This window comes from Dromiciops gliroides, chromosome 3, assembly GCF_019393635.1.
Source record: "Dromiciops gliroides isolate mDroGli1 chromosome 3, mDroGli1.pri, whole genome shotgun sequence".
NCBI classification, from domain to species: domain Eukaryota; kingdom Metazoa; phylum Chordata; class Mammalia; order Microbiotheria; family Microbiotheriidae; genus Dromiciops; species Dromiciops gliroides.
Window position 1 is genome coordinate 25,991,277 of NC_057863.1, and position 72,089 is coordinate 26,063,365.

The following is a 72,089-nucleotide window of genomic DNA, read 5'->3' on the forward strand; positions in this document are numbered from 1 at the left end:
AGCAAGCAAGGTTAGGCCCTTTAAACCACATTCATCACTGCCGTTATTTATTTAGTTATTTATTTTTTGGTGAGGCAATTGGGGTTAAGTGACTTGACCAGGGTCACACAGCTAGTAATTGTTAAGTGTCCCAGGTCGGATTTGAACTCAGTTCCTCCTGAATCCAGGGTCAGCTAAAAATCCAACCTGTATGAGACTAAATTTGTTCCTTCCTTTCAGTTTTCTGTTAATTCTGCATGGTAAAGATAGACATGCTATTATAAAATGATCATATTTAAAATAATGATCCTTCTTCTTCCTCTTCCTCTTTTTCTCCTCCTCCTCCTCTTCCTCCTCCTTCTCCTTTTTTTTTTCTTGAGGGTGAAGGTCCCAGGAGATCATATTTTTAGGTTAACTTCATTTACATATTACCTGAAAAACTGTATATTTCTGCTGTACCTAGCATAACTTTAAGTGGCTAGCCTAATTAATAAAGTTTTATAAATCTGGCTACCACCTGCAAAGGATATTATTCCCAAAGAAGAAAAATGGAAAAGAAGGTGATTTCTTTCTCCCTTGACTTCAACTGACTTCTGAAAATTAAGTTAATTATTTTCAGGTAAGGTCCTGTACCCACTTTCAATAATTTTTCATTTTTGGTTAGATTTTTTACTAGTGACTCGCATGCATGTTAGGATGAAATCTACAACAAAGTACATGAAGAGTCCACAGTGCTTTAAGTTCCAAGAAGACTCAAAAACCAAAAAATAGCGAACCTCAAAGTAAAGACTAGCAGTTCACTCAGCCCTGTTTTAGACACTGCCGCACAACAATAAAGGGGCAGGGGTAAGAGCTATAAAATTGAAAAATAGACTACACCTTTGGAAATGTAGACATGCTTCTTATTGTAGACATATGTATAACTATGCACATATAATACACATATACATGTATATAAACATATGTACATATGTAAAATGACACAGCCTGTACATGCAAAGAAGGGAGACCTGCTAGGCTCTTTGCATTATTCTTTGTGCACTTCAACGTCTATGCTACCTTTGAAGAATTCTTCTACAGTTTTTTTTCCCACTATTTTTGGTCTGTTGATCTGAATTTCTGCTGATCATAAGTTAGAGATCAATCAGTTCCAATTAAGTTAGCCACACTCACTTAAATGGACAGTACTCAGCCAACACTATGCCTTCAGGTTTTATCTTGAGTTCACTGGCCCCTCCTCCAGTTCCTAATTCCTGTAAAGTCTTTCCTTAAGTACATTCTTTCAAATCCCAACTTCATGAAACCCAGCATTCCTTGCTCTCTGGAACCTACTTTCAGAGACACAGAAGTGTGCTTTGCTTGGCTTTCTGCAGTAAAAATTATAATGTTACATTTTTGTGAGTGAAATAAATCCCTTTGCTGTCCCATTGTAGCATCACTTTGTAATGCACATTTTTTCAAGTGTGATCCCTTGCCCCCTCCCCCCCCTCCCCCCAGGCATTTGCTTTCAAGGATACTATCCAAAAGAAAGTGAAAACAAATACTTTTATAACTCAATCAGCACCTGGACCTTGTTATAATTTCTAGCAAATAAACACACATACACATACACATACACACACACACACACACACACACACACACATCTGGAAGCTTCCAAGGCATCCTACTTACTATGATGGGATTTTGTGCAATAATATGACTACTTATAAAACAGTATGAAGAAACATTAAAGAAAATCAGGCTTTTGTTGCATTAAAATGACTATAAGATTGGGAGTAGAAAGGCCTGAGTTTATATCCCAGCTTTGTCATTTGTATCTGTGTGACCTTTTAGTCCCTTAAATCTCTCTAGGCCTCAATTTTCTCATCTACTAGATGAAGGGGAAAGATCAGATGACCTCTAAGATACCTTGGAACACCTAATGCTGCGTGATCACCTTGAAAGCTCCTGAATAAATGATCAACTGAACTGCACTTTGTCAGAGCTACTAATGAATTGAAATGAAAATGGTGTTATTTAGGGTTGGTTATCACAAATCATCTCCTAGATGAGTGGGAATGATTGTATATTAAAGGATTCTAAAATGTGATTATTATGACTCAGAAAAAAAATGATATAATAGCAAATTTCTCTCAAATCTGGGTCCACTAAGGTGATAAGTGATCATGACTCAGAATGGAGTTGAAATTCAAATATGAGCAAATTGCAGCAAAATCATAAAACAATTCTAATTACCCTCAGCATTAAAAAACAAAACAAAACAAAAAATAATAAGTCTTTAAGAGGCTGTGGATTTATTATCAAAAGAGCTGATTCCAGTGTTCCTAAGGAGCAAACGAGTGAGTGTAGGAGATGGTAGTGGTGGTGGTGGTGTGTATGTGTGTGTGTGTGTGTGGGGGGGTTACTCCATTTAGAGCCCTCATATTGCCTTATTTAAATACAAAATTCCATTCTCATAGGATACATGTATTTTCATTGAGTAGATTTGCTTCCTCTTTAAGAGGTGAAATGAATATCACTGTTTAAGACAAGTCATAATTCCATTTGCTTCTGAACTAAAATAGGAACGTTCCTGTGGGTAGGCTTATAGTAGACTTTGATCTGCTTTATCATAGGCACCACTTTTCAAATATATAAAACATCAGGATCATTAGGGCTTGGACTTTGACCTGATTTGCATAATATGCCATATTATGTTGGATACAGCCTTATCTAGGATATTAGGATCCCTGTCAGAAGAAACTAGCCTTGTACTTAGTACTTGGAGTTTGTTTCATGTTAGTATTTGTTAAGTGCCCGTGGTTTTCCTTGGCCATTCAAACTTTTGATGAATGAGGAAGTCAGGGATAATAATTCCGGTTAGTAAAGAAAAGGACTGAACTGGATATTCAGACCTGATGAAAAAAGGAATCTGGAAATGGGGCAAAGACTCTAGCTATATTAGGGAGATACAAAGAGGAGTCCTAATTATTAGGACTAACTTCTAGAGTCTTTAGTTGTGCCTCCTTTTGAAGTAGTAAGGGAAAAGAAATGAGGAAGGGAGGAACTATGAGAAAGCAAATAAAGAAAAGACAAAAAGTGATCATAGTAAGTTCAGTAATAAGAAAGAAGGGAAAAGGAGGGAGATAAGAAAATGGAAAGCGCCCTCCTTCACCCATGGTGACATATAGAGAATGAAATACCTTAGGGGAGCAGCAGGGGATGAAAGAGAGATACTGTGATTAGAGAGTTGGCCTTGAATAGATTTCAATTCCTGCCTGTGATACAGGCCCGCTGCTTTGCCCTGGGCAAGTCACTGGACCTCCCAGTTAAACTGGATGCAGTGAAAGGAAAGCTAGGTTTGGCATCAGAGAATACAGGCTCAAATCCAGTCTCTGTCACTACGTGCCCTAGTCAGGCTACTTAATTCATAGATGTCAGTTTGAGAGGATTGGACTAGAGCATCCCTTAATGACCCTTTTAGCTCTTTTTTTTTTTTTTTTTGGCAAGGCAATGAGGGTTAAGTGACTTGCCCAGGGTCACACAGCCAGTGTCAAGTGTCTGAGGTCACATTTGAACTCAGGTCCTCTTGAATCCAGGGCAGGTGTTTTATCCACTGTGCCACCTAGATGCCCCCCTGACCCCTTTAGCTCTACACCAATTGTCCTACATTCAGAACCAGTGCTGATCTACACAACTGCCATATTATATAACAAAATAGCAGGTCCCCCTTCAAATAGGAAAAAAAAAGTCCCATGATCACCATTTCACCTAGCTATGCCTCCAAAATAATCTATTGACAAAGGTGTCAGGCACAAGTTACTCAATTGCAAAGAAAGATGTTTGCCCTGAAAATACCATCTACAGATACATTAAGGTTGCATGTGTGTTTGTGTGGGCGTCCTCCATCTGTATGCATTTGTCTGTGGCTATTCAGAGATGGATACTTGGTCTAGTGAAAGCCTTCTCTTCCAAAGTGTATACACTATCGAGGCTTTTTAAGACCACAGCTTTGGTGGTGCAACCAGACACAAAACTTAAGGAGCTGCTTTCCACAACAGTCCTGCCCACGCCCCCACCCCCTCAAAAAAAAAAAGTCAATTTGATGTAAGGCGTTAGTGACATCCGGCGAATATTACATTCAGGCTGTACGGGTGGATTTTTACTCTGGGGCCCTAGAGAAAGCACAAATTGAAAACCCGAGTCGGTCTACACGCTCCTGCAGTAGCTGCGGGGGCCGGGAATCGCTGGGGTTCTGGCGCCCTCTGCTGGCCGATATGCGTCTGTGCCGTGCCAACTCTCAAACTTTCTTTTTTTTTTTTTCCTGGGTCAACTCCGTTTCCTCCCAAGACCAAGATATCAGTGCCTTAAAATAATAAATAAATAGATAATTTAAAAATCCTATTATCTTTGGTTTCACTCACACATCAGTGGGCTACAGTTGGAATTATTGTCAAGTCCATTTTCTTTCTCCAACATCATGGGGGGGGGGGGAGGGTGCAGCGTCTCTTTTAATTCAAGCACGACTTTTGCAGGAAGATCAGAGCCACCAAATGCCGAGGCGCGGAGACTTTCCAAGCTAACCGGCTTCAGGGTCGTTTTTTCCAGAGAGGGAGGAAGTTTCAGAAGATAAAATGCATCACAGCACATGCCCCCAGTGCAAGTTTATAGACTATTGCTACAATCGGCCTTCCCTCTGTGCGGGGCGCCTCCACTCTTGCCCAGGGCTTCTCCAACTGGCAACCCTTCAAACGACGAGATATTCAGTGCTCATTTCCCGCCTTTCCTTACAGTTTGGGAAGTCAACATGGGCCGCACTGACCTTGGCAACACAGCTGCAAAGTCTGCTATTGTCACAATGCATGGAGAAAGGATAGCAAATAGCAAACTTTCCTTTCCTTTCCTTTCCTTTCCTTTCCTTTCCTTTCCTTTCCTTTCCTTTCCTTTCCTTTCCTTTCCTTTCCTTTCCTTTCCTTTCCTTTCCTTTCCTTTCCTTTCCTTTCCTTTCCTTTCCTTTCCTTTCCTTTCCTTTCCTTTCCTTTCCTTTCCTTTCCTTTCCTTCCTTTTTTTTTTTTTAGTCCCACTAGGAATTCAAGAGGAGAATGTGGGTAGGGGTAGGGAAGGGAGAAAAGTTGATCAGAGTAGAACAACATCATTGCTCTGAAAAATCTCTAAAATTCTGGGGGAGGGGTGAGGAAGAAGATCCGAACTCAAAATGGGAAACAGGGACAGAACAGCCTAGCTGGGGGTTACAGGGTCAAGCTTTGTATTCTCTACATGTCTATTTTTTCAAAACTTTTTTTTTTATTAGGAAAGCTATACCAGACGCATCATCACTATACAATGATTAAACATTACCTTTACAATTGATAGTCACTAGAATTACAGAATAAATATATGCACATTTGTTTCTGAACCTTTGTGTGTGAGAAAAACATTAAAAGTGCTTCCTACAAAGCTGTTAGTGATATATTTATATTTATATATGTATATACCCAGTTGCTTTTTATATTTTAATATATATATATCTATTTATATATATGTATATAAGAAAGTGCGGATGTTCTCCAAAAAATCTTGGCATCAGGATGAAGTCACAAAGAAGTTGCTTATCCCAAGCGCGCCGTGGGTGGGCTTCTTAGGTTCTGTGGGATTCCGCCTGGGATGGAATTGGGATTCCTGGGGGTGGCGGTGAGGGGCAAGAGGGGACAGAACTGAGTAGTATCGGGGTAAAGAGACTCCGAATGCTTTGAACGGGAAAGTACAGGTGTCTTGGCAGGGTGAGGAGTGAATGCTTGTGTGTGCGTGTATCTACGTGCGTGCACGCGGCTCTACGCGCGGGGTCGCGCCCGCGGAGACAGGGCGGCAAAGGGGTGGAGGGAGGGGGGGAATCTGGAGCTGTGCGTATGTAAAAGAGACAAGAGAGTGAGTGAGAACATTCGAGCAAGACCCGACCCCTCCCTCCCCCGCTGCATGCAGCAAACTGCATTGTTAATACATGTACAGAAATCTGCGCCATGATGGGCAAGAAGAGAGAAAGCCCCAAAGGCCAACCTAATTTGTTTTTCTTTCCCTTCCCCACAAACCAAAAGGGGAAAAAAAAGTTACTAAAAAAAAAAAAACACATAATTTTACTTAATTAGGATCAATACAAAGATCCCAGATAATATACCTTTAACATGGCACAGTCAAAAGTCTCAAGTTTCAGTATAAAAAAATAATGATTGATAACATTTGCTGGCAAAAGTCTGCGAAGGCACTTCATTGATTAATGATCTGAGTATGTCCCGTCCTCCAAAACACATCTGGGAGGGTAAGAGCATACATCTGTATTCTCTAGTTATCATGCGGATTTTGTTTTGTTGGGGACAGGGGCAGGGTCTGAGGAAGAAAAAGGACTAACTCATTAGAATCGGGTGGAAATCGGGGAAAGGATCTATATATTTTTTTCTTTTCCTTTTGAAAAAAAAAGCGCTAAACCTTTTAAATTTTATTATTATTATATTATTATTATTCTTTCCTTAGAACCTATAGGTTGTCTTCTCCAGGACTTCGAGGTAATCCGGCTTGGTTTGGAGTTTGGCCCTTAACTCGAGGTATTCGCTTTTGGGGGTTTGGGGGTCTGTGAAGCCCTTTCCAGCCGAGAACAGAAGGGTTTCTTTGAGTCTGGCGCCCTGCTGTAAGTCTGGGTATTGCATGCCAGGAGGGTGGACGTGCAGTTCCTTTAACTTGGGCACTGTACCATAGAGACAGTCCACAAAGCCCACCGTGCAAGGGGTTGGCTGGGGTCTCTCTCGATCGAGAAGGATGCTGCCAGGACCACAGCCTCCCCCTGGGGGAAAAAGCACCACCCCTCCATTCTTTTCGTGGTGCCGGAACCCAGCCAAGTCCCCCCCAGTGCCTCCCACGCCCCCCGCCACCCCACTTCCGGCTGGGTGGTGAGGGTGAGGGTGAGGGTGAGGGTGATTCATGGTCACTATGGTGTTGAGTTGGGAGCTGGACACCGCCAGGGTCCACTCCTTCTCCTTCTCCAGCAAGGTCCGGTAGTTACTGTTATTCTCCTTGGCTGTCTCAGGGAACTGCTCCCCGGCCAGGAGCTCACCCATTCCTGGGGGCTGTGTCCCCGGACCCCCTCTTTCGGGCCCCCCGGTCTCCGGGCCTGCCACCACGGTGGAGGCCTCCTCCTCCTCCCGTGGCTTGTAAATGGGGTTGTTACACATTTGGGTCACTGGGTGGGGGATGTAGTCGTAGACGTGACCCACAGGGGGCGCTTTTTCGGGGGAGGGGTGGCTGGGCCGTCCCCCACCCCCACCGCCCCCTCCACCGCCTCCACCTCCTCCGCCATCCTCAAAAAGGCGGTGACATTGCATCTGGATGCCAGTCAGGTCCACCCCCTCCGGGCGTTTGCGGAAGGGCAGCTTCTTCCGACGCCTCCTGAGCACGAAGGCGAAGAGCCCCGCGGCGATGAAGACGGCCGAGAAGAAGAGGACCAGCAGGCTGAGGATCAGCACCGAGAGGGGCACGGCGCCCCCCGGGGGAGCAAACTCGTAGGGTGAGGCTCCGGTGGGGCCCCCGGCCGGGTGGACTTCGCTAGGCCCGGCCGGGGAGGCCCCGGCGGGCGGCAGGTGCACCATCTCTGGGCACAACACTTCCAGCTCCACGCTGCGCACGTCCCGGTGGGTGAGGTTCTCCGGGCTCCCGCAGAGCACGTCTCCCACCACGCTCACCGAACTGATGGTCTCGATCCACTGCTTGAGGGGGACCAGGTCGCAGGTGCAGTCCCAGGGGTTCTCGTTGAGGTCGATCTGCACAATGGCGTTCAGGTGCTCCAGGACGCCGGCCACTGGAAGGTAGAGGAAGTAATTCTTGCGCAGGTTGAGCCGGGCCAAGGAGGTGCCGGCGAAGGCGTCGGTGGGCAGCGTCCTCAGCAGGTTGTTATTGAGAAACAGCAGTTTCAGGTTGGGCATGAGGCTGAAGGCTGCCGGCTGGATCTCCCGGATGACATTGAATTCGAAGTACAGATAGTGCAAGCTCTGGAGGCCTCGAAACATGCCCGGAGTTAGCCGCTCGATGTCATTTCCGTTGAGGAAGAGGCTCTTCAGATTGGGCAGGTTGATGAAGGCCCCATCCTGGACGTAAGAAATTCGATTGTTCCCCAGGTGCAAGAGATCCAAAGAGGAGAAATTCCAAAAATCTGAGCGATATATCTTCTGAATAAGGTTACTGCTCAGGTACAGTTTCTTGGCATTCAGGGGCCTCGGAAGAAGTTCAGAGATGTTATTGAACCCCCGTTCTTTGCAGTTTACTGTCAGGCCCAGGTCATTAATATGCAAGCTGCAGATACACCCGGTAGGGCAGATGATGGGAATCGGGGGTCTGGTCTGATAAGCAGCAATAGGAGGTTGGTTTGGCCCTGGGTATAGGCCTCTGGATGTCGGAGGTGGTTTAGGTGTCCGGGGTTGCTTGGTGGGTTTCGGCTGTTTGTTGGAAGCCTTGTATTCAACAGAAGATGCAGTGAAATGGACAGAGGACAACATGGAGGAGGGCTTTGTAGGCCATGCATTCTCCTTGCTGGATGACAACTGGGGAATCCCCAAACTAGCCTCCACCTCCGAATCAGACAGCAGGGGACAGAGTTCAGTCTTCTTGATTTCCCGCAAGTCCTTACCATGAAAGTGGAAAGGTGTCTCACATGTAATATCTCCAACCAGGGCTGTGTATGGTATCCGTTCAAGCCAGCTTTTTAATTGTACAATTTCACAGGTACAATTCCAGGGGTTTTCCTCTAGCTGGATCTCCATCAAGCTCCTACCAATATGATCCAGCATTCCTCTATAAGAAAGGACCTTTAACCGATTTCCCCTAAGGTCCAAATGAGTCAAAGAGACAGCCTTAAATAAATTGGTAGGAAGCATGGGGATGAGGTTGTCATTCAGGATTAGAACCCTCAATTTGCTCAGATTCCTAAAGGCCCCACTCTCAATTCGTTTAATGACATTGTAATCTGCCTGCAGATATTCTAGACTTTCCAAACCCAGGAAAGTGTCATTTCTGAAGATGTCCAGTTTATTCTCATGTAGATACAGCCTCTTTAAAATTTTGAGGCCATTGAAGGCCCCTGTCTGAATGTCCTGCAAAGCATTGTTCCCAAGGTTAATAGATACAGCATTGTTTAAATGAACAAAACTGTTCGTGTACAGTTTCCTCATGGAATTCCTCTGCAGGTAAAGTTTAAAAGGTCGAGACCAGAACTCAGTAATTTGACTAATATTTGTAAATCCTTTACTGTCACAATGGATGTGGAAAATACTCTCTTTCACTTCACAGTAACATGGATCAAAGCATGGTTCATCTATTTCCTCTGAGTCCTCTATCAAGGGAATGGGTGTAGTCCATCCTAGGGCAATTGTGCTTAAAAGAATTATCCACAGCATCCTTCCTTTCTGGAGAGTTTCAGCCATGGGAGGTTTCATCACTCAGTGTTGATCAAACTGCAAGAGAAATAAAAATATGAGGGATTTTTTTAGCATTTAGTCATAATGCACTATTTTAAAATAAACTCCTACATGTGGGGCTTTTTATGAGCCTTATGGAAAGTTCAGCCATTGTTAAGCCAATGTTCAAAACAAACCTCAGCTAGGTTCGATGTTTTGAAAATGCCCTATATTTAGGATTTGAGAGATGCTAAAATGTTTCATGAGTTACCCTTTGCCTCAACCTATGTCATGCCTAGTAAATGGCTTATCACCAAAGTAGCCTGCTTGTGCCCCCTTAAAGCAAACAAATACCAGAGTCAAACTGTTCACTTTGATGCAGAGACAGAATCCATAATATTAAGATTTATTAGATATTAGAGAGTTTCTCCCCATCCCCATCTCCCATCCCCATCATATCCCTGCCCTGAGAAGTAGGAAAGATCAGTAGCTTGTATGAGAAGTCCAAATAAAAACCTGATGAGAATAGAGTTCATTGAAATGAAGGTCTGCATACATACACAGACATATGCATACATACATACACACAGCTCCCCAAAATTATTACGCTAGATGGTGCAATAAAATGATCTGATAGCCTATCTTTCTATTTCTTTTGGCAGGAATTTTCAAGATGGATTGATATCCCTGGGAGACTTAAGAATTTTCTCTAGAAAATAATACAGCATACTTGATAACAGATGATGAGCAGCAACACAAAGTCTCCCCCCCCCCCATATAGAGATTATGCAGGTGTTAATTAAACAAACACTGTCCACATCTTTGCTTGGTTAAAGCCTTTGGAAATAATTAGTCTTTCCAGAGCACATGCCAGTGGAAATGGCAGGTCCAAGGAGAGTGACAGTTAAAGGCTACTGAATATGAGAGTGTCTGTGAACTGAATGGCTTGAAGACCCCAGCTTGGATTATGTTATTTTTGCCCTGAGATAAACCATGGGATCCTGTGAAAAGCTTAGAGAGGAGAGAAGGAAGGGGGCTTTGAGAGATGGGTGGAGAGTAAAAGGAATGAGAAAAACCCTGGCCCTTACCTGGGGATAAATGGGCTATCACACTATACATTTCAAAAGAAAGCTATTTTCCAATTAAAAACAAAAATTACAATGCATTGTTCTAATAAACTATTCTTTCCCTTATGGGCCTCCTTTTCCTTCCCTAGATATCATATAATGTAAAGGAATGTCTACATGAATAAATTATAATAATGCAGTTTATTTGATTGTCCTTCCCAAGACACTGAATTAGCAATCTGAAAATGATGGCCTTTTTTTTTTCTATCAAGAAAAAATAAGATGCTTTTTAGCATATCTATCCTCCCCACACACAAGGCATAAAGGGAGTATTTTATCAATTTAGCTTCTAACTTAATGATTGAGATGAATTTCTAAGGAAAATGGGAAAGAATACATTTTTGGATCCAACTTGCATTAGATAATGCACACAGCTGCAAGGAAAGGTGGGTTCAGGAGAAAGAGAAGCACACTTCCTGCAAATACCACTTAAACATACATTTACTGGAAAAGAAAAGAGGAGAAAGAGGGGGATCTATTGCAATATCAATCAGTTTTCACAGTTTCCTTTGCAAAATAATGAAATTTACTTAATGTAGTCTGTCTTTACCACCTAGGATCAAATCATTTTTCCTCTCCCTTACAGAAGTCTCGGAAATTTAGGGAAAAAAAAAGAAAAAAAAAGCCACCAGAAGTCTTTGACTTACCTGTTTTGAAGAATTTTTTTTAGCACATCTGAAAAAAAAACAAACAAAAAAACAAAACAATCCTCCCCCCAAAAAAAAAACCAACCAAAAAATCAAAACGAAAACCCCTGGAGTTTAAGGATTCTCTCTCTCTCTCTCTCTCTCTCTCTCTCTCTCTCTCTCTCTCTCTCTCTCTCCTCTCACTCACTCTGCTTTCTCTTCCCTTCCCTCCTTTCTCCTTTCCTCCAGTCAAGGCTGAAGCAAAAGCGGGCGGGGGGGGGGGCAAAAAATTTTTGGACGAAAATGAAAAACAAAACCAAGCCTCAGACGTGCTGTGAATGTGATGGGCTCCTCAATGGGGCTTCTTTAGGATGCAGAGCTGCCGCTTGGCACACTCAATGGAGGATGAAGAAGGGGGCTGCTGCATGCACCCGGCTCTGCTGTTGCTGCTGCTGCTGCTTTCTCTGGGCACCAGCAGCACATCAAGGGGGGTGGGGGGAGGGAGGAAGGGGAGGCTCAATCACAGTGCAGGATCTCGGGCTTCTCTCGCGCTCCTGCTTTTTTTTTTTTTTTTTTTTTGATATGTGTTGTTGCCCTGGATCAGGCTTCTCCACGTCATGAAAATGAGCTCCGAGAAAAGGAACAAATGAAGGGGGGGGGACGCGCTTAGCATGGATTCGGGAGCGCGCACTGGGAAGCCCTGACTGTACAGTTTTCTCGTGTGTATGTGTGTGTGTGTGTGTATGTGTGTGTGTGTGTGAGCGCGTGTGTGCGAGAGGGGTGGGGGTGAGGGGGGATCGGTCCAGGCTTAGTAAACCAAGAAATGGAAAGAAGTAGCAGCCACCAAGAATGATTTCAATGGGGGAGGGGGAGGGGAGGTCAATGTCAGCCTTGGAGGGAGAGGGTTGGCCTTGAACTCCCCAGCAAGAAAATCAGTGTCCAAGCTGGTTGACTCCGAAGTCCAGCTAGGCTCCATTGATTCAGACGGTTTGGAAAGTAAGACTGCCAGACTGCCTGCCTGCCCTTAGACCTCCCTGATTGCTCGGCCTGACTGACAGTTCCCTATCCTGACCGAGAAGAGACCTGTGTGCCCGGGGCAGGAAGTCCCTCCGGAATGTGCCCAGGTGTCCTGGGGCCCGAGCCCAGCCCGTCCTCGGGGGCCGGGAGGGGGGGGGAGAGGACTGCCGGGGCCAGCAGTGACTGGCATTCCCCTTCAATCTCTTTGCACCAGGAGTCCTTTCGTTGGTGCCGCAACTGAAGCCTTCTTCTTCCTCCCCGGTATTCAACAGCCTCGTGTTGGCTTGCTGCTTTCAAAGGGAGCGAGGCAAAGCAAATCACTGGGAAGAGACCCGGATCACTCGGGTAACAGCAGGGCATTTCGCATTCTTCCACTGGGAGAAGCGCGAAGCAGAGAGGAGGACCTTGTAACCCCTTTGCTTCTGCTGCCAATACCTTCACTCCCACTCCTCTAAAATGTGAAAGAGGTGGGGGAGGGGGCTTGGTCTGCGTGAGAAAGGGTGATGCACCCGGCAGTCTAGAGCCAGCAGCCAATTCAGATCTTCCCATCAGTCTCCAAGAGGATTTTTTCCCCTCATTTTTGAAGCTCCATCCTCACCCCCTTTCACAGGAAAGCCCGCAAAAAGGTAATGCAGCTTTGTTGAGAAAGTGGGGAAAGGGAGGGGGCACAAAAAGACGCTGCTTAGAGGAGATCCCCAGCTGACCGGCATCCTCTGGGTTCGTGTGTTCAGAGATCCACTTGGGGGAGACCTTGTGGCCCAACATTGGACTCTCTCCCCGTTTCCCCAAGAATCAAAGTTAAGAGGGATTTTTTTCATCAAGCGTGGCGGGGAAATTGTCAAGAAAAACACGCCCCTTGATTGTCCATTTTGAAACTTACAAGCGTCAAACATCTAGGTACCCCTGATAAACAATGCACTCTTTCTAGCCATTCAGTTCTTCCATGCACGAGAACATGCGTTAAAAATGCATGCACATTCCCACCCCAGTTCCCAGGAGCTCTGATGGGAAACTGCAGTCAATTAGGCAATGTAGACGCTGCTAAAGATCATCTCACAATCTATGCCATAAATGGGTTCGATTTTCCCTCTTATACGCTAGACCCACCCCTGTTCCTTCATATTCAGGGTAAACCAGCCTGGCATCCTGCACATATACAAGCACACACACGCACACACACACACACACACCAATGAGTTCCTCATCTCTCTTATGAACAATCCAATCCCCTTCTCTCTCTCAGCCCCCCTCCCCATTCTCCTCTTTCAACTGTACCCCACCACCACGCAGTGCCTGGAGAATATTTCCAGTATGTCGCTAGAATCCAGGATCCGTTAGGGGGAACAGAGAGGAACTGGAATCTCGTCCTTTGCTACAACGCAATGATTGTCAATGACCCTCCCTGGAATTGGGAGTCATTTCCTCTTGAACTACACTCCTTAAAGATCGTGGACGCCAGCTAAACAGTTAACTCTATTTTTACCCTTTTCTCCCCTCTCCCCACCTAAGGTTTCGAGGGAGTCTCCTTGGGGAGGGTCCTAAAAGTTAGAGGGACCCCAATGAGTCCCCATGCATCAGATCCGTACACTGGAGCACCAGGCATCATTTGCTTATCAAAGAGCAGGACAAGGAGTCCTTTCTCCCCAACTCTACCAGGCTCCAGTGAGGCAGTCAATAGCATCACCCCTAGTCTTTCATTCCAAGAGATCTCCCCGGAGCTTAGTGAATGTGCCCCTATGGAAGCTGAAAGAGTTCTCCCCCAGAACACAATAATCATAATAATTTAAACGCTGCATCATGCATTTTTTCCCGACGCCTCTTACAAACCCCTCCCTAATTCTCTGTCATCCAAGCAAAACGAATTGGTGTTCCGAATGGTAAAGTATTAAAAACCAAAATCAGTTTGTCTTTTTTTTTTTTTTAATTCTAAGAGCAACGTATACAGGCCAAAGGAGGTGGGGGGAGGAAAGAAGAGGGAAGCCTTAGATCTTTCACCTGGCCTATTTATTGGTATTGCTCATCATCTGCTCTAATTACAGGGGGTTCGACACACATTCATCAGTCTCCTGACTCCTTTCATTCTCCCGCTAGACATTAGGTTAAACATTCAAGCAGAGAATTAAAAAAAAAAATGCAAGAATCCTTTAAACATGGACAGCACATCCATGCCTACATAAATATAGTAGGCACGCCTGCACTAAAATACATTGAGGTTAAGTTATTGATTTCAATTAAGCAAAGTAGAAAAAAGAGCCCAGTCAATACCTATCCATGTTGAGAACTAAAGCACTCCCGGCGTTTGCTCTGAGTGGCTTGGCTAGGCGAGCTGCTAACTCCTTAAGATGAATTGTATCCATAACGCCATCGCCTTTCTCTCGATCTCTCTCTCTCTCTTTCCCCAGCCAACAACTTTCAGAGATGCCACCAAACCACGTTTGTAATCCTTTTAAGTGTTTCCACCTTCGAGTCCCGCAGATAAGATGAAGGGAGAAATGGTCGCTGCATACCGATTGAGGGTGGGGGTAGCACCAAACACAGCTACCCCAGAGACCCCAGTGCTTGGCAACTCGGCGCCTCGGCTTTAGAGGTCCTTGATTGCTATCAGACGGAAGTTTCCAAGGACAGCATTAGTTGAATTTTCGAGCGAGGTCCTCTCCAATAGATAAGGGCATAGAGTATACGATCCCTGGGATCCCAACGCGGTCTGGGTTCTGCTGCATTCCTTACTTGCTTTCTTCTTCTCTCCCCTCACCCTTCTTCTGGAAAGGATGTCACTCACAGGGCGATCCTCGCCTGGTGCCTCCTTCAGTTCGGTTGAAGGTGGGACAGCTTCTTTCGCTCCCAGGGCATCTTTTACCCTGCTCCCTCGGGGTGGGTGGATGGTGTTAGGAGTGAAGGGGAGGTGGGTGGTGGGCGGGGAGGAGAGGCGGCGGGCGGGGTTGAGGGTGGACCAGATCCAACTATTTATGCCAGCCTTAACCAGACGGGGAAGAGGCATAGAAAAGGGAAGGGGTGGGGGGAGGGCTTGAAAAAAGATCGCCATATGGTTAGATCCGCGCCATTGGGTTCCAGGATTTAGGGCAAATGCAAGCGGAACCCTGGACTAGGAGGGGAGCCCCCTGACAGCGGGGACCTGCCGCCCTGCCCCCTTCCTGGTCCAGAGCTCCTGGATACAGGAGAAGGGCAAAGCTGCAGAGTGCTGGTGGAGGGGGACAGCCTACAACGGCGATGGCCCGGTCTTTTGGCCGCTGCTCTGCCCAGAGCGCCACTTTCACTGGCCCGGAAATAACGGGAATCGCATCGGGCGGTACTTACCGGCCTCTGCGCCTTGACTATACAGCAGAAGATCGGGGTATCCGGGGCCACGCCGAACTGGATACGAGGAATCCCAACCCATCAATAGCTTGCCCACCCTCTCCCTTCCCAGACTGGGGAATGAAACAGCCACAGCCCTGAACCGCCCCCTTGATCATTCCAGCACCCGAAGCCTGGGCCAGAATGCCCACCAGCCTCGGGCCCACCCCCGCCGGCTAGAGAAAGATGCCGCCACTGCTGCCGCTGCTGCTGCTGTTGCTGCTGCTGCGGCTGCAGTCCTCTCACACATCGCAGCCAGATCCCCTGGTGAGGGAGGAAGTGGGTTTTGGGGCTCTGGCTGGCGCTCTGGTCTCAGATTCTCTCTCTCTCTCTCTCTCTCTCTCTCTCTCTCTCTCTCTCTCTCTCTCTCTCTCTCTCTCCCCCCCCTCCTCTCTCCTCCAACCCCCGCACCCCCCAAAGCGCAACTCAGTTTCAAGAACAGACAGGGGTTTCAGCATCATTGGGAACCCCTAAGAGACGCATTTTTAACTTTCATTTATTTGCAATGGTGAGGTAGAGAGCGTCTGTTTGGAAAATTACAGCCCCCGCGTGTCCAGGATTACTGGACTCAGCACAGAGGGGCGGACGGGCGGGTGCCCCTCACTCCCCACCCCCGATCCTCCCATCCAGGACCTTCTCTCTAAGTGACGTGCAACCTGTCTCCCACTTTCGTGACAAACATGGGATGGCTTGGAAAACGCTCACATTTCCTCTTCTATTTACGCTTTCCTAAGAGAAGGGAGTAAACTGAAGGTGTGTGTGTGTGTGTGTGTGTGTGTGTGTGTGTGTGTGTTCGCGCGCGCGCGGGCGGACGCGTGTGAGTGTGTCTGTAGGGGGCGACGAAGAAAGGAGATGCGTGCCAGGATGGTGATAAAGTAATGAAATCGGGGCAGTCGTGTTAACAAGTATAGAATTTTGGTGTAAAGTCTCCTTCCAGCATCCCATCCCCGTTGGAGCAGACATTTACCCTTCTCTGCATTCACACGAATGCAGTTCTTTAAAGCTCTGTTCAATCTGCAGTGTAAAACAATGTTTTCCTTTTTAACAGCTCCTTTTCTCAGGGACAATATTGGGGGGGAAAGGGAAAGAATTCTTTCTTCCACTAAACTCTCCAACTGAATAGGAAAAAGTAGTCCCGGTAACAAATCTATCTAGAGCCATTTCTTCGCCAAGAGAATGCAATAAATTGTACCAGACAGGGGGGAGTTTTGAGTAGCTATTATAATTGTAGATGGGAAGGGAACACGACCTTATTTTTTAAAAAGCTTTTAAAAGAACTCTCCTTTGCCTCTTACAAAAAAAAAAAAAAGACAGGGCTGGACTTTTAATCTATATTTGGAAACCTTTGACAAGCTTGCGGAGAGACATTGCTTCCGTCTCTGGCTCGATGTAATGTAGAGAATCCTAATGCTATGAGCCTGGGATACAAAGGATCACCATTGTTGGGCTGTTATATGCAAGATTCTGGAAAGACACAACAGGTTCAGTGTGCGTCTTTGGGAAGAAGAGTTGGAGACCAGGGATCACAAAGAAATTCAGGGACCTTTGAAGGTACCCCCCCTTTTTTTGGAGGTCCTAAATTCGACAACAGACAGCTGGCTCTCTATCAGCATGCACATTTTCTGTTAGGCTGGAAACTTAAAATGGCTAACTTAGCCTCTTAGGATCTGAGATGAACAGCTAGGACATTAGGGGGCTATCTAGCCAACCCCCCTATTTTTACAGAGGAGGAAACTGAGCCTTATGTTCCCCAAAGTGATTTCTCTTACTTTAAAGATTACTTAGACAATCATTAAATGTTACAGTGACCTAGAAACCAGTGAAAGAAAAATTAGGTAGCCAGCTATTTATTTTTTAATACAGTATTTCAGTCCTGACACAAACCACAAACTTCTCCTTTTTCTAGGCTCAGGGAATCTTCAGATGTTATTTACACAGAATAATAAAGCAAATGGAAAGAACACTTGCCTTCGGTTTCACGGGCAAATGCTTCAAGCCAGATCTCTTAGCAGAGGGGAAAGGTTGCATCATTCTTATATTTCAAGCTTATTTTTGTAGCAAGCAAACTATAGAAGAGGAATGGTGGGGAGATGAATCACTTAGACCCTCCCTTAGCCTCTTGCAGGTGGTTGTAGGATTTGAGACTAATCACTCTCGGGTACACCATATTATATGTAGGCAGCTGTGAAAAAAAAAAGCGTATACCCACATGCCCTATTGGGACCAAAAAATATCAGGTTGGACCTAAACAAAATCCGAATAAAACTCAAGCTCTTTGATCTATTTCCCTTCAGATTTGCTTTTCTCTTTTGGTGTTTCTCCTTTTTGGTTTCCTCCAAGAACAAGAAAAGGATTTTTTCAGGAGAGTTACTCTGCCTTGGCTCTGGGCAGATGCTTTCACAGCCACTAGGGAACAACTAGAGAAGGTAGCATGTTAATAATAGCTGACCTTTAGAGAGCACTTTACAGTTTGTCAAGGCTTTGCCTACATTATCTCATCTCTTTCTTGAAATAGTCTGGGGTGGTAGGTGCTATTATTTTCACTATTTCATAGACAAGGAGATTCAAACTAAAGAGGTAAGTTGACTTGTCCAAGAGCTCACACCTAGCAAGTGTACATAGCAGCATTCCAACCCAGGTCTTCCTGAAGCCAGGTCTTGCATGTTACTATGCCAAGGTGCCTTCCATCTTAACAAGAAGGAGGTGTCCTTAAAGATGACCATGGCCAATGGAACTATTTCAGGCCAAATATTTCTTTGATGACCTCAGTCATAGTGAAAGGACCCAAACATATAAATTTTGTTTGAAAGGATCCAAACATATAAATACGTAATCCAGATAAATTATAGGTATGGTTATGTGTATAATACAGAACCTTTAAAAATTGATAGTGCTTTTTGGATGTAGCATTTGTATTTATAGAATTTTATTCTGATTCATTTATTGAAGCACCTACTATGTGAAAGACACCATACTATGTTGGGCCCTGGGGGTAGGTTAAGATTGAACAATTTACAACAGAGGTGCTGTATATGGGAATGAGTAAATATTTAGTTACTTGGAGAAAGGGTGTGTTGTTTATTTTTTTTCCAGAGAAGAAGAGTTTTATGTTTAGACTCTCTTTAAATACATTGATGCTTCCTTATTGATGAACATCTTGTGTAACACAGGCCTAGAGTATAGGGTTTTTTTTTGGGGGGGGCGGGGGATAGATGTATATTCTACAATCTTCCTAAAGCACAGCTCTGTCTAGGTCAACTCCACCACCAGCATTCAAGAAAGTCAGCTGGCTCCCTATTACCTCCAGGACCAAATACCAAATCCTCTATTTGGCTGCACTCTGACTCCTTTTCTGCCTTCCAGTCTTCTCGCACCTTCCTTCCTTTCATGTACTCTGTGCATCAGGGATGCTGGCCTCCAGGCTCTTCCTTTCTGTCTCAGAATGTTTACCCTGGCTGGGTAACATGCCTGAGATGCTCTTCCTCCTCAGCTCCATGACCAGCCTTCCCTAGTTTCCTTCAAGTCTCAGCTAAAGTCCCACTTTCTGCAAGGAAAGTTTCCCAGTCCTCGTTAACTTTAGTGTTTTCCCTTCAAGATTATCCCCAATGCATCTTTTTTTTTTGAGGGCAAATGAGGGTTAAGTGACTTGCCCAGGGTTACACAGCTAGTGACTGTTATGTGTCTGAGGCCGGATTGTCCTCCTGAGTCCAGGGCTGGTGCTTTATCCACTGTGCCACCTAGCTGCTGGGCTCCCATTGTATCTTATGAAAATATATTCCATACATTGTGTGTGTGTGTGTGTGTGTGTGTGTGTGTGTGTGTGTGTTTGCATAGTTTCCCCTATTGGATTGTAAAGTGGTTGAGAATACAGAATTCTTTTTTTTTTCCTTTCTTTGTTATCTGCAGCTCTTTGCAAAGTGCCTGACACATAGTAGATCGGCATTTAATGCAATCTCCTTGAGTAACTGCGGCAGCTATATGGCAAGGTGGATAGAGTGCCTGCCTGGGAGTCAGGAAACCCCATCTTCCTGAGTTCAAATCTTGCCTCAGACACTTAATAGCTGTGTGATCCTGTGCAAGTCACTTAACCCTGTAAGTTTCCTTATCTGTCAAATGAGATGGAGAAGGAAATGACAAAACAGTCCAGTATCTTTGCCAAGAAAACCAGAAATGGGGTCACAAAGAGTCTGAAACAACTTAACAGCTTGACTGACTGACATCACATACAAGTAAGATAGGCGGGAAACTCAAAAGACAAAATGAACTGCATAAGGTGGAGACCTGATTTATTTAATGTAACTTTAAAAAAAATTTTTATTCATGTAAAATATTTTTCAAAACTTTTTTTTGAGGGGCAATGGGGGTTAAGTGACTTGCCCAGGGTCACACAGCTAGTAAGTGTCAGGTGTCTGAGTCTGGATTTGAACTCAGATTCTCCTGAATACAGGGCCAGTGCTTTATCAACTGAGCCACCTAGCTGCCCCAAAAACTTTTAAGTTAATAATTAAGTTTTAATATAAAACATCTCTGGCCACCTACCTCTCTACAGATCCTAGCCTTGCCTGCCTCACTGATAAGCTATTCCACTGGGCTCCAGGCAACTGGTCCAGCCACTCACAGCTTCAGAGAAGTTACCTTGCTTAGATAGGCCTGCCTTCCTGCCCCAGTAACCATTCCATCTAACTTCAGGCATCCATTTATGTTCTGTCTACCACAAATGAGATTATATATATGCACACACATGTGTGTTTGCACATGCATGTATGCATATGTACACACATACATGCTTGCATGCATACATACATATAGTTTCTTTCCTTGCATAAGCCTATGAATGAAATAGCTAGTTAAAAGAGTATGCACAGTTTAGAAACTCATTGGATATAGTTCCAAATTTTTTTCCAGAATATCTTGACCAATTCACACCTAAACCAACAGTGCATCAATGTGTCTTTTTCCACAGACCCTCTAATATTTTATATTTTCCCTTTTTGCCATCTTTTCCAATCTGATGATTTGATTTCTTTAATTTCATCAAATTCGAAATTTCTCTAATTTGCATTTTTCTAATTATTAGTAATTTAGATCACTTTTCAGATAATCATTAATAACAGATTTTTTTAAACTTTGCAAACTGCTTGCTCATATCATTTTACAACTTATCTATTTGGCAATGACACTTAGGAATACATGACTTCTTTCAGTGTCTCTCTCTTTTATCTAAATTTCCTTTCAATACTCCTGTGCCATTAAACAACTGGTGTTTAGTGATTTCTTGTATCTGTAACTCTGCCTCTTGAGTATTTAAATTGATTTTCTTTTCTCATATGGGCTCCTGAGAGTAAATGTATCGTCCCGGCTGGGTACTGGATTTTTCAGAAGACGAAGTCTATATATCTGACTAAAAACATTCTTCACAACTGAGCCAAGGATTCTTAAGTCCTTTTTTCTCTTACTTACTTTTCAGGTGTGTGTGTGTGTGTGTGTGTGTGTGTGTGTGTGTGTGTGTGTGTGTAAGTATATGTGTGTGTGTGTTTGGGAGTCTATGAACTTGGTTGTTTTTGTTGTTTTAATAATTGTATCTTGTTGTATTGCATTTTAATATAATTATTTTCTTTTGGAATCATATGTGTTTTGTATATTTAAGAATATTATTCTTAGAAGAGGTCCATAGATTTCACCAGAATGTCAAAAGAGTCTGATGCACACACAGAAATGTTAAGAACTCATGAATTATAGTACTTAATTCACCACTCACCTGAATTTGTCTATATCTTTTATTAGTTTCACATTGCCAATTATAAAGTGGATTTGATATGGTGAGTGTGTGTGTGTGTGTGTGTGTGTGAATGTGAATTTTTTTGCTTCCTTCCCTGGGCATCTGTTTTTGATGGGCACCTGAATTGCTAGTTTCAGTTCTTGGAAAGAAACTTGGATTTATCTGACTTCTAGCCTCAGCTATTTACTACCTGACTGACACTATCCAAGAAACCTTTCCATAATGTACCTCAGTCAGTTTCTCACCATAAAACGAGAAGCTTGAATAAAGCGCTGGAAAGATGGTGATGCTGTGCTAGAAATATTAAGTTCCAGTGAGTTTCTCAACTTCTAATTTATTTTACCTTGTCCCATCCCATGGCTGCATACTGAACCCACAGAACAGAAGTGCTATTAAATGCCATTGTTAATTGCAAACCTCTTTGAGATACCCAAATGAGGATATTTGTATCAATCTGTCAACAGGCAATCAATTACAGTCACTATATTGCAAAAGATCAGTGACTCTACAAGCCAAACAATACAACCATTACATTTGATGGTTCACAATTATTCTGAAACCCCATTAATTTGCAGGACATATCCTCAGACTTACAAAATGATGCCATTAAGGGCTGACATTTCCAAACCAAATGCCACCTGCTCTCTCTCTATATTAAAAACAGAACAGCATGAAACCAAACCAAACAAACCCCCTTTCTTTTGCATTTGAGCATGCTTAATGCATTTCTCTTGAGACAACCATCTGTGGTGTTGTAAATGCAGGAAAGCAAACAATTCAGGGGAAATATTGATGAAATACATGCCTGCAATGTTTTATCCTGCCAGAAATTCTTGAAATACTGACTTGAACTCAAAGCTATTAAGAGTTTTCATTTTCTAAAGAGGTATCCATGCAGTATAGAACCATGCTCTGGGCCAAATCAGACTGCAGAAATGGACAGACCATGTAGTCGATGTATTGCTTTGGATGTAACAGCAAGACAAGTGCTTTGTAACCCTCTAAGTGCTATATCAATTTAGCTATTGATATCAATCTGTGGAATGAATGAATGAACAAACAAATGAGTAGACCGTGACAAGATTCTCTGATTCAAAAGGTAAATATTAAAGCTTCATTTTGTAAGAAAGTTCAATTCAATTTAACAAACATTTGAAGTGCCAACTATGTATGTGCAAGGCACTGAGAGTTTGAAGAAGTTCAGTGACTTGGTCATGAGCACAAAGTTTGCAAGAAGCAGAAACAGGATTTGAATCCAAGACTCTGTGACAAGACAAAAAGGAACAGTCATCCTCAAACTGCTCATATTTTCCTGGAGGGGAGAAATAACATGTAGGCAGATACAATGCAAAGTATAGGTAAAGTAGTACACAGTAATTGCAGGAGGAAGAGATTAGAAACAGGTGAAGCCATCAGGAATGGGATCACGATGAAGGTGACCCCTTTGAGGGGGGTTCTGGAGATTTTACAGCACAGGAATGATGTGAAAGGAGAAACTTCATTTATCATGTTATGCACAGAATATACAACATAATAATAGCAGTAATGCAAATGTCAGATTATCATACTATAAAAGGAATACTTCACTAAATAATACTTCAAATGCTCTATTCCATCAACTAACTCATTAAGCATCCATTTTCAGTATACACATTTTTCAACTTCAAGAGAAAGTCACTTGATTTTCAGGGTCAGATTGCTACCCCTGAAGTCACAAAGTCTTGGATTCAAATTCTATTTCTGTTACTTTCAAACTTTGCACATATTATCAACTCAATTAATCTCTCCAAGCTGCAGTTTCTTTATCTATAAAATGAGAATCAATAAAATCTATAGTACCTTTCTCCCACAAGCATCTCTATAAGTTTAATATACTATAGATGTGCTAGGTACTAAAATAGTAACAAGTACATAAAATGCTTACTATGTGCCAGGCACAACTCTGCCAGAAACTACCTGCCTTCAATACTTAACTCCCTGCAGTACATAAACCTTGAATACGCTGTTACTCCTGCTGAAGTAAGGATGTCATGTTTGAGACCTGAAGGACATGTATTACATGCTGTACTGTGGTAGTTAAAGAGCCTAAAGTCTTTTCCTTGTTTAATTCTTCTCTCTCTCTCTCTCTCTCTCTCTCTCTCTCTCTCTCTCTCTCTCTCTCTCTCTCTCTCTCTCAAGAAAGCTTTGAGGAATCTCAGTGCAAAAGGGGTTTGAGACTCCCTATGTATCTTTCTTCAGGATTAACCACGAATCAGATTTAGATTTGGAAAGGAAAGCAGAAACCTTTTGTTCAAGGGAGAATTTTAAATTGGAGTCCACCAAAAGATTACAGAGGGAAGAAGAATTTCCATGGGTTGGGGGGGGGGGAGGAAATCCATGACTAATTTTCCTAGTCTGTGATTTCTTTTGCATTTCTATGTGTTTTACTTTATTCATTGGAAAACCTGATTCTGAGAAGGGGTTCTAGGCTTCACCACACTGCCAAAGAAGACACACGCGCGCGCGCCCGCACCGCCCCCCCCCCCGCCCCCGCCACGCACACTCACACACACCGGTTTGAGAACCCCGATCTATTTTAATAACATCATTTTCCAGACGAGGAGAATAAAGCTCAATCATGCTAAGTGATTTGTCCAAGGTCACACCAGTACCAAATGACATAGGCATTATTTGAACCCAGGTCCTCTGACTCCAAATCTTTCCACTGTGTGGCACACTGCTGCCAGTTCACTTACCATCGGTGGGTGTGCTGAGCATCCGAAGGCATGTTTTTTTTTTTTTTTCTCCAGGATATCGAAAGCATTGCTGAGGCACCCGAAATAATAGTGCAGTGCATCCTCAGGCTGCTGCGGGCGAGCCAGGCAGTAGAGGGAAAGAGAGGGTGCTGACTTTGGTGGTTCCGGGGTACCAGTCCAGAGAGCCCGGGTCTACTCCTGGACCCAACCGCCCCCCCCCCCCCACTCTCCCTGCCCTCTTTCCTATATTCTTTGCAGCGTTCCCACGACGCCTCCAGGTGGCGCGCCGCTGTCCCGTTCTTCCAGCCCGGGGCTCAGTCACCATTCGAGTGACAGGGAGGGCGAGCTTCTCTAGAGATGGAACGTGGAACAGTTAAAGCATTCTGGGCAGCGGGGCGGGGGGCGGGGGGGGGGGGCGGTGCGGCGAAGGCAGGGGTTGGGCGCCTCCTGGGACGCCTGGGGCTGCCAGTGTTGGAGGAGCTGGGGCTGGCAGCGCCGGGATCGGGAATTCTTTGGGAGCGTTCAAAGCAGCGTGAATCTGATCCAGTCCCTCGATCTCCTAGGAACGGACAGGAAGAAGGACCTCGTGGATAGAGCGGAGCCGGGTAGGGAGGGGCGGCGTGGGTCAGTCCAGCCCCTGGGGACAGCGGGGTCTCGATTGCGTTTTATGGTGCCTTGGATGTGTGGACGAGGCACTGGGAGTCGTCTCATTTATTTTGAGCATTGCTTTATTTTTAAAAATTGGTACAGTGAAAGCAATAACAATGCCCCCCCCCCCCAAAAAAAAAAAGAAAAAAGAAAAAAGAAAACCCTTCATGTGAAAACGCAAGAGTTTCCTTGTGCTTCCTAAGAGATACCGCAGGTAAAATAGTTTGCAAACAGTATGGAGCTGTTCAAGTTATCAGTCATTAAAATTCGGTGCTGATCTGGGTTGGTAGAAGGGAATTCCTCCGTGGCAGTAAAATCATAGAATTGGCTGCCCAAATATTATTTTGTAGTAGTTTGCAAAGCAGAAGTTCTTAACACGTTTGTGTTCTGGATCTCTTGGGCAGGTTGAGGAAGCCTAAGGACCCCTCCCCCCCCCCCCCCGCCATGATTTTAACTGTAGAATAGAAAATGCATAGAATTGCAAAGGAAACCAAAATATATTAAAATGCAATTATCACAATATTAAATCGAGTTTGATGTAGTTACTGAACCCCGGGTTAAGCCCCATTTGTTGTAATGGGATGCCTCTTGTTTCATAGATTCCGGTTTAAACTTTAGCTCTGCTCTTTAACTTGATGTATGACTGACTCTTGGGCAAATCACTTCTGCTTGGGATTGTTTCATCATCTGGAAAATCAGGGGAGGGGGTGAATTCCTAGAACTCTCAGGTTCCTGTCAGTTTTTAGACCTTTGATCCCGTTTGTTTGTTTGTGGACTGGACCTGTAATTTCATCACTTTAGAGAATTCCGTCATTTTGATTTAGATTTATGATTTTTAATTTGGAGAGTTGCCTGGAGCATTGAGAAGTTTCAGGTAACTTGCTCATGATCACCTAGGTTTTTCCTTGTTAGTGTCAGGACGTGAACTCAGATCTTTCTGTCTCCAAGGTTGTCCTTCCTACTACCTGTCCCACATCCCTCCTTATTAACAACAAAACAGAAATTAATCTCTGGGTCATTCAGCTAGTTATAAGTGTAATAAAAATATTTTTAATACAGTAGGAAATAGGTTAGCCCCTCCAGACTGGATTTTGAAAGTTGATTCTTCTGTCAGTGTGGACACATGGAAAAAGGATGTTTATTGCATATTTCTGTACAAAACAGTGGCTGGAGATAAGTGTCTCCAGAGAACTCCTGTTTATAGGTGTATATATAGAAAGTGAATCTTTAGGTTCTTACAGTTTACCCAATAAGTTGGAGTAGTAAGAGAGTCTAGCTAAGTGGAGATTTAACGTAAATGTTCACCTAAAAATGTTGGGTATGAATATATCCATATGTACATCACATACCGTATTTCTGTAGAAAGTCTGCACAAATAGACTCAATGAATGAAATGATTCATTTTCATGTGCACACAATACATCTGTGCATAACAAACAGACCAGTTTGTTTTCAGTACCCTAAACTGCCTTCAGTTTTGTACCACAGTAACATGTCTTTAGGTTGTGAAATAAGGCACAAGGTCCTTGAGAAATTAGCCAAGTATGTGTTGGTTGTTTTTTTAGGGGGGATGAGGGTTATGTAGAAAGGGGACAGTCCAGACTTCTCATTTCATGCAGATAAGCCACTTCCAACATGGAAACTTTCTCCAATGATGTAGATTAACAACCGTGGGCAACAAAATTCCAATCTGCAACAAAAGTCACTTAGGACTCTGAGTATGATCAGTCAATTTATTCAGAATACCAGTGCTTCTTAACTTACTTCTATTCCACTTACGAATCCTGATACCCATAATGACCTGAGTAAATTCAGTAGGGACACAAAATTATCTTCACATAACTCATTCAATTTATATTCTTAGAAATTTACTTGGGGTAAACTGAGAGGGTTAGTAGATATCTATGGTCTTGCAAACAAGTATCAGGCGTACTTCTTCAACCTGTATTCAAGGTTCATTCTTTATATACTGTGCCAGGCTGCCTCTCATATGCTTAGGCAGGGAGAATATGTTGTTGCTGTTCAGTTTTATCTGACTCATGGTAACCTCATTTGGGGTTTTCTTGGTAAAGATATTAGAGTGGTTTGTGATTTCCTTCTTCAGCTCATTTTACAGATGAGGAAACTGAGGCAAGTAGGGTTAAGTTATTTGTCCAGGGTCAGACAGCTAATAAGTGTCTGAGGTCAGATTTAAACTCAGATCTTCTTGACTCCAGGCAAGATGCTCTTTCCACTGTACCGCCTATTTGCTGTAGGGTGAATACATTGAATCCCAATACTTATTTCAAAAGTTAAATTTATTGAATACATAGATCACAGGATGCTACATATAGAATAGGAATAAATTTAGTCCTTAATCATCTACTTCAACCCACTCAGATTTTGCAGATGAGGAAAATAGGGCAGCTAGGTGGTACATTCCATAGAGCAATGGACCTGGAGTCAGGAAAATCTGAGTTCAAATACTTACTAATTGTGTCACCTTGGCTAAGTCACTTAACCTTTGTTTGCCTCAGTCTCCTTATATATAAAATTGGGATAATAATAGGACCTATCTCCCACAGTTGAGAAGATCAAATGAGAAAATATTTGTAAAGTACTTAGCACAGTGCCTGGAACAATGTAGGTACTAATAACAGTTAGCTATTATTATATGTACTTTTTTATTTTGGTGAGGCAGTTGGAGTTAAGTGACTTACCCAGGGTCACATAACTAGTAAATATCAACTATTTGAGGCTGGATTTGAACTCAGGTGCTCCTGAATCCAGGGCCAGTGTTCTATCCACCGTGCTGCCCCAAAGCTAACTATTTTTATTTTATTTTGTTTTATTTTTTTAATTAAAAAAGTATTTTATTTTTTTCCATTACATGTAAAGATAGTTCTCAACTTTTGTCCATATAAGCTTTACAATTTCAGATTTTTCTCCCTCCCTCCCCTCCCTCCCCCCTCCCCTAGACAGCAGGTAATCTGATATAGCTTATATATATATATATATATATATATATATATATATATATATATATATATATATATATATACACATATATATATATACACATAATAACATTAATCCTATTTCTGCATTAGTCATGTCATAAGAGAAAAAATCAGAGCAATGATGAAAAACCTCAAAATAGAAAAAAACAACAGAATCAAAAACAAAAGAAATAGTATGGTTCATTCCGCATCTATACTCCACAGTTCTTTTTTTTTTTTTCTTGGATTTGGAGATCCTTTGCTATCATGAGTTCCCTGGAACTCTTCTGTACCATTGCATTGGTGAGAAGAATATAGTCCATCACAGTAGGTCAACACTCAATGTTGATGATACTGTGTACAATGTTCTTCTGGTTCTGCTCATCTCACTCATCATCAGCTCACGCAAGACCCTCCAGGTTTCTCTGAACTCCTCCTGCTCATCATTTCTTACAGCACAATAGTATTCCATTGTAGTCATATACCACAACTTGTCCAGCCATTCCCCAATTGATGGACACCCCCTCAACTTCCAATTCCTTGCCACCACGTAAAGAGCAGCTATAAATATTTTTGTACACGTGAGTCCTTTTCCCCTTTCCATGATTTCTTTGAGAAAAAGACCCAAAAGTGGTATTGCTGCGTCAAAGGGTATGCACAGCTTTATCGCCCTTTGGGCATAATTCCAAATTGCTCTCCAGAATGGTTGGATCAGTTCATGCTGACTATTTTTATTAAGTGAGGCCCAGAGAGGTTAAGGGTCTTACCTGAGATTACACAGATTAGTAAGCAGTATATCAGGCATTTGAAATTAGGTCTTCAGACTCCAAACCCACTCCCTTTTCTTCACTATATCAAACCATATTGATAGAGGTCTATTTTAATGGGCTAAAACCCATGGTGATCTCTGACTTAATATGACTAGAGTTTGCTGAGCCAATGCTCAGAGAGACAAGTCGATGATAAAAGAATGCATAGCCTACCAGATTGAGGAGGCCTGCCTTCTCAGGGAAGAGTTAAGCAAGTTAAGCAACAGATTGGAAACTTAGTGCCCGTGAGTGTTACTCTGGAGATTGTCATTGACTCATGCTGGACCGTTATTGGGCAATTTACTTAATCCGTTAAGTGCCTGTTCTCCATCTTGATCCAAAGATGAAACTACTCATATGACCACTTAGTAAATATCAGCCTTCATATAGTAAGTGATGGAATTCTGACATCTGACTGTGATAAGGATTGTACTGACTGGACACACACACATAGATAGCCCATTCTCTGTGCTCTGGTTGCTGTGGTTTGTCCAGTTGTATCTGGAAGTATTAAGAATTTGGGCATGGCACAGAGAGAAATGGGATAAAGGACAGATGCCAATTATAATTGGAATAAAGGGGTGGAGGCCAAGATCATAAGGCTTTGACTTTATAATTTATAAAAATTAGATTTAAAATGATCAGACATTTATTTTTCTCCCTTCACTCACTGAAAAGATAGAAACACACAGAGAGATCATGTAGAACATAAGTATAGTCAAGTAAAACTTATTTCAACTTTGCTCACATTCAAAAATACATTTCTCATTATGTATATTAATGCATCACCTCTCTGTCATTAGGTGGGCAATGTTCTTAATTGGTCTGGAATTGTGGTTGATTATTTCATTGGTCTGAGTTCTTAAGTTTATAAAATTGATTTTTTTGTAATATTAATGTTAAAGTACAAATTCTTTTTCTGGTACTACTCACATGACTGCATCAGTTCATACAAGTCTTCCCATGTCGGTAAATGTTTCTTATGTCTCACATCATAATAGTATTCCATTACATTTGTATAGAAAATTGGTTCAACCATTCCCCAAATGAATGGCATCCCCTTAGTTTTGAAGTTGGGGTTTTTTTGGTTACCACAAAAAGTAGTATTATAAATATTTTTGTACATAAAATGCCTTTCCTTTTTCTTTGATCTTTTTGAGACGTAGGCCTAGCATTGCCATATCTGGGTCAAAGGGGATGAATTATTAGAAATTTTTTGTGCATAATTACAAATTGCTTTCCATAATGGTTAGTTGTAGTCACAGCCTCACCAGCAGGACATCAAGGTGCCTATTTCCCTGAAGTCCTTCTAACATTTGTCATTTTCTTTTTTTGGGTCATCTTCACAAATTGGATACCTGTAAGGTAGAACTTCAGAATTGTTTTAGTGTACATTTCTTTTATTATTAGTCATTTGGACCATTTTTAGAATAACTTGCTTCAAATATGTTCCCCACTTAATTGTTTCTCTTCTAATGTCAACTGCATTTGATTTGTCTGTGCAAACTTTTAAAAATTTATGTAATCAAATATCTCCTCTGATCATTTTTATCCCTTGTTTGGTCATGAACATTTCTCATATCTATAGATCTGATAGATATTTTTAACCTATTTCTCTAACTTGTTTGTGATGTGACTTTTCATATCTTGCTCATATATCCATTTGGAGCTTATATTTCTTGCCTAGCCTTAATAACTGAAAGGAAAACTGAGACTTGGGAAAGACCTTAACTTGAAAAAGGCCAAGGTCTCCTACCACGTGCTAAGCACAGACCTCCCTCACTTAAATCCAATTCATTGAAAGTCACGATATCACCTCACCATCTCTCAGCCCCTCACATGAGTATGTTCTTCCATATACAACATTTAAAATATTATGATACCAGGAACTGCCCCATTATTTAAAGCAGAGCAGATTTGTAGACAGTTAACCCAGATCATGTATACATATATATATGTATGTGTGTATTATAATATATATGTATATGCATATACTATATCTACTATACATACACACATATATCAATATCTATCTTTCTATCTATCCATCCATCCATCCATCTCTCTCTCTATCATCTATCTATCTATCATCTATCATCTCTATCTAGAGAGAAACTTCAACTGGACAATGATTAGATAAAAAGATGGTGGTGAATGAGCTGAAATGTCTTTGGTAAAATAATTTTATTTTATTTTTTTATTTTTTAATTCATTTTTTACAGTTACATGTAAAGCTAGTTCTCAATATTTGTTTATACAAGCTTTCCAATTTCAGATTTTTCTCCCTCCCTCCCCTCCCTCCCCCCCTCCCCTAGACAGCAGGTAATCTGATATAGGTTTATATATATATAAACATTAAACATATTTCTGCATTTGTCATGTTATAAGAGAAGAATCAGAGCATTGAGGAAAAACTTCAAAATAGAAAAACAACAGCACCAAAAACAAAAGAAATAGCATGGTTCAATGAGCATCTATACTCCACACTTTTTTTTTTCTGGATTTGGAGATCCCCTTCCATAATGAGTCCCCTGGAACTCTCCTGTACCATTGCATTGGTGAGAAGAATCTAGTCCATCACAGTTGATCAACAAACAATGCTGATGATACAGTGTACAATGTTCTTCTGGTCCTGCTCATCTCACTCATCATCAGTTCATACAAGTCCTTCCAGGTTTCTCTGAATGCATCCTGCTCATCGTTTCTTACAGCACAATAGAATTCCATTACATTCATATACCACAACTTATTCAGCCATTCCCCAATTGATGGGCAACCCCTCAATTTCCAATTCATTGCCACCACAAAAAGAGCAGCTATAAATATTTTTTGTACACGTGGTTCCTTTTCCTTTTTTTATGGTGTCCTTGGGGAAAAGACCCAACACTAGTATTGCTGGGTCAAAGGGTATGAACAGTTTTATAGCCCTTTGGGCATAATTCCAGATTGCTCTCCAGAATGGTTGGATCAGTTCACAGCTCCACTAACAATGCATTAGTGTTCTAATTTTTCCACAGCTTCTCCAACATTTATTATTTTCCTTTTTTTGTTATAATAGCCAATCTGATAGGTGATAGATGGTACCTCAGAGTTGTTTTAATTTGCATTTCTCTAATCAATAGTGATTGAGAGCATTTTTTTCATATGGGAATAGATAGCTTTGATTTCTTCATCAGAAAACTACCTATTCATATCCTTTGTCCATTTCTCAATTGGGGAATGACTTGGATTCTTATAAATTTGATTTGGTTCCCTATATATTTTAGAAATGAGGCCTTTATCAGAAATACTGGCTATAAAAATTGTTTCTCAGCTTCCTGAATCACTTCTAATTTAATTGCTTCTGTTTGTACAAAAATGTTTTAATTTAATGTAATCAAAATTATCCATTTTGCATTTTGTAATATTCCCTATCTCTTGTTTCATCATAAACTGTTCCCCTTTCCAAAGATCTGAAAGGTAGACTATTCATTCCTCTCCTAATTTACCTATGGTATCACCTCTTATGTCTCAATCATGTATCCATTTTGACCTTATTTTAGTATAAGGTGTAAGATGTTGGTCTATGCCTAATTTCTGCCATACTATCTTCCAGTTTTCCCAGCAGTTTTTGTCAAATACTGAGTTCCTATCCCAGAAGCTGGAGTCTTTGGGTTTATCAAACACTACATTACTAATGTACTGTGTCTCCTGTGCCTAGCCTATTCCATTGATCCTCCACTCTATTTCTTAGACAGTACCAGATAGTTTTGATGACTGCCACTTTACAGTAAAGCTCCAGATTTGGTACATCTAACCCACCTTCCTGTACATAGTTTTTCATTATTTCCCTTGATATTCTTGACTTTTTGTTTTTCCAGATGAATTTTGATATTATTTTTTTTCTAGCTCTATAAAATAATTTTTAAGTCGTCTGATTGCTATGGCACTGAATTAGTAAATTAATTTAGGTAGAATTGTCATTTTTACTATATTAGCTTTGCCTATTCATGAGCAATTGATATCTTTCCAAGTATTTAGATCTGATTTGATTTGTGTGAAAAGTGTTTGGTAATTGTTTTCATATAGTTCCTGGGTTTGTCTTGGCAAGTAGACTCCCAAGTATTTTATATTATCTACCATTACTTTAAATGGAATTTCTATTTCTATTTCTTGCTGCTGGACTTTGTTGGTCATGTATAGAAATGCTGATGATTTATATGGATTTATTTTATATCCTGCTACTTTTCTAAAATTCTTAATTGTTTCCAGTAATTTTTGAGTTGATTCTCTAGGATTCTCTCCGTATACCATCATATCATCTTCAAAGAGTGAGAGTTTTGTTTCCTCCTTGCCTATTCTAATTCCTTTAATTCCCTTTTCTTCTCTGATTGATAATGCTAACACTTCTAGAACAATATTGAATATTAGAGGTGATAATGGACATCCCTGTTTCACCCTTGTTCTTATTGGGAAGGCCTCTAACTTGTCTCCATTACATATAATGCTTGCTGATGATTTTAGGTAGATACTGCTTATTATTTTAAGGAAAGCTTCACCTATTCCTAAGCTCTCTAGTGTTTTTATTAGGAATGTGTGCTGTATTGTGCCAAAAGCTTTCTCTGCATCTATTGAGATAATCATATGATTTTGGTTAGTTTTCTTATTGATGTGGTTGATTATGTTAATAGTTTTTCTAATGTTGAACCAGCCCTGCATTCCTGGTATAAATCCCACCTGGTCATAGTGTATTATCCTGGTGATCACTTGCTGTAATCTCCTTGCTAATATCTTATTTAAGATTTTAGCATCAATATTCATCAGGTAAATTGGTCTATAATTTTCTTTCTCTGTTTTTGCTCTGCCTGGTCTTGGTATCACCACCATATTTGTGTCATAAAACGAATTTGGTAGAACTCTTTCACTTATTTTTCCAAATAATTTGCATAATATTGGAATTAATTGTTCTTTAAATGTTTGGTAGAATTCACCTGTAAACCCACCTGGCCCTGGGAATTTTTTCTTAGGGAGTTCATTAATGGCTTGTTCAATTTTTTTTTCTAATATGGGCTTATTTAAGGATTTTATTTCCTCTTCAGTTAACCTGGGCAATTTTTTATTTTTGTAAATATTTATCCATTTAATTTAGATTGTCAAATTTATTGGCATACAGTTGGGCAAAATAATTCCTAATTATTGATTTAATTTACACTTCATTGGTGGTAACATCATACTGATGTTACTGGTAATTTGTTTTCCTTTCTTTTTTCTAATAAAATTAACCAGTGGTTTATTTATTTTATTGTTGCTTTTTTTCTCATAAAACCAGCTCTTCGTTTTATTAATTCTATAGCAAGAAATGCTTTCAATTTTATTAATTTCTCCTTTAATTTTCAGGATTTCTAATTTAGTATTTAATTGGGGATTTGTAATTTGTTCTTTTTCAAGCTTTTTAAGTTGCATACCCAATTCATTGATCTCCTCTTCCTTTTTTTTTTATTCATGTAAGCAGTTAGAGCTATAAAATTTCCCCTAAGCACTGCTTTGGCTGCATCCCATAGATTTTGATATGTTGTCTCATTATCGTCATTCTCTTGGATAAAGTTATTGATTGTTTCTATGATTTGTTGTTTGACCCATTCATTCTTTAGAATGAAATTATTTAGTTTCCAATTGATTTCCAGTCTACTTTTCTGTAATTTTTATTGCATCATGATCTAAGGAGGCATTTACTATTTCTGCCTTTCTGCATTTGACTATAATGTTTTTGTGCCCTAAAACATGGTCAATTTTTGAAAATGTGCCATGTACTGCTGAGAAAAAGGTATATTCCTTTCTATCCCCATTCAATTTTCTCCAGACATCTATCATGTCTAACTTTTCTAGTAATCTATTCACCTCTTTCACTTCTTTCTTATTTATTTTTCAGCTAGATATATCTAATTCTGAGAGGGGAAGATTCAGATCCCCCACTAGTATAGTATTACTGTCTAATTCCTCTTGTAACATTTACCTTCTCCTCTAAGAATTTGGATGCTATACCACTTGATGCATACATATTTAATATTGATATTGCTTCATTATCTATAGTACCTTTTAGCAAGATGTAGTTTCCTTCCTTATCTCTTTTATTTTTTTTTAAGTGAGGCAGTTGGTGTTAAGTGACTTGCCCAGGGTCACACAGCTAGTATGTGTTAAGTGTCTGAGGCCGGATTTGAACTCAGGTACTCCTGACTCCAAGGCCGGTGCTCTATCCACTGCGCCACCTAGCTGCCCCCTCCTTATCTCTTTTAATGAGATCTATTTTTGCCTGTGCTTTGTCTGAGATAAGGATTGCTACCACTGTTTTTTGTTTTTTTTGTTACTTTAGCTGAAGCATAATATATTCTGCTCCAACCTTTTTATCTTTACTCTGTGTGTATCTCTCTGCTTCAAATATGTTTCTTGTAAACAGCATATTGTAGGATTCTGTTTTTTAATCCACTCTGCAATTTGCAGAGTGTTTTATAGCAGAGTTCATCTGATTTACATTCGCAGTTATTATTACTGTCTATTCCCCTCCATTTTATTTGCCCCCTTTGTACTTTCCCCCTGCTTCTTTCACCCTATTCCTCCTTACCAACATTTTGCTTCTTACCCCTGCCTCCCCCAATCTGCCCTACCTTTTTATCACCCCTTCCCTTTTCTTTACCCTTTTTTCCCTTGATTGTGACCTCCCTTCTATCAGTCCCCCCCTTTTCCCTTCCCCTTTTACTTCCCTAAAGAATAAGCTATGTTTCTTTATCCAAATGAACATATATGTTATTTCCTATTTAATCAAGTCTAATGAGAGTAGGGTTGAAACAATGTTCACCCCCTCCCTTCTTTCCCTCTATTGTAATAGGTTTTTTTTTCACCTCTTCTTATGATGTAATTCACCCCATTCCACCTCCCCTTTCCTCTTCTCCCTATAAACTCCCTTTTTAATCCCTTAATTTCCTTTATGTCATCACATCAAAGACAATTTATATTTATACCCTCTGTGTATAATCCTTCTGTCTGCCCAAATACATATACAGTTCTCAAGAGTTATAAGAATTATCTTCCCATGTAGGGATATAAACAATTTAACCTAATTGAGTACCTTTTTCCCCCTGTTTATCTTTTTAAACTTCTCTTGAGTCTTGCATGTTAAGATCGAGTTTTCTATTCAGTTCTGGTCTTTTCCTCAGGAAACCTTGAAAGTCCCCAGTGTCATTGAATGTCCATCTTTTCCCTGAAAGAGAACGCTCAGTTTTGCTGGGTAATAGATTCTTGGCTGCAGTCCAAGCTCCTTTGCCTTCCAGAATACCATATTCCAAGCCTTGCAATCCTTTAATGTTGAAGTTCCCAGGTCCTGAGCAATCCTGACTGTGACTCCATGATATTTAAATTGCTTCTTTCTGGCTGCTTGTAGTATTTTCTCCTTCACCTGATAATTCTGGAATTTGGCTACAATATTCCTTGGAGTTTTCCTTTTGCAGTCTCTTTTAGGAGGTGATGGGTGGATTCTTTCAATGATAATTTTATGCCCTGATTCTATAATATCAGGGCAGTTCTACTTAATAATTTCCTGGAATGTGGTGTCTAGATTCTTTTTCTGGTCATGGCTTTCAGGCAGTCCAATGATTCTCAAATTGTCTCCCCTGGATATGTTTTCCAGATCAGTTGTCTTTACAAGGAGGTATTTCACATTTTCTTCTATTTTTTCAGTCTTTTGATTCTACTTGATTGATTCCTGGTGTCTCATGGATTCATTATCTTCCAATTGTCCAATTTTAATTTTTAAGGGAATTGTTTTCCTCAGTGAGATTATGCACCTTTTTTCCCCATTTGGCCAAATGAATTTTCTAAGGAATTGTTTTCTTCAATCAATCTTTGTGCTTCCTTTTCCAAGTTGCTGATTCTTTTTTCATAATTTTCTTGTGTTGCTTTCAATTCTTTTGATTTTTAAAATCCTTTTTGAGCTCTGCAAAGTCATTTTAAAGACCCTAAGCTCCTCTCTAGAATAAAAGCTCACTTTTAAAAATAGTCATATTCTTCTCTTGATGTATAACTGGGATTTATGGTCTATTATATTTTACAAAGAACTTTAATGGAGGAGTACAAAGAGTAAAACTATTAAGTGCTTACTAAGTTCTACCCACTATGCTCCACACTGATGATACAAATAAAAGAAAGAAAGACAGTTTCTGCTCTCAGATTGCTTACATTTTAATAGGGAAAGACTGCATTTATATGGAAATATGGGTGATATGGATTTTTTTTTTGACAAGTATTGCAGGAGGCATGATGCTTAGTGACATAGGGGAATTGATTTACATATTATTTTGAGGAGTTGTAATGTTGACTTGATTACTATTCTGAGGAGTTGGGAAAAATATGAAAAATCAGAACTATTTAAATGACTGGACCCATTAATCTAGGATTAAGAGATGGATGCAAAAATGGTGGGTGATAGTAAATGGAGCACTTTAGCAACATGTCCTTCAAGATTTCTAGCAAGACTAGGAAGAAGGTCCAATGGTATGAATATCAAATTTGCAGATGACACAAATCTTTGAGGGTCACTAACACATTAGACATGTGAGAAAAATGGGGTACTATGAGAACCAGAGAGCCTGGCCAGACCTTTCTTAAGGCCAGCCCAGAGTCAGGAGAACTTCAAAGCAAATGTGGTTGGACCTTGGACTGTGAATAGGGATTAAAACCACAACTACCTGAAGGCTTTTTCCCCTCAGAGGGCTCCATACTCTGACATCAGCATGTACTGCACTGAACCATCCTCAAATACAGTAAGTCAATGGATTTGAATGATGCTAGTTTAACAATTGGAATGATGCCACCTGCTGGAGAGCTACTGTAGGAAAGCTCCGCCATGAGGAGAAGGCGTCTGAGGGGAAGCCATGTGGCTTTTCTTTGGTGTCAGGAAGTGACGTTTGCTTGTGGGAGGAAGAAGGGGAGAGGCTAGTTCTCGATCTCTTTTGTCAGGACTCTTGTGGAGAGTGTAACAAAATGTGCTCTCCCTTTCATAGATGAATCTAGGCCTTTCTCTCTCTCTTCACCAAATTCTTATTCTCCTTAATAAATGCTTAAAAGTCTAAACTCTTGCTAAAGCTTCTAATTTACTGGTAACTACTCATTAGATATTTTAGACAGACTAGTTAGAATCTTAGCAACCTTACACTAGCCAATTAGCTTTGAGCAGTGTGTAAGCATGGGCTCTCCTCTGGCTCTCAGGAAGCTTACATAGTCATGCACTTTCTTGGCCCTGGAACTTGGAGGGGGCAGACACAGCCCACTGTGGCTCCTCACTATCTCTCCTTCTTAACTTTCTGAGCCATATACTCTCTTTACTAATATTTAATATGCTTTATTAAATGCCTAATGCCCCCAAACTGGTACAGTAGCCTCTAATTTCTAAGTAGCTACATATTAGAACCCCAGCTAATTTTCCCTAAACTTGAAACAGTGATAGGGTAAGCCCATATAATTTTAATCTCCACAGTGAACAGGCCCCCAACTAACCTGATGGATAAGAAATCTAGTTCTTATCCTAATAAAAGGAAAAATATAATGGGTATACATGTAAAGTTTTAAGAATTGAGTTTGTATAAATAGGTTTTTCCTCTTTTGGGGCATGTCTTTGGAATATAAACCTAGCAGTAGTATTGCTGGATCAAAGGGTGTGCACAGTTGTATAGCCCTTTGGCCATAGTTCCAAATTGCTCTCCAGAGGGTTGGCTATTTTCACAATAACACCAACAGTGGATTAGAGACCCGGATTTCCCGCATCCTCTCCAACATCCAATATTTTCTGTTTTTGTTATGTTTACAAATCTGTTGGTGTGAGGTGATACCTCAGAGTTGTTTTAATTTGCATTTCTCTGATCAATAGTGATCTAGAGGAGGCAGCTAGGTGGCGCAGTGGGTAGAGCACTGGCCCTGGATTCAGGAGGACCTGAGTTCAAATCCAGGCTCAGACACTTAACAATTACTAGCTGTGTGACCCTAGGCAAGTCACTTAACCCCAATTGCCTCACAAAAAACAAACAAACAAAAAATTAGTGATCTAGAGCATTTTTTCATATGATTATAGATAGCTTTGATTTCTTTGTCTGAGAACTGCCTGTTCATATCCTTTGACTATTTATCAATTGGGCAATAGCTTGTGTTTTTATAAATTTGACTCAGTTCTCTATAAATAAAAATGTTTTTTTTAAATAAATAAAGAATTGGGCTTGAGAAATCAACCACAGAAATACAAGTTTAATAAAATAATATAAAGAAAATATCATGATGATATAAAATCAGCATTTTTAAAAGAAGTAAGGTCCTCATTCTGGATAGCAATTTGGAATTCAATTCAATTTGGAACATAGTCCGTCCCCTCAAGGAGTTTACATTATATACATGTAGGATTCAAGATATTTGGATAGATGGCTGTCCTTGTGTAAAAGATCTGAGTATTTGAAGGGAATACACAATATGAGTCAGCCGGGTGACATTGCAGGCCAAAAAAAGGTAACTTGATTTTAGGCTGTGACATTCAAGTTATAGTAGCTAGAATTGGGAGGGTGATGGTACAGTTCTATCCTGCCGTGGTCAAAATATATTTTGAATACTGAATTCAATTCTGGTTACCATATTTTGAGCAGTACATTGACAAATCTGAATGGGACCAGAAGAGGTTAACCAAGATAAAGACTACTGGAGATCATATCTTGTGTAATTTTATTGAAGGAACTGGAGCAGAACAGACTTAGCGGAGATCTTACAGATAGATATTTTGAAATTTTAAAAAGAATTTAAAAAAGAATTTGCCATGTGGGAGAGGGGTCTGATTTCTTCATTTTGGGATCCAGAGAGCATAACAAGAAGTAATGGCTCAAAATGACAAGAAAGTATATTTTGAGGCAATAGAAGGAAGTAGTGAGAGTGGCCCAATGATGAAATGTTCTCTTGGGAAGTAGTGAGCTTCCTGTCAGTGGAGATTTTCAAAGGAGTTGGAGAGTATGTGGAAAATATTTATGTTAAGAACTAGGTAATACCTGAGATCCCTTTTAACTCTTCCTTTCTGTGATTCTGTGATATAAACTTAGTCACCTGCTGACACAGATGTAAGGATGCACATGGGATAAAAACCACCTGGTTTTTGAATGCCCAAACTGATGCTTTACTAGGTAAGTCTATCTAGTAGCTATATTGCCCTTAATACATCATAGCTGAGAGGGAGATTTTCTCCTCTCAAATAGACCTATGTTTGATCCTAGGCTACCAGGGAAGAAAGATTTTTAAAACAGCATAATTGAGTTGCAGAAATACCTACTAGACACACCATAACACCTACCCCTAGTTCTGTGAAACCATTTACATAGACAGCTGCTGTCTTCCAGCCTGGATGTGCCTCCAGGGTGTTCTCTCACTTCATGTATGACACAGCAGGGGATTTCTTCAAGTGAGTACAGATCAGGGCAATTCCTAGAAGCAACAAATTAACCTTAAGGATCCTTAAAGGCACTGGTATATTTTAGGTCAGTGGCTAGAGGGAAATAAGCCTGAGAGTGAAAGGACACTTAAAAATGTACTCCCAACCTGCTTCCATGACTGAGTAAAGGACCTGCTGGTGCCATGCCAATTGTCATTTGACGAAATGTTAGACAAGGGCCCTTCATCTTCAGCCGGATTTTTCAGATAGTGAAGAGGCTTCTCTTGTGCTAGTGGGTGGAGGGCCAAGAGAAAAAGATCTTTGGGGATTAGGAAGTGACCTTTCCCAGTCGGTCTCATTTGCAGTGGGGTTGGGAGAAGGGATAATGAGGCAGCTGCAGCTGTGGGCACTGAGATCGTTTGTCACCTGGCACCAAGTGCCTGCCAGCCATTCCAAAGCTCCAGCAGGGAAAAAAAGATCCTGGGAACAACTTCCCTCTGCCTATTTTCCTTTTGGAAGGTTAATTCCCACAAATATCCCCCTCCCACTGGGGGATGGGGGTTTCCATCACCGGCTGGAACCTGGGAAAGCAATCATGTCATTCTTGGGATTTCCAGGGAAGCCAATTCTTTCCAGGGTAAATATATATTGAAAGTCTGTTTGGAAAAGATTCTTTTTCACTCATCTGGGGCTTCATAGGGTCACAAAGGTTAAGAAAAAAATTTTTTAACCTCTGGAATCTTTGTTACAAAAGACAAAGTGAGAGTCTGACCCATTTTAAGAGGTTGCAATGAAATGACCACTGGATTATGAATCAGGAGGCTTGGTTTTCAAGTCTCATTTCTTCCACTCACTAGCTGGGTGATACTAGATAAGATACTTAATCTTTTCTACTCTTTATTCCTTTAAATATATCATGGAAAATTTAAGACATTATCTATTTACTTCACAGGGTAATTGTGAGGGTCAGATGGTACTATTAAAACTATATCTTTCAATTAAAATGTAAGGTAATAGTATTTTTAAATGGGATATATTTTATTTTATTTTATTTTTGGCAGGCAATGGGGGTTAAGTGACTTGTCCAGGGTCACACAGCTAGTAATTGTCAAGTGGCAGAGGCCAGATTTGAACTCAGATACTCCTGAATCCAGGGCCAGTGCTTTATCTATTGTGCCACCTAGCTGCCCCTAAATGGGATATATTTTAAAGAGACTGATCAACATTTATTAGTAGAGTTGGCAAAAATCATAAAAGTAAATTATTTTTATTCAGTGCCTACTATGTGCCAGGAACTGTACTAAGTGCCCAAAGTATAGAGTTTTAGAATTAGAAAGAGCCTCATTGGCAGCCTAGTCCAACAAATAACTGAAAAAAGAATCCTCACTTGCATGTATATGATGATTGGTTATCCAGGCTTTGCTTGGAAATCTCCAATGAAGAGAAATCCAATACCAATGAAGTAGCCCATTTCACTTTTTGGCAGCTCCAAAGTGTTTTTATTTTAATTTTGAAAATTATTATTCCTATGGAATAATTCCTATGGAAGCTCTTCTAACAAAATGATAGAATAACCATCCAGTGAATATGATGAAAGAGCATCATAGGATCAGGGATTTAGACCCAGAAGTGTCCTTAGCAACTGGGTCAAATCCCATATTTTTACAAATTTCAATGAGTTGTCCAGGCTTACAAAACTAGCAAGTGTCTGAGATGTTATTTGAACCCAAGTCTTAATTAAAAAATCCCAACTCTCTATCCACTGATCCACATTGCCTGACATGCCATGCAAAAGAAAGGATAGAAGCCTTAAAATGTCATGAAAATACCGTTCTAGAAAGTTTTATCTGAACAATTTATTTTGTCTGTTTCCATTGTTCTCTCAAATTGTTCTGGTAGTTAGCTTATTTGACTAAGAGGATTATTCTTTTCTGTCTCTGATTTTGTCTGATATTTTCCTACCAGCTTCAAGTGACCCTTCCTTGATATTTTTGGGGTGGTAAAGGAAGCATTGTGGAATAACAGATAGAGAACTAGCTTGGAAGTTAGCAAGACATACATTCTAATCTTGTCTCTGACACACACTGACTGTGTGAACCTGGGTACATCACTTAATACCCTGGCACATCACATCACCCTAAGCATTTCTCTAAAGATAAATTGTGAAAAAGCTATTTTTATTCATTGTTAGAGTTTTCTCCCCAAGCACTTCTTGTAACTAAGAAATCATGGATCTAGACCCAAAGCAAATACCATTTCCATTAGAATGCCATGACCTAATACTTTCATAGATGCTTCTTGCTTCCTCCAGTATATTCTCATACTATATGTTGCTGTGTTCCTTTTTTATATTCTCTTTTCTAGTTCACCTGGACAACTTTCATGGGATCCTGGTTTCAGCACTGGAAGGGTTCCTTTTTATTCTATCCAATTCTTGTTCAGGTCCTCCTGTATAGACCCTTCCAATGGGGTCCATTTCAATATGCTGAAGATATTTTTGTATGGATCTAAATGATATATGTCAATGCAATACATGAACTTCCTATCATTCACTTCTTTTAATTACTCAGGATCTCATTTTGGTAGCTTTGCAAACTTCCAGTGCTTGGTGCAATAGGAACAATGTAATCTGCAAACTGGAGAGAATGGGGAGACATCACTAGCTAAGGGGACACTGGAGGGGACACAATAATGGCAAACCCCTTCATTGGCCAGATCTCTACCTTGCCGTTTTATGCCCAAACAATCAAAGGAGCATCAGATAAAAATTCTTGTTGTTTCATCCATCAAGGACTCTTTTATGATCTTGAAGAACTCCTTTAAAGTTATATTTACCAGTATAACACAATTAAGTGATCACTGGAGTCAATAGGGACTAAGCCCAGAAAGATCGCATGTGTTCTGGGCCATGTAGTCAATTGAGTGACCTAAAGATGTGTTCTGCTATCCAGGATTTTCTTCAAAAGCCTACCCATTCTCTTCTTACATTTTCAGCAAGTAGATGTGAATATTAGTCTCATAAAGATTTTCAAGAGGTTAGAAAGTAAACCTTTTCTCCCCCAATTAGATTATTATCCCCTTTACAGCAAGAACTGCATTGGTTTTTCTAATTGTATACTCTGCACTTACAGGACTTGGCACTTAGTAAAGACTAAATTTTTTTTTTATTCATTGATTCATTTTTTATTCTTGATTCATTCATTCTTCAAATATTTTTAGTATTATTAATGTATATGATTTTCTCCCATTCCTATTCATTTGGGAATATTTCTTTCAGATGTGGTGAGAACTGATCCCTCAATTCACTTAAAATGCTTTCACCTGTAACATGTACCTCCTCAGTTTATTATTGTCCTACCCAGATGTCCAAAGATTCTCATCTTTGTTTCTTCTTGTTGTGTTTTTTCCTCTGTATGTGGTATACCAGATTCTGTGACATCCGAGTCCAAATATAGTGGCACCACCATCCTGGGATGTAAAGCTATGGATAATAGACCAATAATGAAATATGCCCCTTCCCCACCTTGTGGCATTTACTTTTTGGGGATGGGGAGTTTGGATGTGATACAATATGTATATAGACTAGTAATTACATTGTGATATGAAGACTGAGTAAACCCTGACAATTGGGGGCAGGAAATTGGGAAAAGCTACACTTCAAAGTGAGCTAAACCTAGAAGAAAAATACAGATTTAGAGGCAGAGATGAGGATGTAGTGTATTCCAGGCTTGAGGGACAATTTCTGCAAACTCACGGAATGATCATATGGAATGTTAGTTCAGAAAACAACTACCAGCCTAATTTGACTTTGACATGGCATGTGTGCAGGAGACTAATGTCAAATGTGGTCAGAAAGGGAGCCCAAATGTGGAAACGATCAAATGCTAGGTGGTGCAATTTGTACCTATTCTCAGATCTAATGGGCAACTGTTGAGGGTTTCTGAGCAGAAAGTGCCATGGTCATATCTATCTCTTGGAAATTGGTAACTCTCAGGAGGATCAAGAGAAGGGAGAGACTCCATGTGCCAGGGCTTCTGACAACTTCCTATAGTCTGTCACCATCAGATTGAAAAGAGACTCTCAAGAAGAGCCATTTATGGAAGCTACAGACTCCAGGATATCTCTAACCATTCTTTCAGATCACTGAATTAGTTTTAAATAATAGTAGTTCAGGCTTCAAATCCTGAAGTAATGCTACTATCCATATATTTCTCAGAAATCTGCTTGTTTACACTCATCCCCGGTGTCTATTGTATGATATGATTTCCTAGGTAGTTGTGAATCTCAGAGCATGAAGAGATCCCAGAGTCCTGATTGTTAGAGCTTGCCCTCCAAAGAATCACTGATGAGTGCTTTTATGGCCTCTGCTTAAATATCTCCAGTAAAGAGGAACCATCCACCTCTCTAGGCATATCATTCTTTTTGAGGATAGCTCTAATGGTTAGTTGACAGGCATTGATGGAGGCAGGAAAACCTAGAGTCAAGACCCATTTTGGACACATACTGGCAAGTCACTTGGTACCTCTCAGTGCCCTGTGCAATTCTCTAAGACCCTAAGGAACAGAACAATTGTATGTGTGCATTGATATCAATTAAACAAATGGATCTCTTCCAAATATATGAACAATAATAAAAAATCATTAGGAAAATTTCCCTAAAATTACACCTGAATATTTCTCTTTTCTACTTCCACCCATTGTTCCTGGTTCAATTAATCAATCCACAAGCATTTATTTAGCACCTACTATATGCCTGAGACTGGAGATCCAAAGACAAAAGTGAAAACAGTCCTTGTTCTGGGACCAAACTGAGCAAGGCTAATTTCTCTGTCACAGGGTGATATTGAAAAGATTCGTGTTGCTTTCTAAGAGGATTCTGGCTTCAGGATTTTTTACTCTAACTTCATCATTTTACAGATGAAGTTAAGTGATGGTCACAGGTACTAAGTAGAGGAGGTGAAGTTTTAACCTAGATCCTTGGACCCCAAAGCCCATGCTCTTCCCACTCCATCCATTTCAAGGATTTTTCACCAACCTGGTCACCCTCTTTTAGGTATTCTTCAGCTTATCCATGGCCCCCTTTACAATAGCAGGGCTTCTGCTCCTTTTTCCCTCATCAATGTAACTTACCAGAGGAAGCTTTGAGTTCATGCCATATGAGGATTATTCCATAATCCCTATGAGGATTGGTAAAAGGAACTACAGATGGTTTAGCCTGGAGAAGAGAAGGGATTTACAGGGTACCTGATGTTTGTCTATATGCATTTGGAGGACATGGAAGAAAGGTTAGACTTTTGTTTGGTCTTAGAGTGTAGAAGTATGTATAATCGACAGACATTGCAAAGTGACAATTTTAGGTGTGCTGTCAGGAAGAGGAATGAAAACAAAAATTTTTCTAATAATTAGAACCACATCGGGTTGTCACAGAAGATAGTGCATCCCCCTTCACTGGAGGTTCTCCAACAAAGGCTGATTGACCATTGGCTGGGCATGAGGGAGGGAGTATTTTCTATAAAAGAGTTGAAATTCTTGGTTACTGAGGTCTTTAATAACTGAAATTCTGTGGTTCTGTGTTCTGTCTTTGGTGTGAGAAAACATGGCCCAGAATGAGACTCCAATCAAGTGTGGGTGTTTCTTTATTCCCATCTAGCTGCTCAATATCCATTTAGATAACTTTGTTATGTCAAACCTACAAGTCACTCTACTAAATATAAAGCAGCCTATAATGGATCCCCAAACTGATAAACAAACATCACTTCCTTTTCCTTCCTTCCTTCATTTTTTCTTTTATTCACTATTTTTCCTTATTTTAAATTTTATTTTATTTTATTAAAGTAGAGAGATCCTGATGATGAAATTCTCCCTGAAAATGCAGATTAGAAAGTGTTCTGAAACTTTATCAGTTTTAGTTGCCTGGGTCAAGCAACTTATCGAGGGTCACAAAGCTAATATATGGAATAGGTAGACCTTGAACCCTGGGTTTGCTGACCCTAAAGTCAGCTTTCTATTCTCACATGGATACATGTATATAATAGGTATACATAATGCATGTATACATAGGTACATATTCATATGCAAACATGTAATATGTTTATACAAATGAAAAAATATATACGTGTGTATTGCAAAGCACACATGCATATATGTATAAGTAAATATAATATACATTGTGTGCATTTGTATGCATTATATATAATAAACATATTTATGTATATTGTATATGTGTATAGGTATTGTTGCTGAGTTGTTTAGTTGTGGCCAACTCTCTGTGACCCTCACAGACCTAAGCACACCAAAGGTTGTCCTCACATGGCTAGTAAGTGTCAAGTGTCTGTGACCATATTTGAACTCAGGTCCTCCTGAATCCAGGACTGTTGCTTTATCCACTGTGCCACCTAGCTGCCCCCATGGGGTTTTCTTGACAAAGATCCTGGAGTGTTTTACTACTTCTTCCCTAGTAGATTAGAGTAAATAGAGGTTAAGTGACTTGCCCATTGTCATACAGCTAGTAAGTGTCAGGCTATATTAAATTCAGGTCTTCCTGACTCTAGGCCCAGCTCTCTATCCACTGTGCCACCTAACTGCCTCATATATGTAAACATGTGCATATATATATATATATATATATACACACACACACACACAATACACTTATATACATATCAGTGTATGTATACACATACACATATGTATGTATATATGTATGTATATCTATCCCCACAGAATCCTTCTAACGTGCTTCTATGTATTTTCCCATTTTCCTTTGAATAGTCTGATACTCCTTGGTGGTATCTCCTCATACTTCCCTTTGTAAAATGCCTTTTTTCAGCTGCTCTCATTGCACTGCTCTGGTCCCTTCATCTGAATCAGCCTGAGCCAGTTCTGGGGAATTCTACAAGACTTTAACTCTAATTGATATTGGATTGAGTTACCTTCAGCTGTAATGATATTCTTTGGAATTGGGGAGAAAGAAAAGGGGAAAAGGAAGCACAGTGATCTTTCTGAATCAGCTATCAGTGTAGTGACTTGGTTGCTGTTATTGCCTATGTCTACAGAACCAGGTTGAGAGAACCTTTCCTTATTGTCAACTATCCCTAGGTAGCAAACCTGCAGAAAGGTTCAGATATTTGTTTTTTTTTTTCTCTTTACAGTCAGTCCAGTGAGATTTGAGCTTGCAATATGTTCAAAACACATAACTTGATGCTGTGAAGGAGATGCAAAAATGACAGTCTTCATCCCACATAATAAAAAATAACAGGGCTCTAAAGTTTATAATGCATTTTTCTCAGAACAAATGGAGAACTAGGTACCACTCATATTATCCCCATTTTACAATACACTTCTTATATAGTAAGTGACATAGAACAAAAGCACATGAAATCACAATGTTCACAAAACAACATACAGGCAATGTGGAGAGCATATGACAAAAATAGCAATGGAGAATCAAGGAAGAGTTGGAATGGAGGTAATGTGGGAGGAAGCAATTTTGAACTTAGCCATAAATGAAGATCAGGTTGGCAGGAGGATAGAGGTAAGGATATCAGTTGTGAGCCAATAACAGGGACATAAAGACTGGAAGTGGGAATAACATTTTTTTCTTCTAGCAACTTGCTAGGATAGAGATTTTATAATCGTGTTTCTTTATTAGATAGAAGCATTGAATTTTATCTGATGGGCTAAAGAGAATAATTTTATTTTATTAATTAAAGAATCATAGAAGCTCAAGGTTGCAAGGGACCTAGTCTGTACATGAAAGAATTCCTTACAAAATACTGAGAAAGTGGACCATCTATCTATTAAAGAAGTGAATGCCTTAATGAAGGTGATACTTGATAATTGAAGAAATAGGGCACAGGATCAATTGGTGTGAAGAGAGATGTGTCAGGGAGATCAAATGTGAGGCAATTGAAGAAAGATAAGATTTAGATGATAAGAACATGGAAAAGGATGATAGATATGGGGCTATGCAGTAAAGAATGGATCTAAAAAGAAAGGGTTGATGGAAGCAGCAAGATTTTTGAGATGGGCAGGATGTGACAGGTTTGGGGCAGAAAGAAAGGGAGTGACAAATGATTTGACCAAAACTGAGGAATTTAGAGGATAATGATGGTTCTCAAGACACCTGGTAGATTGGGAAGAGATGCCAGTTCCTCAAGATGTTGGGTTTAAAATATAGAAAAGTAGAAAGAAAGTGAAAGTTAATGAATGGAAATAGATATTTAGGAGCAAGCATACAACCAGAGCTATAGTGCTGGAAGGAACCTAAGAGATCAGCAGGTCCAATACCCTCATCTTACAGATGAGGAAACTGAGACCCAGAAAGCAAGTTTAAAAGAATTATAAGTGCTAATGTATGCAAGGCATTGTGCTAACCACAACAAATAAAAACAAAAGTAAGAACATTCTCTACCCTAAACTTGCCAAGGTCACACTGCTACTAAGTGGCAGACCCAGGATTCAAATTCAGGACCTCGGACAGCAATTTCAGTGCTCTTTCTACCTTATCTCATTTCCTTCTACATGTGGGGATTCCTTGAAGTCATGTAATTCAACTGAGAATTAATAATTCATGGAAGAAATATAAAAAGTAACAATGTCAAAACAACTTGGAGTTCTAATGACCTTTATCTCTCCCATGTATTTGAAAAATGGGGGAATTAAAGAAGGTTGAAAATAACTAAAATAAGTTTCAGTACTCAGTTATTAGCAACAAGGAGAAATTACCTGGATAAAATATTGACAGAAATTTGAAAGGTTATAGATTTCTAAATGTAACTAACATCATTTATGCATAGATTCAAATTTTACTTTTAAATAAAGTACTATTAGTCCCTTCCATGAAGTCTTGCCCAATACAAGAGAATGGGCCAGGATTGCCAACTTGAACACATCCTATAGAAATATAAAGCATATCTTATCTATTCATCTGGGAAGGTTTGGGGTATTAGTCTAGAGATGGACAATTTGCCTGATGTCTAAAGACAAGCCTAGTTTATTTCAGAGAGATTCATGACCAGGTTTGTTGTGATCTGATGTTGTTGTTATTATTGTTGTTGGAGTGGGACAGAGGGTATAATTTGAAGAAAGCCTTTAGGTTACAATGGAGTCATGGCATGTATTATTGGTGGAGGTCATGTCTACATTGATGAAACACAGTATTGTATGAACACATGTCTGTGATGTAATCGAATGCTATTGTGCCATAAGAAATACACAATGAATGTTCCAGAGAAAACTAAGACTTGTGTGTACTGATGCCGTCAAAGAACTGATGTAGAACAACTTGTACAATAACAGTATTATAAAAATGGACAACTTTGGAAGATTTCAATGATTCTATAGGGCTGATGATAAAGAATGCTAAGTATCTCCTTACATAGAGGTGATGAACTCATAATATGGAATGTTACATGCATTTTTGCACATGATCTATGTAGGAATTTGTTTTGCATAAAAACTTTAATTCAGTAATGCCTTCAGTGGTTTTTAAAGTAATTAACATTTTTATTTATAATTTTGGGTTCCAATTATATATATACATATACATACATACATATATATTTATAATTGGGTTCCAAATAACATTACCATATTAGTCATTTTGTATAAGAAAAATTAAATAAAAGAAAAAAATGAAAATGAATATGCTTCCATCTGTGTTCCATCAATATCAGTTCTTTCTTTGGAGGTGGATAGTATGTTTCATCAATAATCCATTGGAATTTTCTTGGATCATTGTATTGTTGAGAATGGTTGTCATTCACAGTTCTTCATCAAACAATATACCTGTCTCCATGCACAATGTTCTCCTCATTCTGCTCACTTTACTATACATCAGTTTGTACAAGTCTTTCCAGGCCTTTCTTAAATCATCCTTCCCTTTTTTTTTAGTAAGGCAATTGGGGTTAAGTGACTTGCCCAGGGTCACACAGTTAGTAAGTGTTAAATGTTTGAGGCCAGATTTGATCTCAGGTACTCCTGACTCCAGGGCCTGTGCTTTATCCACTGCATCACCTAGCTGCCCCTTTCATTTTATTTTAAAATGAGACTTTCCAAGGAATTCTATATAAAACACATTTCTAGGGTCTGTCAGCAATGCATTTTAGAACCACAGTATCAAGGAATTAGAGTTAGTGACCTGAGAGGCCATCTTGCCCTACTTGTATGCCTAAAGGAATCCATACTATAGCACTTCTGACAAGTGGCCATCTAGGCTTTTTTTTAAGGTTTCCATTAAGAAGGTGCATTTCCCAAGGTAGCTCATTCCTTTTATGAATAGTACAATTGTTAGGAAAATATTCCTTACATCAAGTCTAAGTTTGGCTCCTTGTAACTTCTAACTATTGTTCCTAGCTCTCCCGTTTGTGGCTAAATAGAATAATTCTAAGCCCTCTTCCATATGATAAGAAACTGAAAGCAGCTACTGTGTCCTTTGTCTTTTCTAGAATAAACACTCAAAGTTCCTTCAACTGATTCTCATATGGTATGAATTTAAGACCCTTCAAGATTCAAATTGCCCTCTTCTAAGGTCCTCCACATTATCAATGTTCATCTTAACTTATGCCACCCATAACTGAACATATAACTCCATATGAGATGACTAGTGTGGAGGACAGGAGGACTATGAGTTCTTTCTATCTTTCTTTTTTTTTCAGGGCAATGAGGGTTAAGTGACTTGCCCAGGGTCACACAGCTAGTAAGTGTCAAGTGTCTGAGGCTAGATTTGAATTCAGGTCTTTCTGAATCCAGGGCCTGTGCTTTATCCACTGTGTTACCTAGCTGCCCCACTATGAGTTCTTTCTTGCTGGAAATTATGTTGCTTTTAATACAGGCCAATATTATCTGACTCATTCTTTTCTGTCGTATCTTGTACTTGAAACCCAATAAACCCAACAAACTACTCTAACAATGCTTCCCCCATTTTATATTTATGAAGTCAAGTGTTTAAACTGGATGTCCAATTTAACATTGCCTAGGGATCTCCACAAAGACTCTGGAATTACTCAAATTAGGTTTGATCTTGGGAGATGAGAAGGCTTCAAAAGAACAACTTTATTTTTGTCTCATTAAACTTCCGGTCAAAATGCAATCAATGAATAGATTTCTCTAAATGTGGTTGCTAGGGTCCCCAGGTTCCATACAATCATTCAAACTAATAATGAGTTGAGGAAAGTCTTTATTTCATAAATGCAGAAAGTGGAAAGGACTTAAAGGAGCCTATAAACAAATGCATACAAAGATATAAGATCCTCAAAGGATTCATGTGAGCCCTTATGTAGATACTGGATACACATAAGGTAATCAAAATAGTTCATAAAGTCCCCTTAAAAGATCAACGCTTTGGATTTCCTAAACAATGTTGACCTTTCCAATGGATGTGGACTGTTCAAATTATTCTCTATAATAGTGGCAGATAGGGGTAGCAGGACCCAGGACCTTTCCTTACCCAAGTCACAGGTTGTCTTAACTTTTGCTCCAGCCTTGGGAACCACATAGGTTATCTTTCTTTTCAAAGGTAGCCAGGTGGCACAGTGGATAGAACACTGGTCCTGGGCTCAGGAAAAACTTTAGTTCAAATCAAGCCTCAGATAGTAACTAGGTGTGTGACTGGCCAAGTCACTTAACTTTGCCTGTCTCACTTTCCTTGCCAGTAAATTAAGGATAACCAATCCACCTATCTCCCATGATTGTTGTGAGGATCAAATGAGATAATATTTCAAATGAGCTTGGCAAAATGCCTGACACAGTTCTTAATAAATGATTCTTTTCTTCCTTATTTCAAAGAAGGATGCTTCTCAGAAACTCATTTTTTCTTTAGAAGGCCAGGTCTCCGAACTTGTGAGCTGGTTACCCATGAGGCAACTGTTGATGGTTGCTTCTTCCCTAAAACTGTCTCTTCTCTGGTCAGAAGGCTTGATATTGGGATCATGATGCCTAAAAATTTGAGAGCCTATCCCATGACACAGGATCCTGGAACTCAGGAACATAGCCCATGAATACATTTTTTAAACCAATTAAATAATAAAAATACATATACATTTATGTCTACCTGTGTATGTAGATGCATATATGCACACATGTATATGTGCACACAGATGTGTATACATATACATGAACACACATATAGGCATGCAGTGTGTATTATGTTTTTAATGCATATGCATGCATGCATTCACATTTGTGTATAGTGTTCAGATATGTTTATTGTCTGTTTGTGCCATTAACTTCTTCAGTAACTCTCTCAATTCCCTGGTGAAGATCTTGGCTAAGTGAAAAAAAAAAGCACATGCATGCCATTGCCATGTACTTCTATAGGAATAGTATGAGTCCTACAGCTACTAAGATCTCTTGGCTAGGAATGCTCAATTTCAGATCGTTTACTTTTGTTTGTTTTGTTTTTTTGGGCAGAGCAATGAGGGTTAAGTGACTTGTCCAGGGTCACACAGCTAGTGTCAAGTATTTGAGGTCGGATTTGAGCTCAGGTCCTCCTAAATCCAGACCAAGTGCTTTATCTACTGTGCCACCTAGCTGCCCCAGATCACTGACTTTTGATCTGTACTCATTAGGTGTAGTGAACACTTATAATACCTATTTTCTGCCCATTGACACTATCAATATTCCCATGTAGGAGGGGACTGTATGAAAGTACAGGTTATCCTCCCCTGAGGATCAGGTGCTTTTTTCTGTGCTCTAATCTGTCTTCTGGTCATGGATTAGGTGAAGGAAGTCCAAATAGATTTCCTAGAATGGCTTGCCATTCTCCAAATCAGCCAGCTCAAAGGGATGGCTCTTGATGCAAGAGTTCATGTTTCTGAGTCCCAGTCAGCCACACATTTGAGGCAACCTCAGTCACTGGAAACTAGTAGGGAGCTGCCAATAATACTCTCAACAAAGTGCCAATGACTATGTCCAAATTCTGTCGAAAGGGAGATGTGTCCCATCAACTCTCATGAAACTCTGCAATCAACCAACCTTAACATGCACATATACATGTACATACACATATATGCGTACATATATTTTATATATGCACACTTATACACACATGTCTCTGTATATGTTACATATATGTATATATTCATAAAACCTCTGGGTTAGAATTAAACATGAAATTTCCAGTGCATCTTACAGCTTCATGAGAAAATGTACAATTTTTTAAAACTCTAAAAAAATCACCATTTTCCTTGATAATCCATATGACCTGAAACTTTTTCCTTAAATCTAATCAAATCTGTCATATTGCTGCTTTAAGTATGTGACATATATATGTATATGTATGTATGTATGTGTATATATGTGTATGTATGTATATGTATATATATATAGAGAGAGTAAATTGAGAACACTCAGCTGCTATGCTCTTTTTTTTAATGCCTTCATTATACAAAGTACTATTACTTTGAGATTATTATTTAAAACTTCCTACATTGCTAACTATTCTTTTTCTGTCCCCTTCACAGGCTACTTTTTACCTACCTGGATATGGGGGCTCAAAAGTCTATCCTTGGCTCTTTTCTCCCTTTCTATCCTTTCCTGTGGCAGTCTAATTCCTTCTTGAAGCTTCAATGACCATCTCCTTATAGATAACTCTAAATCTCTCTCTCTAGTTCTAACATTCCTTCCGACCTCCAGAACAAAATCTCTAACTACCCATAAGGCAGCTCTACCTGCCTATCCCACTGGGGTCTGGAATGTCATATGCCTTAAACATAGTTTATTGTTTTTCTTAGCACATTGCCAGTACATAGTAGTGCTACATAAATGCGTATTCTTTCCCCTCCTTTTCTTCTCCATAAACCTGTTTATCTGAGCTATCTTTTTTTTTTTTTGCCTCTGACGCCTCAATTCTCCCTCTTTTCTGTGTTCAAAGTCCAAATAATGGAGCTTTTGGATTACTCTTTTCTTGCTCATCCCTCAATTTTTTTTTTTAATTTTTTTTTTTTTTTAGTGAGGCAATTGGGGTTAAGTGACTTGCCCAGGGTCACACAGCTGGTAAGTGTGTGTTAAATGTCTGAGGCCGGATTTGAATTCAGGTACTCCTGACTCCAGGGCCAGTGCCCTATCCACTGCGGCACCTAGCTGCCCCTTCATCCCTCAATTTTTATCAGGTAGTACCTACTTAGGCAGATTCCACCTTGGCCATTTATCTTTCATCCGTCTTTCCATCTTATCTCTAACACTCTTAGCACCATTCTAGTGTGGACCCTTCTTACTAGCCACCATGACTAGGTTTTCCTATCAGGCATACTGGGAAGTTCTTTATCCTGGCATTTTTTTTATTTGGATGTAAATGGATGCTGTGACTGTTATCCACAAGTTGGCCACTCTGAAGTAACATAACTTGATATCGATCCAGTGATAACTACTTCTTAGGAGGAAATTCTCCTAAGTTAGTATGGACCAATAAAATGTTATGAGTCTCTGATAAATAGCATAGTTGGGCTGACTAAGAAACCAATTTTTGACAGGGACACCTTTGTGATATTATTCTGAAGCATGCCTATGTGTATCATTATGTCACTAGATAATGGGTTTGAAGCAAAATGGAAATGGTGAGATCATTCAATCCAAGTCCCTTGTTTACTAGATGAGGAAACTGAAGGCTACAGATTTGCATGAGGTCACATAGCTATGAGGTATCATAGGTAAAGAGCTTTTCAAAGTATAAAGAGCTAAATAAATGACTATTAAGAGTCGTGGTGGTGGTGGTGGTGGTGGCAGCAGCAGTGGTAGCAGTGGTGGTGGTAGTAGTAGTAGTAGTTGTAGATATTAATGCAGGAACTTAAACAAAGGTCATCTAACCCCAAATCCCACTATTCTATATTGCTCCTTGCTAGAAAAATTTTAGAGAAACTGAATACATATACAATTATATGTATGACAAATACATTCTTTGTATTTGAACTTTTACCTGAAATTTTTTTTTTACTAATACATGTTAATTTTTTTCCTTTGACAATTTGAAAAATTGAGATCCTTTATTCAACAGCTATTATAATAACTGGGGAACTGTAAATAAATAAGAATATAATTGCTTAAGATTCACAGTGTATGTTAATCATTCATAAGAATAGGAAATAATACTGTCACTGGATGGTAATCATAAAATCAAGACATAATGAGTTAAAAAATCTTTTTTAAAAAAATAGTCATCATACTACATAACAGAAAGTAGGACCATGCAAATGACTCTGTTGTGTTTTCTGCTTCCTCTTGCTGCTGATAAGCCTAACTGCCCAGCATGAGGAATCGCTCAGTTTAATTTTACCTAAAATCCTACTTAAAAAGATCAATTACTGATTTGGACTCTGGCTCTATTATAACAGGAACTTTTGAAGGGGAAATTTCCTGTGTGGCAGGTAGGGAACGGAGGCCTCCGAGACGCTTGCTGTATAATGACTTCTTGTGATCTGATAACAAATAGAATTATATTGAAACTCATTTATTACAAAGATGGATATGAAATGCAGGACACTCCTTGATAGAAGTAGGATTTGAGCTTCCCATAGCCAGAAAGTGTGTTCCTTCTTTATTCAGTGACAATGTGGATAACTTTATTAATATCCAGGACCATGTTTTCAAAGGCTGGATGGTGTTTGTTTGCCATCTAGAATGTCAGCAGTTTATGCACAGAGGACAGTTTTCATATTTTAAGTCTGAGGAAAAGCCACTGATGTTTTTATTTCTCAATACACAATAGAAGTGATAGGAAACGGAGAGAAGAGAGTTCCCAGAACTTTATTTTCAGAAGAAAGTTTAAAAATTAATATTTTGCTTCATCCTACCATGGAGGTTATTGAAGTAAATAGAATCTAGTTTGAAGAATTTAGAGTAAGATGAGAATATAAATTTGGGACCAGGATGGGAGGTGGGGAGTTGGGCTGGGATAAGAAGGGTTTATCAGCAGGCTAGAACATGTGACTACACCTCCAAGAAGACTTTTGCCATGACAGTCAAGTCTTTATTTCAAGGAAGATTTTTTATTTTGCAGATTTTTGGCCACAGGCCCAGCCTTCTCTCTCTTTACAGCCCTCTCCCTCTCTCCATTCTGTTATTAGCTATGGAAAACAGTTTCCTTGGGAAGGATTCAGAGAAAGACACAGAGAGATTGAGTATATATGTGTTCCTGGATGTGTCCCAGGCTCAAGTACAGAGAGATCCATCCATACATAATTTTGGATCACCTGTTCTTTTGGAAAGACATCATAAGGCAGAGAATGTGATACAGAAACCAAGAATATATGTGTTCAATCCCAACTCTGACATATACAGGCTTTGTGACCTTACCTGAATTATTTAACTGCTCTGGCATTTATGCAACTCTCTATGATTATTAGTTTCATAGAAAGTGCATATTTTCATTGTGGGGGGCAGTGTTTCTTAACCTGGGAGATCTTCAAAATACCTTGCATTCATATGTCATTTAGGGCAGCTAGGTGGCGCAGTGAATAGAATACTCATTCTGAACTCAGGAAAATTCTTCCTGAGTTAAAATCTGGCTTCATACACTTGCTAGTTATGTGACTTTGGGCAAGTCACTGTTTACCTCAGTTTCTTCATCTGCAAAATGTTCTGGAGAGAGAAATAGCAAATGACTCCAGTATTTCTGCCAAGAAAACACCAAATGGGCTCATGAAGAATTGAGCATGACTGAAAAATGACTGAACAACAACATATATCACTTTAATGCTTGCAAAACAATTTGTTAAATATTATCTAATTTTATCCCTACAAAAATGATTATCCCTCTTCTACAGGTGAGGAACTTGAAGCACAGAGAGATTAGATGCTTTGCCCAGAGTAACAGAGCTTGGCAGGATGTGAACTCAGGTGTTCCTGACTCCAGACCCTGGGCTATATCCACTTGCCACCCACTCTCCTAGATACCAATTAAATCACACAGGTCTGCTCCCTATCCTCAACCCTATTACTTCCCCCTTCATTAGCACAGAGAATGGAGATTTGACTTCATATTATTAGTATAGAATAATGTTTTGTAACTTTTGGTCAATAGGGTTATTGCAAGAGGTCTGAAAATTCACATATAAATATAGAAATAAATAAATATGCCATTTGTGGGTGGAATAAATAACTAATCGCAGAATGTATGTATATGCATGTGTACATGCACATGTATATATGTGTAAATATATGTATACATATAATGCAATACACATATGTAAATATATTTACATCTATATCTTTATCTATCAATCTATCTATCCATAACTGTTTTTCAGATAGATTGAAGATGGAAGTTCTTTTGTGGTTAAGAAACAAAAATATCTCTCAATTCAAAGGAGCTTTTTTTTTTTTTTTACCATTAATTGTTTTCTTAAAAAAACAATTTCCACAAATGTATGCAATTTCTTTACACATGTAAAGGTTAAAAGCTGTTGGTGTACATGCTCATATCATGTGTGTGCATGTATCTTTGCATGTACATGTATTTTATCCTTCTTGTTTATACTCCTACTTAAAATTGTACACTTTTTGTGTCCAGCTTTGCACTCTGGTTCTACACATCTTACACAGAAAGTTATATTCCTTCCATGGTGACTTTTAATGTTCTCTTCCACTTTTAACTCTCATTAAAGGATTTCTAGCACATCATGGCATCAATTGAAACACACAAATGAGCCACCTACTTCACCAGTGGGAATATACAGCAAATGTTGACATTTTTAATTTCTGATAATCCTTAGGGTATTTATTTTTAAGACTTAAGTATAAAGAAAAATAAAACATCACCAAGTCCATGATTTTAAACATTAGCAGTCTATTCCATTACAGGATTTAATTTTGAATGTAAAGTGGTGACTACTTTCATGGAAGTTAGACATTTTTAAGGGTTTTGAGGTAATCTTTCCAGATTATTGATACAATGCAAGTTCTATGAGATAGAATCCTTCCTTCCTTCCTTCCTTCCTCCATTCCTCTTTCTTATCTTGTCATTCAGCACAAGGCCTAGAACATGGCAAGTACTTTATGAATGCTTATTTCTTGGCATGGCAAATTAAAAGTACATCAGAAAATCTAATATCGGGGCAGCTAGGTGGTGCAGTGGATAAAGCACTGGCCCTGGAGTCAGGAGGACCTGAGTTCAAATCCAGCATCAGACACTTGACACTTTACTAGCTGTGTGATCCTGGGAAAGTCACTTAACCCTTATTGCCCTGAAAAAAACCCACACCCAGCCAAACAAAAAAGATAATATCAATTATAAAAACATTGGGCATCATACAATCTCACATTAGCAGGAGGGTCTAAAAGGTGATGTGGCAAGTTCTGAGACTTGCCAGGGACTCATAGAGTGCCATGGGGTAGTTCAAAGACAGTCTTTTTATTTTTTTTTTAAAGAACTCAAAGTGAACTTTATGAGTTCAACTTGAGATGATCAAGTTCTATTGGATTTAACCTACCCATACCCATAGTAGACTGATCTATGTACCAGGATTCCAGGTCATTTATTTAAAATGAGAAATACATCTACCAACATGACCACTGTATTTATATTGGCCAGCAGGTGACAAACATTTCATACATGGCAAATCTTGACTAATACTATGTACTGGGCAAGTACCAATAGAAATCATACCAAATTTCACACCAAAGAAATCATAATTTTTCATTATTAAAGCATAAAGTATTATAGCCAGTGGAAAGCCTGTTCAGAAGGGGTCAACAGGATGGTAAAAGGAATGATGACCATTTGAAAACATACACAGTTGCATGAACTGGGGCTTTTTATCCAAAAAAGTGACAACTTCTCAGAGAGAAGAGATATTATTACTACCTTTGGTTATTATTATTATCTTTTTTTTAGTGAGACAATTGGGGTTAAGTGACTTGCCCAGGGTCACACAGCTAGTAAGTGTTAAGTGTCTGAGGCCGGATTTGAACTCAGGTACTCCTGACTCCAGGGCCGGTGCTCTATCCACTGCACCACCTAGCTGCCCCATCTTTGCTTATTTTCAGCATTGCCTTGTGAAAAAGGAATTGGATTTATAGTCATTGCCCATACTGTTCAGAAGTAGGATGGATGGGTGGAAATTGTAGAGCGGCTGGTTTCAACTTTATGGAAAGTTTAAAAATCCTGACAATTAGAACTGTGCAAAATAAAATGGCCCACCCTCAAAAGCTGTGATTTCACCATCACTGAAGCCTTTGTGTACATGCTGGAAGTCTACTTGTTGAGGATATTATAGATAGTCTTAATGTGTCAGATATAAGTTGGACTGGTTACCTTCTGAGGTTCCTTTCAGCTAAAAGATACTAAGAGTCTTAGAGCACATTAGTACTCTAGGGATAAAACTTAATACAGATTCAAGTTATTTGACTAGTCAATTGCATTCATGCCATTCCTGATGCCTAGCTAGTTCAGCATGAACAGTTCAAGTTTGGTTGGTATATGTCAGAACTAAGGTTTCTTGTGGAGGGATAGAAGTTATTCTTTCAGAGGAAATGCAGAGTCTTAACTGGCCCATGGTCATAATTTGTCCCCATGATACTAAGGAAATTGATTAATTTTGGGTACCCCCTCGTGGTTTTAACTTTGGGGAAATTAAACGGATCTTGTTTTTATTTATTTAATTATTTTGCTTCATTCCATTTGTATTTCATTTGGAAGTTGAGAATACTCCATTTCTACCAACTGTATAATTAAGCTTAAATTTTCATAAAGACAATACTACATACACCAACATATACAATACATATGTATGTGTGTATATATACATCTACAGATGCACCCATACATATATGTACACACATATGTGTATATTATATAGATATAAATTTTCTATGGGGAAGTAATGAAGAATAGAGAACTGGTGAATCTTTTAGAATTCTAGGGATCTTGGAGACCAAGCCCAAGGGCTAATTTTGATTAATGCCCTCTCCTGACTTCAATATCAACTGTGACTCCTACTTTCATCCTGACAAGCCCAAGGCCTGAACTTGATTATCACAACCATAGCTGCTTCTGGCAATAGTGATAAGGGAATCCTCTAAATATAAAGGGAACCAAAAGAAAATCAAATGATCTCTAAGACACTGATAAAAAGAGGAATGACTTTTTGACATTTTTCTTATTGTACATTAAAGGTGGGAATCCAAGCAAAAGGAATAGATGTTATTACTTCAGTCCTCAAAGGATTTGTGCTTCTTCAGGGTTAAGCAGTGTACTATAGTATGGAGATTATTGCCTCTGTAGACAGAGGATCTGGATTCAAATTTTAACTCTCATGTTTACAACCTGTGTCATCTTGAGAAAAAAATAGCATTCCTGGGCCTTAGTTTTTTCATCTATATATTAAAATGAAGTTGGACTAGATGACCTCTGTGGTCTCTTTCAGCTGTAGATAAATGACACTGTGGACATTGAGCAATGTGAAGTTTTATATATATATATATATATATATATATATATATATATATATTTATACACACACACACACACATATATATATACACACACATATATATATATATACATACATACAAGTATTTATTACAGCTAGGAAGGTCTTGGACAGTGACTTTGAGATGGGCTAATCTAGGTATGCATTGTGAAGGAGGAGGAAGTAGGAAACCATGTAACAGAGTTTTAAGGGGGAACGTGGATAAGGGGAAAGAAGTGAATTGAAACACACATTAAATATATTCTAGGAAGGAGAAATCCTATATGGGATCACTTGTAGGCAGAGAAAGATGTCAGGTATTTTAGTTGGCAGTAAACAGGATTGCTTGGCTGCAACAAAGGGCATGAAGGAAAAGAGGGTGTGACACAGCAGCAACATAAAGCAAAATAGGTTCACGCCTAGTGTCCTCACCGTGTGGCCTTAAACAATGGTTTTGTGGCTTCATAGGTTGTAGGGGTTTGGAGATTGTTAATAAGAGGTAAACATGCAAGAATTATTTTCTGAGGAACTCTAGGAACAGGGAATTCATTTCTAAGCTGGAAAAGTTAAGGCGACTCATCTGAGAATATGAAGGAAAACTTATTCCAAAAATCTTCTGATCTGTTAATGAAAATGTGAAAATGCTGACAAAAGAAATGAGAAGCACTTAAAAAAACCCTAAACCTTTCAACAAAATTCAGGGGTAAAAATTGAGACAAAAACAATTAACTTCAGAAACTCATATTGTAATGCTATGGAATCAATTATTTATGCATTTTAAATTTATTTTTAAAAGAAAAGCACACACTTCACATTAAATGGGAAAAGCATATCTTTCACTTAAAAACAAAAGTAACCAAAATGACAAACTGGAGTTTATTCTTTCTTTTTTTTTTTTTTTTTGGAGGATAGTTGTAACCATGAAACATTTCAACTCCACAAGAGAATTTGAATTGGAATATTTGTATAGAATAGAGGTTTGCAATCCATGGCACAGCAGAAAGAAAACAGTAGAAGATCATACGCAATATTGTCTCACAAAATAGTGAAAAGCAGTGGTGGGGAAAATGAACCTGTAGAAGGCTTAGTATGAGTCCTAAATAAGCCATATCCTCTCAAGACCATTCATAGATGACACTAGAAAGAGTATAACAAACAAATGGAAACAAATAGACTTTCCAGTGATTCTATCCCGATCAACAAGTGATAATATCCCATTTAGACCCGAACACTTCTCAGTGCCTGTTACACTAGAGGGAAGGGAATAAGCCTTTATTAAATATCAATTATGCTAAGTTATATGTATTAGACTTGTATCTAGATATATCTAAATGTAATAATGTAGAAAATTTACATTTTATATGTCATATATGTGTATATATCTGTTTGATATTTGTATAAATATAATTATATGTCACAAATAAAATAAAATTATATATTTATTACATGCCTAATACAAATATTTCATTTGGCCTTCACAACAACCCTGTGAGGTAGGTGTTACTTCCTCTACTTTACAGTTGAGAAAACTGAGGAAGACAAAGATTAAATAATTTGGCCAGGGTCACAAAGCTTACATTTGAACTCTGATCTTCCAGATTCCAGGCCTAGCATTCTTTCTACTGTGTCACCTAGATGCCACACCAAATGAGGGAAACGATGCTTAAGAAAATCAAGTTAGGTTGATTAGCTATATCTGAGGAGCAGCTGGTTTATTTGTTGGATTTGAAATCAGAGAACCTGGGCTTGAATCTATCTTTTTCTACCTAATGTTGTTATTGCTCAGTCATTTTAGTCATGTCCAACTATTCATGACCCCATTTGGGGTGTTCTTGGCAAAGATGAAGGCAGCTAGATGGCTTAGTGGATAGGGCACTGGGCCTGGAGTGAGGAAAACCTGAGTTCAAATCTGGCCAAAGATACTTACTATTTCTATGACCCTGGGCAAGCCACTTAATCTCTGTTTACCTTAATCCACTAGAGAAGGAAATGACAAACTGCACCAGTATCTTTGAACCAGTGCTTCATTGAAGTGCTTGGCACCTAATAGGCATTTAATAAATGCTTGTTGACTTGGTTTAACTTTCCCTCCTCAGGTCCTAAACCTGTTTCTATCACATTCTTTTCCTCAGCCTATTCCCTACTAAGGAGTTAGCAGATGCTTCCTTTGTGTGAGCGGAGATCTTTGAGGCACATCTGCATTTATAAACTTAGTTTTGAAAATAGAAAGAACAAAACCAAACCAAACCTAACTCTCACTTTGTTCAGTTCCATCCATTCCCTAAGGAGAGCCCCAATTCCCAGCAAGGGAAGGAAACAACACTACAGCCTTGCCCCACTCCATTTCCCTTTCCCTAGACTCAACATAGAGCAGGAGAAATAGCCATAAGTTGCCTAGGCTGTTTCCAGACTCAATTGGATTAAATTGCTGAGCCTTTAGACTTCCAAAAGAGCCTCGGCATCTGGTAACTGGAGAAGAAACAAATAAGTGCTTAAAAAATTCCACTGTATCCTGAGTTTTGGCTAGGATGGTAGATTTAGAACTGGAGGAGAACATGGACATCATCTTCCAGAACCCTGTTATTATACAGATGAGGAAATTGAACCCAGACAGGTTAAATCTGGGGTTTTGATCCTCATCCCAGTTTTCTTCCTATTGTGCTGACCTGACCTTCAAGTGATTGAGGGGGAATCCATTGGCAGAGCCTGCTTCTGATTGGCCTCTGGGGTACTAGTAAAGAGAGGAACCTGCATCTTTGCCCTGCAAAATAAAAGCGCATGCAAGGATGAAAGACATCACAAAGAAAGATCACTACCTGCTAATATAATGGCAATGATGATGGCTTTGTTTTTTTTTTTATATGAGAAATCAACGAAACCAAGAATTTTACAATTTTTATGGTTACACAGAGACATTTCAAGCATGGTACTATAATTTTGTGTACAAAGATAGACTCCCACATTGATTCAATGAGTGACAGCTGTATCCATTCCACTAGCAAATGGTTTCTATTTTCTTTTTTGAACAGGCTTTTTGTAACACTGTAAGCAGAGAATATCAGTCTTCTTTAATGCCTTCATTTACTGTGCATAGAAAGGTAAATCAAGAGAAAAATTTCAATATCTTGCCACTTCCTCGTATCTTGATAAAAACTACATTTCCTCCCAAGATCCATTTAGTGAAAGTGAAAGCTTGTTTTCTCTTAACATTTCACTTAAGAAAAAGAGAAAGTGTCATGCCATTTTCTATGTTTTGATCTTTTTGACCCAATTCTGTGAATTACTTGTTTTGTAAAGACAAATGTTTTAATGATGTCCCTTAATAAAAATGTTAAAAAAATTAAGCAAAGCCATTTATTTCCTTTTGTAACCTACAGAGATTTTCAGTGTTGCATTTTATATAACAATCTAGTTTGAAAAGCTCATATTATTATCTGCTGTTGGTAGATGACCTTGAATATAATTGAGATCGATTAACTGAGAGCTTGTCAAAAGCACCACAGTTTTTCATTAAGATTTCCAGTTACACCAAGATCCTTTCAGGCAGGTGTTTTTTCTGTCCACAAAAGCTACTTCTGGTTCTCAACCAATTTGCAAAGCCATAATGCTGTAAAGGAAATTATATAGGATTTGGAGTCAGGGTTCAAACGACAACTCCAGTTATTTTTTTGGCCATTTGAACTCAGCTGATTCCCTTTATTTACTGTCCTATAATTCTACTAAATGATGGGTAAACTCCTAAAGCTTAAGGAATGAGACAATACCCCCTCGAAATAATAAAGAAAAAGGGAAATCATAGAGATATTTGCTGTGCAATGCATTTGGACCAGAGATCAAATTGTAAAATTACAAGATTGGATTGGATGGTCTTTAAGGACCCAGTATATAATTTAGATGTATTGTTTCAGTGGTGACTTTGTGGACAGTCTTGGCAAACTTTGTTTTTTCTCTTGAAGATAGTAAGCATTTTCAGATTTTCTTTTACTGCTGTTTTTTGTTTGTTATATGGACAGTTCCTCAGTTGTTTCTTTTTTTGCCATAGTAATAAACAGTTAAACAATCTCATTCAGAGAGAAAGAAAATAATAACCATTTTTCCATGTTTGAACTGAGCTAATCTAGTCTAATCCTTTATCCACTTGAAGATAGGGAAATTCAGGCTCTGATAGTACAAAAGACTCCCCTGAGGTCACACAGGTAGAAAATGGAAGAATTAGGATTTTGACCCATGTTTTAAGCCTTCAAATCTGTGTTTGTTTGTTTGTTTGTTTGTTTGTTTGTTTGTTTTTGTGGGGCAATGAGCGGTAAGCGATTTGCCTAGGGTCACATAGCTGGTAAGTGTCAAGTACCTGAGGCCAGATTTAAACTTGGGTCCTCCTGAATCCAAGGCCAGTGCTTTATCCATTGAGCCACCTAGCTTTCCCTGGGGTTTTTCTAACTATACTCTTTAGGGACTTAAACCATATGGAACACATTTTTAATAATCTGAAACTATATCTCTAATTCTTGAAATAATATAAAAAAATTCTTAAAAGAAATTACTTTCATTCATTCATTTTGGTCCAGAATATTTATTTACTGTATTAAATTTACTCCTAAACATGAGGGCATATAACCATTTGTCTTTTCTGTTGATTCATTTGAAATCATACAGTTGTGATGTGTTGGGGATTTGGAAGGACTAAGAATGTAACGCTTACTTATCTCAGTGCCATAAGCCTTATTTTCCAAGAAAACTGATTTTCTTTTAGGTAGTTATTTTAAACATGAATAGAAACATTTTAAATCTTAATCCTACATGCCCAGCCCTATGTAATATTTTAAAATTCACTCTTAATAGTGTATATTCTTTATTTTCTTTTATGTATATATGCAACATTTTCCTTATCCAAATATTGTTTCCTCAAAGAACATTTTGGTAAATAAATACCGTATCTTATAATGATTCATGGATATAATTTTAGATTTTAGATATTTAACATTAGGTGACCTAGTTCTTTTGAAACTATTACTTGCCTATATATACATATGCATATGTATATATGTGTATATATGTATATGTATATTTTATATACATATACATATATACATACACACACACACGCACACACACACACACACACATATATATATATATATATATATAAACATCACATGAAAGAGGGATTAGATTGGTTTCTACTTGGTATGAGAGAGTAGAACTAGGAAAAAGGGCAGAAGTTGAAAAGAGAAATTTAGACATGATATGAGGAAAGAGCTTTCTAAAGTCTACAGCTATTTTAAGTGGAATGAGCTACCCTAGATGGTAGTCAGCTCCCAGTCACAAGATGTTTTTGAATAAAGGCTATACGATGACATTTTGGATGTGTTATATAGGGGGTTCTTGTTCAGTTGTGGATTTGATTAACTGGCCTCTGAGGACCCTTTCAATTCTGGCGTTCTTCTACTTCATATGTAAAAAATATGATAAAGTGATTTGGTTAAGAATGAATTTAGAGATAATTTTCATGTTAGAAGTCTTAAGTAGTTACTACTTTTTCTCTTTTAAATATTGGACCTATGGCTTAAAACTGGTGATAGAAATGTTAACAGGAATAAACACCAAATCCTATTCAGAGATTAAAAAAAATCATTTGTACAAGTCAATAAGGGGGCAAAATGACTGGAGAGTTCAAGTAAAAAAAAATGCAGAGCTGAGATCAGTGGGTAACATATTTCAGCATAGTAGAAGAAAGAACTCTCCAACAGATGTTTCCAAAATTATAGTGGTAGCCTTGCAGAAAGTGAGTTTCATTTCCTTGAAACGTTTAAGCTATTATCTGAATAATCACTTTTTGGTGATATTGTTGAAGGCTTTAAACTTTCAGGTAGGAGCTAGACCCAGATCTCTGAAGTCCCTTCTAACCCCAAGATTCTATGATTCCAAAGTCAAAGAGAAATTAGCTGTTAGACACTTTCTGCCACAAACATCCGATCCTGGTGACCCATCATGACATACATGTGGTCTGGAAATCTAAAACCTGATGCTAGTAATATTTGGTAGGCTTTACCAAGCTAGAAAGGGTTTTACATGTGGGCCTTTTGATAAGCTATCTCCTTCTTCAAGCTTAGCCATTAAGTACAGAAACTCATTACTTTTATGTTGGTAACTAGGTGACTAATCATTTGACCATGGCAACCCATGGAACAAAGAAAAATAAAATGTGGTCCTTAATCCTGTACAGCCCCCTTCTATTTCCATTGTGAAGATTGTAGCAGGAAGGGAAAAGGGACAAGGGCTAACGGATACAGGGTGCTGGGTTTTAGACTTCTCATAAATATTTATTTAAACATTCTTTATCAAATGATTAACACATTGATGCAGAATATTACATGATGAAAAGAATAATATAACTGTTGATATTCTTGCTATAAAACAAACCAACAGAGATAAGGAAAATATGGAGGGATAATTTATAAAGCATTTTTTGGCTTTTTTTTTTCCATGTGCACATAGGTAATAAAAAAAACATCATTTTGTGGGAATTGGTAATCTTGCCTTGCAGTAAAAAGAACACTATGGAAATTGTTGGAAGTTGTGTAACACCTTCTGCAGAGGTTAGGCAAAAGATGATGAAAAATGATATGAATAACTTGATTCTCTAAAACAATGACATATACAATGTAAAGTTGAGTACAGGGGAGATAGGCACCAACACAGTCAGTGATGGAGATATGAACTGGACTTGTGATTCCATTATTATAAGAAGTTCCAGGGGAGAAGTCTTGCTCCTCTGCATCTTATAGATCTAAAGTTTCCTAGGGTACTGGGAAGAAAAGTAGCCTGTCCAGGATCATAAGAGTATGTCAGAAACTGTTTAAGAAAACAACAACAACAACAAAAAACCCCGAAACATAAGTTGAACACTATGCTTTGGGTGTAAAAATGAAAAAGGGCTAAAACCCAGAATCCCCATAGGTGTCTATAATGGGATGATTTCAAGAAGAGAGGAAGAAGATGCTGGACATGACCAGAATCAAACATCATGAAAAATGACAATGATTTTATCTTAAGTAGAAGAACTGCAAAAGTAAGTGTCTTATTGATCAGCTTTTGATAGATAGGTTAAACCACTGACTAGTTAGAGAGAAGAACAAAATCAACTATAAATTAAAGAACTTAAAATATGAAAATTATGAATAAAATAGAAGATAGACTTGCCATTTTAAATCTCTTATAAAATAACACAAACTAATCTAAATATGGGAGGAAATATGTTCTTCTAGAAGAGTGTGGACATGGAGTTGGAAGGTCTGAATGAAAATCCCAGATGAACCCTTTTCTAGGAATGAATGCTTAAGGTGGAAGTGGGCCTCAGTTTCCTTATGTGTAAAATGGGGGAAAGTGCCTAGTGAAGTATGATTTGATAATGAAATAATAATATTATTAGATTAGAATAGATAACTGCATACCAGTCCCTTTCAGGTAAGCTTATACTTTAAGATCTTTTAAAAGTAATAATGGTTCATTGATTTAATCTGACCCAGTCAAACATACTGTTGACACTGAAAAATGGGAAAAGTTTAAAGGTAAAAATATTGACTCTGATTATCATAATTTTCTACAAATATTTAAGTAATAACCATGATTGAGATGCCAAAAATGCCTAGAAAATTTTTACCAGCAAACATTCAATCTTTTTGCTAAGGAGAAGGAGGAAGGGACTAATATATATATATATATATATATATATATATATATATATATATATAAACTGCTGTGTTCCAGGCACTGTAATATCCACTTTTTAAAAATAACAAACATTTCCTCAGTTGATCCCCAAAACAACATTGTGAGGAAGGTGATGATTATTATCACCATTTTACAGTTGAGGAAACTGCAGATATTGTTTATCCTTCATTCTCGAAGAGGACCATGACACTGGGATGATGTCATGACTTATGGTAAATTGTATTTAAGTGGTTCAGGGCTGTTCAAGGTCACCAGCCTCAATCTCTCTTCCAGAGCCATCTGGATCCAGTGGCAAGATATTTATCAGGACGATCAGAGATGACCCTGGATGTTTAAGGGAAATGACTTGCCCAGGGTCACACAGCTATTGTCAGATTTGAATTTAGGTCCTCCTAACTTCAGGGCCAGTGCTCTATCCACTGTACTACCTAGCTGCTCCAATTTGGGATTGAGGCAAACATATATTAAGTGACTTACTCACACAACTTGTGTTTGGGGTCACATTTGAACTCAGATCATCCTGACTCCAGGCCTAAAGCTCTTTCCACCAGCTGCGATTTTTGCTGAGCAGGAGATGGGATACTCATGGGTAGCACTGGTTTAGAATATTATTTTATTTGCAAAGCATTGCAGAAGAGAATAGTGGAAGAGTACATGAATGGTCTCAACAGAGTAAAAAGCAGTAGAGGGGAAAATGAATCTGAAGAAGACTTTCTGTGAGTCCTGACTAAGCCAGATGATCTCCAAAGCAATTATATTCAATATTGAAAGCAGGATAACACATCAATGAAAACAGGAATAAATTTCCAGTGACTCTATCCTTATCATTAACAATAATGAGAGTAACATATTTGTATTTGAACAACTTGGTACCTATTGCCCTCTTTGAGGATGTAGAAATCATATTTAAGAAAATTAGGTTGGAAGAGTGATTAGCTCAGGGAGGCAGTATCAGGTATATAGTAGGTGCCTAAAAATGCTGATTAATTCATGAATTACTTGCTTGTCCCCCCCCCCTCCAAAAAATGTACATCTTTTTCAGATTAGGAACTGTTTTATTTGTGTAGTTCTCTCTCTAGTGCCTGATTGAGTGGCTGGAATAAAGTAGGCATTATATATATACATATATATATATATATATATATATATATATATGAAATAAAAATAAGGACTTATATAGACTTTTCTTCACTATAGATAAATACCAAGGCTTGTGAGATGGGAATGATTCAAAGGATTTTGAATCTTTACCTAAGAGAACAATTTTTTAAAAAGCACCAACTTGGTATTTATTTCCATTAATTGTAATACCTCCCAGATTGTTGATGCTTAAAATCATATTACAGAATTTATGTAGAAACTTATTGATCTCTACTAAAATAAAACAAAATGGCAATAGTAGTGACTTTGGTTTGCTATTAGGAAGATCAACAAATTCCTACCCCATATAGGACTGAGTGTGGATTTACTTTTCTCTCTTTAAAAAAAATCATCACAGATAATTTCTCAATTCCTTCATGACTCAGAAGTACCTTCTGATGTGCTTAGTTGTTCAGTTTAAAGGGCTTTTGACTTGAGGAGGTCACATCTGTTTTCCTCACTAATAGCCCTCTTTGGGAATCAGTTGAGGATCCTACTATATAACATCAGCTTTTGAGGGTAGGACCAACATCTTACTCATCTGTGTATCTCTCTTGGAAAGTAGCTCACTGCTCTTTTTGTTTGTTTGTTTTTTTGCAGGGTAATGGAGGTTAAGTGACTTGCCCAGGGTCACTCAGCTAGTAAGTGTCAAATGTCTGAGGCTGGATTTGAACTCAGGTACTCCTGAATCCAGGGCTGGTGCTCTATCCACTGCAACACCTAGCTGCCCCCAGCTCGGTGCTTTTGACACAGTAAACCCTCAAACCATGCCCTTTGAATTGAACTGAGCTTAGATAATTTTTAATGAGGCTTTTCAGCTTCCTCCCCCACCCCCCCACAATAAATTCTACTCCAATGACTTTAGACAAAGTTGATCCTGGGTTCTAAAAGGCTATACCAATAGACCATGAGATTTGTCAGGTTTTGCCATGATGGAACATTACCAAATACAACCCTGGCAACATATTCTGTTTTTGAGGACTAGCCTAATTAAGCAAGAAGAGGCTAATCATGAGAAGACTGGCTACTTGGCACCATCTTCTTTGGCTACACAACCCATGAAACAAAGAAAATGTTAACTGGCCCTAGTCCTCTACTTCCCCTTTCCACTTCAGCATTAATGGTGGCATCAGAAGAAAAAAAATGAGTGGATAACACAAAAAAATCACACTGTTCTTAGAGTATTTATTAACATTCACTTACATGTTGATATTGTAAATATGAAATCCTTGTCCAGTGGCCAACATGTGGATTTTCTCTTTGAGAAACTGAATTCTATCAATCTCAAATTTCCCCATATAATGGAAAAAAGAAAACAATAGGTTGCATCTAAATGGTTCACTGGTTCTCCGTGGGAAAGAATATAGGATTTGGTAGAGTTTTTATTAACATCATGTTTCCCAAATCAATCAAGATACATCTTCTTAAAGGACATCTTGGTCATCTTGTTTTGCAGTACTCAGATAAACAATGAAAAAAAAAAAGACAACCATGAATATATCTGTGGAATATACATCAGTATCTGTTACAGATGATGATGGAGTCAAATTACAGTAACACTTTAATAAGACTTCAAGTTAAAACATTGCATAAATTGATACTTGGTTGCATCAGTGCAAAGAGAGTTAAGTGACTTGTCCAAGGTCATACAGCTAGTAAGTGTCAAGTGTCTGAGGCCAGATTTGAAATCAGGTCCTTATGAATCCAGAGCCAGTGCTTTATCCACTGCGCCACCCATTACATTTTAATTTAGTTTGCTAGGGGGTTTTGCAGTTTGACATTTCTGCTGTACAAGATACCTAGCAACTAGTTGTACAACCATTTCTTGAAGAGGGAAACCACAGCCTACCAGAGTGCTGGACCCCAGGGATCATGCATATGGACCAGGTCTTATGATGGAGAAGCAGAAATGGGTTTACAGTTACTCAACCCTTTTCCTCCTCCTGCCACAACCCAAGGACTATTGCACCTGAGACTTAGATTTCGGTAACCTTCCTGATTGTATCCTTCCCTTTGGGGTCTACCTTTGAGCCTTTGGACACTTCTACACACACAATACTACCATCCCCCTTTGGCCTTGGACATTCTCTTCTGTGAGTGAAAGTAATTAAGAACTATTGCTTTATGCATTATTGTTTTATTTGAAATCCTGAAAATCTCCAAACTTCTGAAAAGGATCAAGCACAATGATAAGCACAGTTCCTGGCATAGGTTATGCAATTAGTAAAGGTTTATTGACTGACTTTTGAGACTTTCTTTTGTTATCTCAAAATAAATGTGCGTTTCTCAATTGTGTCTGCAATGACAGTGATGAATATTCTCTCTAAGAATTCAGATTTAAATCTTTCTATGAATGGGCTGTCCATCCTGTTTAACTTTCATAAATGTTATTACAGTTGTTTGTAACAGGGGACTCAACCTATATGTTATAAGACTTCCTTAAGTTAGATCCACATCTTAAAGATACTAATGGAATTCAGGACTTGACATTGGTTATCCTTTGCTGTAATCCTAGGATCATCAAGCAGAGTGGTGAGCCAGTGGATAGAACACTGGGGCTGAGATCAGGAAGACCAGAGTTTAAATTTGACCTCTGATACTTTTTGTGTGACCCTGGGCAAATAACCTGTCTGCCTCAGTTTCCTCAGCTGTAAAAGAGAATCTTAATAGCACCTACTTCCCAGTGTTGTTTTGAGTATAAAAAGACATATTATTTTAATAATATCTGCCTGGAACCCAGCAGGCATATAATAAATGCTTAAATGCTTGTTCACTCCATTTTCTAAACATATAAGATAAATGAGTCTAAATAAGCAAATGAGACACTTTAAGGAGTAACAGGAAGGAAGAAATATACAAACATTTTGCCACCAGAAGGTTTTTGCCATAGAGAAGAATTGAGTCTGTCCTGTACCTTTCCC

General features: G+C 39.1%; 1 protein-coding gene across 5 annotated transcripts; it reads right to left on the reverse strand.

Annotated features, from left to right (window-relative positions):
- Window positions 1-1,479: 1,479 nt before the first annotated feature.
- Window positions 1,480-24,339, reverse strand: SLITRK3 (SLIT and NTRK like family member 3). 5 transcript variants are annotated; one of them, XM_043995385.1, is made up of 2 exons: window positions 24,034-24,339; window positions 1,480-9,452 (listed from the first exon to the last, which is right to left on the reverse strand). In XM_043995385.1, exon 2 carries the CDS (start codon window positions 9,432-9,434, stop codon window positions 6,483-6,485), a length of 2,952 nt encoding a protein of 983 aa, XP_043851320.1. In that variant the 5' UTR covers window positions 9,435-9,452; window positions 24,034-24,339; the 3' UTR covers window positions 1,480-6,482. The 5 variants fall into 5 exon arrangements, with proteins under 5 accessions (XP_043851320.1, XP_043851319.1, XP_043851318.1 ...); XM_043995384.1 differs by lacking the exon at window positions 24,034-24,339 and adding an exon at window positions 15,481-15,864; XM_043995383.1 differs by lacking the exon at window positions 24,034-24,339 and adding an exon at window positions 14,431-15,037.
- Between the last annotated feature and the right edge of the window lie 47,750 nt (window positions 24,340-72,089).

Excerpts from the sequence above, each read along its gene's own strand:
- SLITRK3 (XM_043995385.1), bottom strand. The coding sequence starts at position 9,434 with ATGAAACCTCCCATGGCTGAAACTCTCCAGAAAGGAAGGATGCTGTGG.